The sequence below is a fragment of the Benincasa hispida genome, chromosome 11, assembly GCF_027475165.1.
Source record: "Benincasa hispida cultivar pf3 chromosome 11, pf3_genome.v1.1, whole genome shotgun sequence".
NCBI lineage: Eukaryota > Viridiplantae > Streptophyta > Magnoliopsida > Cucurbitales > Cucurbitaceae > Benincasa > Benincasa hispida.
Window position 1 is genome coordinate 27,876,118 of NC_143488.1, and position 72,089 is coordinate 27,948,206.

The 72,089-nt window shown below is 34.7% G+C and overlaps 2 protein-coding genes across 2 annotated transcripts; one reads left to right on the top strand and one right to left on the bottom strand.

Annotated features, from left to right (window-relative positions):
- Positions 1-24,728: 24,728 nt before the first annotated feature.
- On the top strand, positions 24,729-46,735 carry ISPD (Nucleotide-diphospho-sugar transferases superfamily protein). The gene is made up of 12 exons (XM_039048627.2): positions 24,729-25,029; positions 25,291-25,367; positions 25,489-25,560; positions 26,703-26,758; positions 27,779-27,858; positions 27,957-28,039; positions 28,398-28,475; positions 29,177-29,245; positions 42,031-42,099; positions 42,195-42,241; positions 46,206-46,296; positions 46,436-46,735. The coding sequence occupies exons 1-12, from the start codon at positions 24,894-24,896 to the stop codon at positions 46,490-46,492; spliced, it is 915 nt and encodes a 304-aa protein (XP_038904555.1). The 5' UTR covers positions 24,729-24,893; the 3' UTR covers positions 46,493-46,735.
- Positions 46,736-63,182: 16,447 nt separating this feature from the next.
- STI (AAA-type ATPase family protein) lies at positions 63,183-69,336 on the bottom strand. The gene is made up of 6 exons (XM_039048165.2): positions 66,511-69,336; positions 66,178-66,397; positions 64,959-65,522; positions 63,910-64,612; positions 63,635-63,716; positions 63,183-63,542 (listed from the first exon to the last, which is right to left on the bottom strand). Exons 1-6 carry the CDS (start codon positions 68,644-68,646, stop codon positions 63,441-63,443), a joined length of 3,807 nt encoding a protein of 1,268 aa, XP_038904093.1. The 5' UTR covers positions 68,647-69,336; the 3' UTR covers positions 63,183-63,440.
- Positions 69,337-72,089: the final 2,753 nt, after the last annotated feature.

The window sequence follows — 72,089 nt, forward strand, 5'->3', positions numbered from 1 at the left end:
ATTCGAGAGCTTTTTCTGTTTTCTTCCTCTCCATTACCGTCAGTCGCCAAATCCCCCATCGTCCGCATCTTCACGATTACCTTTTTCTCCTCTCTTGTTGCTGCTGCCGTGAGCCGAGCTACCACCCGCTGTCTCCAATCTCTGTTGTCGTCTTCCTTAGGTAAAGTTTTTCTTTAATTTTTTCCAATATATGTATTTGTTTATAAAAATGAAGATTAAGTTCGAAAATGAAGATTGCTTCATATATATGTCATTTTGTTTGCATTTGGGTTGAATTAAATGTAAAGTTTATAGATCCATGATTTAAATGTATAATCTTTAGATATATGTTGAACTTAGAAATTGGATTTTGTTGGGCTGTTTTTTTGGATGATTTTGTTGGCCTATTTGTTGGGTTGATTTAAGAGAATATATGTATTTGTTTATAAAAATGAAGATTGCTTCATATATATATATCTATATATATATATCATTTTATTTGCATTTGGGCTGAATTAAATGTATGATTCATGGATATTCTACTTTGTTTTTATTTGGACTGATTTAAATGTATAGTTTATGGATCTTAGATTTGAATTGATTTAAATGTATAATCTTTAAATCTTATATGTTGAACTTATAAATTGGATTTTGTTGGGCTATTTGTTGGGTTGTTATGTGATGGATTTTGTTATGTAAGGTAATTTGAACTTCTTAGGTAATAGAGTCTGGTCTTTCTAATCCTATACAACTATATCAATAAAATACGCATCGTTCATAATCGATATGTGATAGTTCTTCTACCGTAGTTTTGAGTTGTTGGAGAAGGGAGGCATCTGCACAACATACTATCCCATTTAATCAATGTATTATTCCCTACGTTGAGCAGGCAGGTTTTTTAGGGTTGCACAGATCGGATTTATCCAACTTGATTGGTACCTCATTACTACTTTAGTTGAGCGTTGGAGACCAGAAACCCATACATTTCACCTGCCTTGTGGGGAATGTACAATTACGTTGCAGGATGTTGCCATTCAGTTTGGGTTACGAGTGGACGGAGGACTATTGACAGGTTCATTACAATATGATTGGAAGAATGTTTGTGACGAGCTCTTAGGCGTTCTACCAGATGATCTGAAAGGCTCAAGATTGAGTATCACTTGTTGGCGTCCCAGTTTCCAGAATTATCTCCCGATGCCGACGACATCAGCGTACATAGGTATGCACGAGCATACATTATGTAGCTTATTAGAGGATTTTTGTTCGCTGACAAGTCGAACACTCTAGTACATCTCATGTTTCTCCTGCTATGTCTGATTTCGAGCATGTTGGTACGTACTTGTGGAATGGTGCTTGTCTTGCATGGCTTTATAGAGAACTTTTTCGGGCTACCAATGCACAAGCGTTGGAAATAGCGGAGCCGCTGATACTACTACAGGTATGAGCTTATGATAGATTTCCAATTATAGCACCACAAGTCGAGTTACAGGCCCCATCTCATCGTCCACTTAGTGTCAAGTATTATTTCATTTATATATTTATTTTGTTATCATCTAGTATACCGAAAAATATTTGACAGACTGATGCACAATCAGGTAACCAATGTATATATAAATGAATATTTAAAACATTTTGGATGTATAATTATCTTTTTTTTTTTTTTTTGTCATCATTACCTGATGACAGTCGTGATGGTGAAGAAATTTGGTTGACCGTTAGCCCTCTTATATTCTTCCATATAGTAGAGTGGGATCATCCAGATCGTGTGTTGAGACAGTTCGATTTGCGACAAGCGATACCTTCGTTGTGCTATACACTCCCAGCATTACACCAAATTGATTTGAGAGGTAAACACGACCAAGACTAACGTCAAATTCACATGGAATATATATCCTACTGGCATGGATGACATGATCGTGGTGCACAGGGAGAAATAACAAATGAGTCAGCTGTATCAGATGACTACTTTTCCTGGTACAATTCAATCACGAGGCAATTTATCACACCTGATGGTGCTTACTATTACTACATGGTAAGAGATTTAAAATCAGAAATTTTCCAAATATATGACATGAATATTGTTTAATATTTTTTTTTTCATCGTACAGAATAATTTTATCAGATATGTACAACAATATTCAGTATAGCACAATTTACCAGAATTGGATTCAATGTGTCACCAAACATTGGTCAACATAGAAAATATTATTTAATAAACAAGACGACTCGATGTTGCTAAACTGATCGAAGATGTATTCGTCGTAGACGACAATAACAACAAGGTGAAGCTAATTTAGAGGCACACGAAGACAACTCTCATGTGGGGTAAGGGCCAGGGGGTCGTCTTTAAATTTCATTTAAACTTTTATTTTCAAATTAAAGAACTAATTGTAAATCTTCTTTAGTATCATGGTGTTTTCTTTTTTTAATAGTGCAGAATATTTATGTTTTCATTATAGATTAAATATATAATCAAGTCTAATAATAAAGGAATTTGTGGACCCGGTCCACGAGTCTTAATATTGTTGTACATCTCTGGTTAAGAAAAATAATTAGTCAATCAATTTTTTAAGAAAAAAATCGTGGACCTAGTCCACGAGTCTCTCTTCGACCGGTCTGCCAACTAAGCCGACGTGGTGCAGACTAGATTAAATGTTAATCATGTACCCCGTACATGATTTCCCTCATACCAAAACTACCCTATTTTTGTCAATACTTTCCATTCCCACCTATTTTTAAAAATTCTTTCTCTTGTACCCCATTTTTGTCAATAATTTAAAAATCCATAATATTTTTTAACTTGATTCAAATATTTATATCCTCTCAAATAAACTTTATATTATAATGTATCAAATATATTATATTAAATGTATCACATATAATTAATTTAAATTAATTATATCATATATAATTAATCCCTCAATTAATTTGAATAATTCAAATTAATACAAAATTAATTCTCAATAATCTCAGTTGAGCTACAGAGGGAACCTTATGGACTTGTAGATTGAAGCTTCAATGTTACGTAGATAATTAAATAAACTTCTTTAATTAAATTATCCAACTTCCATTAACTCTTGGTCACTCCACTAAAAATCGATAACTACACTCTTCACACTACAGATATATTTCTGTGTCCATTGGATATAACCAGTCTACAACGCGATGACCCTTCACAAATTGCTTGTAAGTACAATTGGGCCAAAATTTCCGTTTTGCTCTTGTAGTTACATCTAACTCCTTAATTACCACTGATCCCTCTAATGAACAATAATTCATAGTCCAATAATGATCAAACCGCTCTCGAGTCAAGAGTGGATGTAGCGCCACATTGTTCAAGCTCTAGAATAAGCCATTAAGGGAGACATTTATCTACTTACCCTGACATTAGGGAATGAGTGAATTCTGTCTTGCGTAGTTATGTTCTCAGCTCCCCAATCAGACGAATCCCCAAAATGGTAAGCATATTGAGTTGACGAACTGGCCACTCTCACACATGCAAATCAAAGGACCGCCTTCATAGGAAAGAGTTCACAACTCACTCAGGATTCAGGTCATGTCACCTATGGTCATCCTAGTGAAATGTAAGTCTCTACCATTAACGTGTTATATAACAAGACTATTTATTTCATGGTTTGGTCTTATACCTTTTGTATAAAACACCCCCACTCATATGTCTTTACATGAATGATCAGGATCAAATCATTTGTAGAACTTTACAACAATTGTAACATCTAAAAGTGGGTCGCATTCGAAGTGTCACCAGGATAAGGTACCAACCTTATCCATCTACTATAGACTATTCAGGTTACTGGTCATCCGCCGAGAGTTTCCCGGAACGCGATTGGTTTTTAAGATCGTTTCCGATTTTGGGCCTTTTACTAGTTAGTCCCGGTAAAGCCCCCTAAACGGTCGATTCTTTTTTTCGTCTTAGCTTCCACCTTTCAGAATGAAAACAGACAAATGCTTCCCCTACCCTATATATAAGTAGAAATTCGAAAAAAAAAAAAAGTTATGTAACATTTTTTAATAATAAAGGAGCAATACCAATCATGTTTCTACATACATGTTAAAGCTACAGAAGATAACCTTGGATGTTTGTTTATTGGTTTTGTGGGTTAATGCTACTAAATGTCGTATTATTTTATTAAATAAATAAACTATTTGTACAATACAATTACAAACTACAGAATCCACGATATTTATGTTGGGGATGATGCCCTAAGCTCTTGTGTCCTGTAGTTTGTAAACACAGTTTTAAGCAAACGCTTGTGATATATAATATATGATATTTTCCTCACTTATTGTCTATGAACATTGGATGTTTTATTTGCTTTACCACAAACCAATAAACTAAAATCCCTGGTTATTGTTTGCAACTTAAGCATGCATGTGGAGACATAAAGGTGGATCATGCCTTAAGTGATAACCAAAATAGTCTGTAGTATATGGATATAGGAGAGAAACTTTATCCTGGTAATGCTACGGATGCGGCCTGTTTTGTAGAATAGTTACAAGTTGTGACTTGCTACAGATGGTCTGATCCTGATCATTCACGTAGAGACATGTAAGCAGAGGCGTCCTATACAAAGGAGAATATAAGACCAGACCACGAAGTGTAATAGTCTCGTTATATAACGTCGTTCGTGACAGAGTCTTCGCTTCACTAGGATATGGTAATATGACCTCAATCCTGAGTGAGTTGGGAACTTCGGACTTTGAGGGTGGTCCTTTGATTTGCATGAGTGCGAGTGGCTAGATCACCGACTCAAACCTACCACTTTGGGGATTCGTCTAATTTGGGAGTTGGGAACGCCGCTACACAAGATAGAATTCACTCCTTCACCGAAGTAGGGGTAAGTAGATAGATTGCTCCCTTAAGGGTTGATCCTGGGGCTTGAACGATGTGACTCCACATACCTTCTCATGGCCAAGAGGTGTCCACACATAGAAGGACTATGTTGTATTGTTCATTAGAAGGATCAGTAGTACTTAAGAAGTTAGATGTAACTACAGGGGAAAAATGGTAAATTGACCCGGTTGTACTTACGAGCATTTATGAAGGGTTATTATACTGTTGATTGGTTATATCTGACAGACACAGAAATGATATATCTAACAGACACAGAAATACATCTGTGGTAAGAAGAGTCCAACTGTCAATCTTTAGTGGAATGTCTGGCAGTTGACGGATGGTGGATCTCGTGGCTAAAGAGTTTAGTTAGCTATTCATGTACCCTTGGAGATTCGAGCCATAGGTCCATACGATCCCCTTGGTAGCTCAATCGATTCAAGTTGAGAATCAGTTTTTGGGTCAGTTTGAAATGTTCAAATTGACAAGAGGGAGTTCAATTATATATGATATGATTGAACTAGTTAATTATATATGATATGATTGACTTTATGTATGAGATACATTATTTGGAGGATAATGATATAAATATGATTTATATATAGTGGAGGAGAAAAGACTATGGTTAATGTATTGCATATGATGTGATATTAAACCATAGATAATGAATATAATATGATTATATTTACTATTTTTTAATTGGACAACTATAGGATAATTGTGCCAGCGTTTTCTCCATAACCGTGTGATAGTGGGAGGTTTCATTTAGTTTCATAACTGAAGAATAAAATGAAAATGGTTTTCATTTTACAAAAGATCAAAGAATTCACTCACGAGGTGTATACTGCCTATCATATAGCAAACTGAGAACCTACACGATAGCTCAACATTTCTACACGATCGTATACACACATGCCTCTTTCTAAACGATCGCATAGGATTCGCTAAATGATCGTCTAGCTTTTTCCTAAATGATCGCGCGCTTAAGCGATTACTAAACGATCGTCTATACGATCGCAACCTATTTACTAAATGATTGTGTACCTTCTTTCTAAACGATCAAGCATTGTCTATACAATAGAGTTGATACTCTCCCACTTGCTTCCCTCTGCTAAATCCAACAGAGCCCACACCTCCTGGATTCTCACACCGAGAATACCGAGGGTTCTAAGTAGTGGTGTCCTCCCCATTGTTGCGGTGTTCATGTGGAGTTCGTTCTTGTGTAGACGATGGGTGATTTGGTGAATGACTGAAATGGACATTCTCAACGAGAGCGAGAGGAGCATTCCTTAGAGAGAACGAGATTGTCTGTGAAGAAAGGTTCTTCAACTGGTACGTATCTCTTCTCCTTGTGTTTATTTGTTAAAAGCATGCTGGTAATTAGTTGTTAAATGCATATCTATTCTGTTAGAATGTAAATGCGGTAATTCTTTCACAATGAGTTCGATGATCTGCTTCCGCTCAGACATACTCTTGTATAAGAGTTCCTTTAATTGGTATCAGAGCCAGGTTCTGATATTCCAAATTCATGGATGCAAAGAATTTTATTCGCTTTCTTGATGGGTAAAATCATGTCTACTCTCTGTTTAAGCGTTAAATAGTTTGTGGATGTGGGATTAATGGAGTTTATGGGATGAAGCCTCTGGTTGTTTAAATTTTTTTACATTTGAAGTTAATTGTAAGTGCCCCTACGTTTTTGGGCATATTAACTGCTATCGAGTCTATAATTTTAAAGTTGTTTGAGTCTGTGAGTCGTTCATGATGAAGCTTCAAGGAAAAGGTTGTTGTTCTTCAAGGATAAAGACGACCAAGCATTGGTCAGGTTGTGTGAACGATGGGGTAGATGATGACATGCAGAATGCATGTCATCATTATGCCTTTTACTTAGAATTATGAAGGTTGTTAGGCAGAATATCCGGCAATCATGATAGAAATTCTCGAGGAAATGAGCTTGCGTCGATCAGCATGTCGAATCTCAACCAACCTGTTATTTTGCGTTAATTATGTGTTCAATGTTCTATTTTTGTAGTTAATACAAGAAATGAACGCAAACACGGAAACTAGACCACCGCATAGACGACCGCATACGGAGAAACACTCCATCGCAAAGGAAAACACATCGATCAATGCATGGATGTTGTAGTAATCATCCGTATGCGTCCATCGCATGGGAGTTGCGCTCGTCAAGCGATTGCGGTCATCATGTAGAGTTGCAATATTAAGCGAATGTGGCCATTGAATGATTGCGACTACGCGACAATGCATTCTAATGGGATCAATGCAAGGTTGGTAGAATGAACGCATCAACGCATCTACCTCGAGAAAAACCAAAAGATGATGTTGAAATTTCACCTACCACGCTGTTAGTGGCATAGGTTCAAAAAGGACTAACGTGACGAACGTTAGACTCAGAGCAGTCCAATTAATACTGTCGGCGACCTAAGCTCTATAAATAGAAGTCGATGAGCTGAAATTTAAGTTATCCGGGTATTTTCCCCGCGATCCGGAAAAACGCATAAGAAGAAGTTTGAGAGTTCTTCACCTCCTTCATCCATTCCGAGTGACGACCGGAGCCTTCGACCGGAGCTAGATCTCGAGAGAGTCAGCTCCTCCGCCCATCCATGGCACCATCGACAGCCTTGACGCACATCTGCTGGGAGCAAGCCTTTGCCTTCCAGCCGGTCATTTCATTTCCCTTTCTTTTCTCATATTGTATTGTATGACATTTTGGAATTAATACAATTTGTTTTCAATGCATTTCTTTGTTCCTTCAACTCCATCTCCATCTTTTTTGCTTAGCATCTTTACTTTCATTGCAACACTTAGTGGGATTGCTTGGGTATCGCATACTTAGTCAGGTGGATTAGGGATATGAAGCATGTAGCAACCCACCGAGAGGTATGCGTTGCGTAAGTGTGTGAGTAATCTTATTTGCTTAGTGTGAAGCTGCTGCAACGCCTGTATATAGGCTAACGCATTGCTTGTCTATGAGTAAAGTCAGCAACAATCAACTGCCTGGGAGGGTAAGTGGTTAGACGTATTAAGCAATGTATGCATTGTTCACTAGGGATAGTAACAATCTTGCACCAACCAAGTTCATGCGATTGTCTTGTATTATGTATGCTTCATTCGTCCATTAGGGATACTCGGGAGGGTAGTCTAAGGATAGGATCTAGGCTTGGGAAGGTCAGATCAGAATCTAGGCTCGGGAGAGTCGGATTAGAGCACATAATACAAGAGATAGAAGCTTAGGAATAAGCATTGTTTGCTATTAACCCATCGCATGCATCCTAGAGATAGGATATGATTGTGTGCGGTCACCGTAGTGTTGTGTGCATTTTGCATCATCGCATAGGAAAATAGTAGAGACTTAAGAATAAGCTCTATGGACACTTTTGCATTCAACACATGCGTCCTAGACTTAAGAGCACCGCATTTGCATTGGAAAATGATTTGTCGTGCATGAGTGTAGCATGATCGCATTGGCTTGCGTTGACTAGGGTTGTCCTTACGGTCACTCTTAAGGGTTGTAATGAAATCATCTCCGCATTTTATCTATTTTCCCATACATTTATTTCAAGTCAAGGTTTGTCGCATCTCTACCTTTCATGCATATTCTCATTGCGTTGTCTGTTAGATAGAAGCAGGAGTAGGATTAACTTAGCAACATTCCTTCCATTCTTTTATTTGAACCGCTGCATGCACATTACCGCATACATATAGCTACAAGTCCCTGTGTTCGATCTCGGATTACCCGAGAAACTTGCGTTCGCGTTATACTTGGCGTGAGCGAAAGAAAACTTGTGGTAGGATGCATGGTCATCACATACATTCATTAACGCATTATCAGTCTAACGCATGACCATCGACGCATGAATATCAGCACATATCTTAGGAACATGCATCGCATACCGCATCCACGAGATTTTGGTTGTCGAGTAAAATTGACTTCTAATTTACCGCAATCAGTAGACGATCGTAGAGTATAGGATACTTGGCTGGTTAACGTGCGCGCACTAGACGATCGTGTAGCTTAGCAAACTTCAACGCTTAGTTTCTGACTATATGATCATGGGGTAAATCGTTTACTTAATTGCTTGTTAAGTGATCGTGTAGACGATCGGGCTTCGCAGCTATGTTGTCGTCTAAACGATCGTTTAGCACCTACGTGGTTTTTGTCTTGTGCACTAAACAATCGGGTACCTCTTGCTTCATCACATAGTTATTGGTACTCGATCATAGCTAAATGATCGTATACCTAGCCGCATTTGATAAATGATGGGGAGCTTCACTCGGCGGTTCCAGACCCAGTTTTCCTGTGAACCGGTTTGCTCGATGGAAAATGTAATATATAGAGTTTTTACTTTTGGTTTTAGAGGAGGTTCATCCCGGTCCATTAATCCTTTGTGAATGTACATAGGATGCATGTTTATTTTATATGTCATATGGTATGCCATATAGAAGAAATCCCAACTTAGGTTATATATTGGTTATGCATCTTCTCTTTATTATAAGTGTTATGATTTAGAGAAGCATGATTTATATTATGTAAGAGCCTGCTCATGCATCATATAATATAAGAGTTATATTTATGCATGCATAAAGCATTGACATGCATCATCTTTATATTATAAGTGTTATAGTATAAGGGTGTATGGAACATGTGTGCTTGGTTGAACGGGCATTGCATGAAGCATGACACATAGGTTAATTTTATAAGCGTTATAAATACCTCGTTGTGTGGCAATGTGGTTTTAGTTGTTTCTTCTATAAAAGTAATAAGAAAATTAGAACTAAAATCTATAAGAAAGACATGCATGCCAACTTAGTTATGAATCATGGTTTTAAAAGTGTTTTCAAACTTGGTGGAGATAGACCTAAGATCACAGTTCTAATATGATTAGCAACCTTATGCTTTAATCTTTTAATCAGTTTAATAGGATTAAATTGACTAATAAAAGGTTAAAGTGTAGCAAATCTATCTATAAGGGACCTTTTGTCTAAAGAGGGTTCTGTCTAGGCTGGGGTATTTAAGATGACGAAAACGGAACATCCCTACCTGAGAACCTACCTGGAAAGGTGAATTAGATAGATTTGATGCATGAATGCAAGGTTAAGGACAATCCATTAAAGAGTTTAATATGACTACTTGAACTTGTTTAATTTCAAAGACAAAATTTGTTTTTTAGTAGATTAAATGGACCTAGATTAAAATCAATAGCCAGATTGTCTAAGTTAATGAACCCCTAGGTAGAACATTCAGTGGGTGGTACTTAGGGCATTTGATGCTTCATTTAAACCTCTCGCATTTCTCCCTTTATTGTCCACACCGTGAGATCTATTCTTGGCCTCGTGGCACCATGGGTCCTCCTAAAGGATGGTGTTTGGGTAGGTCAATATCAAGGTGGATGGAGAGAATGTTCATAGTAAGTGGGAGCCGGACGTGCGATAACATATCCCACGATCTTTCTCGTTAGGTTGAATAAAGTTTTTGTGCATCGCCTCGAGGTACCCTAGGATTTCCCCCTATAGGATGGCAGTTTTTGCACGTTTCTTTATTTGATCTCCTGTATAGGATAAGGTTATTTAGTCTCTTGTCCTAATATGCTTTTTCCCTACAGTGGGCGCATTAGGGCGGGACTCTAGGGCCGAAAATGAGGGGTTACACTTACGTGGAATTGTTAAGAGTTAACATTGATAGACCGAACATATGGTGACTGTTAGGTTCAGCTCCAAGAGTTGGTTCTGCCTAATGGTTGAGAGTGTTTCATCCCAATGAAAGGGCATCTGATCACTCCACCGGTGATGTTTGTCCTGCTCGTTGGGGCATCATTACGAAATAGAAGTCTTTTTCACTTAAAGTACTTGGTAACTATTTTGCTAAAATTAATTGGTGTTAAAATGTGGTTTAGCAAAAGACTTACAAAATTTTTTTGGTTTTTTAGCAACAGTTTTTAAAATGGCTACAACCACAATTGCTTTACTTAGCGCCGATAAGCTAAATGGCGACAATTACGCTAGTTGGAAACATATGATCACGACAATACTAATCATTAAGGATCTTATGTTCGCCTTTACGAAGGAGCGTCCTCCTATTCCGGCTTCTAACGTCACTCGAAATGTCCAAGAGTCGTACGAACGATGGACACAGGCGAATGAGAAGGCCCGAGCCTATATCTTAGCAAGTCTTAGTGACGTGTTGGCTAAGAAGCATGAGCCATGGTCTTAGCACATGAGATCATGGAGTCCCTGCAGGGAATGTTCGGACAACTGTCTGGACAGCTCAATCACGAGGCTCTGAAATACATCTTCAACTCCAAAATGGAGGAAGGCACCTCTATTCATGAACATGTACTTAATATAATGGTCAACTTCAATGTGGTGGTGTCCTCCTGGATTCTCACATCGAGAATACCGAGGTTTCTAAGTGGTGGTGTCCTCCCTATTGCTGCAGTGTTCGTGTGGAGTCCGTTCGTGGGTAGACGACGAGTGATTTGGTAAACGACTGGAGTGGACATTCTCAACGAGAGCAAAGGAGCATTCCTTGGATAGAACGAGATTGTCTGTGAAGAAAGGTTCTTCAACTGGTACGTATCTCTTCTCCTTATTGTTTATTTGTTAAAAGCATGCCGGTAATTAGTTGTTAAATGCATATCTATTCTATTAGAATGTAAATGCAGTAATTCTGTCACAATGAGTTTGGAACGATCCGCTTTCGCTCAGAGGTACTCTTGTATAAGAGTTACTTCAATTTAGAGCATCAACCCCAACATATTTAGGTTGGGTTGGGTTGATTCAGGATACTCAAGTCATTATTATTATTTTTTTTTGTTCTAAAAAGTAAAATATTGATATGTAACAATTTTATTTAATTATTTTAATATATTGCATATGAAAATTTTCTTTCCATAATGCTAGAAAAAAAATATTTTTAGGAGTTGTTGGAGAATAAATTATCTAAAAAATAATTAAATTAAAATAAATATAAAGTGTTTGTTTAAAATGACAAAATTGCTGAAAATATTTTTAAATATAGAATGTCACTATCTATCACAATATACAATGATGGACAGTAACAAACATCTATCAGTGTCTGTGATAGATACTAATATTTGTAGTAGTTAAAATAGTGATAGATATTGATAAACATCTGTCTATTAGTGTATATCATCGATAGACAGTGACATTTTGCTATATTTGTAAGTAAGTTGACTCATTTTACTATATTTGAAAACAACATATATATATATATGTGTGTGTGTGTGTGTGTGTGTATCTGTAGTAGTTAAAATAGTGATAGATATTGATAAACATCTGTCTATTAGTGTATATCATCGATAGATAGTGACATTTTGCTATATTTGTAAGTAAGTTGACTCATTTTACTATATTTAAAAACAACATATATATATATATATATAGACAGATAGATAGATAGATAGTTATATAATAAGTCAAAAGTATATATACTTTTTAACATTAATAAGTTTCAGGTTGATTTGAGTTATTTTAGACGAACCCATGAACCAACACAACCAATAAAATTTTCATTTATTTGAACCCAACCTAATCTATTTGAGTTTGATTGGTTGGATTTTTTAGTCATTGGGTTTTTTTAATACCCCTATATAAGATGACTTTTAAACATTATGGACTAATATTTCAACTTTGTATTTAAAAATACTTTCAAGGCCAAGTTTTTTGGCTTTTTAGTATATGATCGGCTGATACATATCATGAAATGCATGCATTTGAGTAATAATTTGATATTTTTACTTGGTGAAAATACTCATTTACATGTGTAGTCATTTACATGTGGTTTTCCGCAACATGTGGTCTTAAATGGCTAAATTGGCCATATGAAGGTCATTTTATTGTCCAAAGTAGGTTTTTACTGGTCTTTGATGATTTTATAAACTTTTTACATAGAGTTTTAACTGTTTTATAGAATTTTCTAACAACGCGCCCGCATCGCCCAAAGTTGATGCGCCAGCATCAAAACTCTAATTTCTTTAATCATGCTAGTAGTTCATAGTTGCTATTCTCTCAATCTACAACCATTTTTCAGCATTGGAATTTCCTAGTAAACCCCCAAAGCATCATTTTTTTATCTCCCCTCAACCAATTTGGGTCTATAAAAGGATGGGAAGCTTCCTCTTTCAAGCATCTCCGAAATTCAGCTCCCCTTGGATGAAGTCTCACCTTTTTAGTCAGAAAACTTCAAGAATGAAAGTTCTTATGAAGAACATTAACTCTAGATCATCCTTACCCATGTGAACGTATGTAGAAGAACAGTTCATCATTGAAAAAGGCAAATCCACCTTAGGGAGAGATTAGGAGAGTTAGAGATTGCTCCAAGGAGTTCTTCTATTGTATTTTCCAGCATTGTCTTAGTTTATTTTTGTACTTTTATTTTTTTTTCATCTTTTATTCTTTTGAACCTTATTCTTGTAACCATGGTTTATAAAAAACGTTCTATTGCATTATTGGTGGGTTGGTTCAAAGAGTTTGAAGTCGGTTGGAGGGAGTTGTTTGGCTGTTTGTTGATTTATGTAATAAATTAGTTGTTTTATTTGTTTTAATGCCAAAACTGGTCTACTTTAGTGTTGTTTAATTTATTATGCATGTGACGTATGATTTTTTTTTTTAATTATGTGTGCATAAAGTATGCTATATAGTTTTTTATAAAACCCCACCATAGGATGAGCATGTTGCATAGATTTGATATATGTTATAAGTGTTATAATATATATAGTATGCATGCTCAGTTTTAATATAAGTGTTATATTAAAGCATGTTTGTTTTAGGAAGCATGTTATAGATAAATGTTCTAGGGTTATAAATGTTATAATTTTTTTTTATATATAATTGTTATAAAATAACTTAGACTTTTAAAATCTATAACAAAGATAAGATGTATGCTTACCTAGGGTTAACCGGTGCAATTCAAGAGTTGTTTACTTATCCGGGGAGATCTTGTTTAAGGTTAGGGGTACTTAAGTTGACGGTTTATGGAACATCACCTACCTGGAGATCAAACTGGTGTCTAAAACCCTAGTTTTATGAGCATCTGTGAGTGGTGTAAGGTAATAAAATTAGTTTATCACCTAGATACCATAGGTTAATCCCGGTATAAGAGTTATACTAGGAAAAATCACCTAGACTTAAGTGGTTTAATATTAGTCAGTTAATAGCTAAGTAAATACCCAATCTTTTATAAAATATAACAATTCAATAGAAGATTAATAGTATATGAGATATATTATTTCTAGCTCTCACGTCCCCCACATCGTGAGATCCATGCTCAGTTTCTAGTTGCTATTAGCGGAAACCTTCCTTCGGAAAGTGTTTGCATGGATCAATAACAAGGTGAATATGGGAAGTAGTTCATAGTAAGTGGGTGAAGGGTGTGTGTCAACACGTCCTACGGTCTCTACCATTAGGTCCCGTAAAATTCCTATGTTGTGCCTATTGGTTGGTTTTATGCGACCCTTTGCTAGTCGTTTAGCGACGGCTATCCCCTTGAAGGGTTGTAACATAGGATTTGGAACACCATGAACTCTAGAAATGGATAGGGTTAATTAGATCCATTTTCAAACAATTGTTTCTCCTTTGAGGGCTTGTTTGATTCCGATCTTTGTAATTCGAAAGTGGTGGGTATACACTTACAAGACTTACTAAGTGTTAGTAGAGATCTTAACCAGATAAACCGTAACTAAATACTATAAGGATAAGAGTTATTCTGGTATTAATATTTAGTCAATAATTTGTTTACTTTTTCAGCAATGTCAACATTCATTATACAACTGCTAGCTTCAGAAAAACTTAACGGCGAAAATTTCAGAACTTGAAAATCGAATATTATCACGATACTAGTAATAGATGATCTTTGATTCGTTTTAACGGAGGAGTGTCCTTCATCCCTTGGTCCCAATGCAAACTTAACAGTTTGGTAGACATACGATAGATGGGTCAAAGCTAATGAGAAGGCTCGGGTTTATATTTTAGCTAGTATATCTGATGTACTATCTAAGAAACAAGAGAGATTAGCTACTGCAAGAGAGATCATGAACTCTTTGCAGGGCCTTTTTGGACAACCGTCCACATCTGCCATGCATGACGCAATTAAATTCGTTTACAACTGCAGAATGTATGAAGGAACCTTTGTAAGGGAACATGTTTTAAATAGGATGGTTCACTTCAATATTGTAGAAGTGAATGGATTCGCCATGAATAATAAGAGTCAAGTTAGATTCATCATGCAGTCTCTTCCGAAGAGCTATTTTTCAATTCAAAACGAATGCCATGATGAATAAGATAGAGTATAGCTTGACAATTCTTCTCAACGAACTCCAGATTTACGAATCTTTATTGAAAAATAAAGGTTCAGAGGAAGAAGCAAATGTTGCTTCCACTTCAAAGAGGAAACCTCAGAAAAATTCATATTTTGGGAGTAAATATGGCCCTTCTTTCTCCAATAATAGAGGTATTCAAAAGAAAATGAAGGAAACTAAGAAAGGACAGACTCAAGCTACACAGAAAGGCAAAAAGGAAGTTTCTAAAGGAAAATATTTCTATTGCAACAAAATTGGGCATTGGAAAAGAAATTGCCTTAAATATTTTATCGAGAAGAAAGATAAAAAAGAAAGAGAAGGTAAATTAGATCTACCTAGATATTGGATTCAGGGGCGACTAATCATGTTTGTTTTTCTTTTCAAGAAACTAGTTCCTTGAAGCAGTTTGAAGAAGATGAGATTACTCTCCAGGCTGGATTAGAGGAGTGTATCTCAAGAAAAGCAGTGGGAGCTGTTATTTTAACTTTTGGAAATAGATGTTTGTATTTAGAAAATGTTCTTTATGTACTTTCTTGTAACAGAAATTTGATATTTATTTCCTGTTTGTTGGAACATTTGTACAATGAAAATTTTTTGTTTTAATGAAGCGTTCATTACAAAAAGAGGTATACAAATCTGTTCTGCAAACTTAGAAAGTAACTTATATAAGTTAAAATCATCTAAAGTTGAAGTTGTATATAACACAGAAATGTTTAAAACAGCTGAAACCCAAAGAAAAAGGCAACGCGTTTCTCAGAGTAGTACCTATCTTTGGCACTTGAGACTTGGCCACATTAATCTCAATAGGATTGAGAGACTGACTAAAAGTAGACTTCTAAATGAGTTAGAAGATGTCTCTTTACTGCCATGTGAGTCATGTCTCAAAGGAAAAATGACAAAAAGATATTTTTCTGGAAAAGGTCGTCGAGCCAAAGAAACCTTAGAGCTCGTGCAATTGGACCTCTGTGAACCGATGAGTGTTAAAGCACGAGGAGGTTAGGAATATTTCATTAGCTTTATAGATGATTATTCAAGGTATGGTTACATTTACTTAATTCATTTTAAGTCTAAAGCTCTTGAAAAGTTCAAAGAAATTAAGATTGAGGTTGAGAACCAATTAGGTAAATCAATTAAGACACTTTAATCAGATTGAGGTGAGGAGTCTTTCGACTTGAAATTCCAGGACTATATGATAGAACACGGGATTCAGTCACACTCTCTGCACCGATAACGCCTCAATAGAACGGAGAAATAGACCTTGTTGGACATAGTTTGGTCCATGATGAGTTATGCTCAGATGTCAAACTCGTTCTAAGGGTATACAGTGGAGATTGCAACTTACATTTTGAATAACGTTCCCTCTAAGAGTGTTTCAGAAACACCTTATGAGTTATGGACAGGACATAAAGCTAGTTTATGTCATTTCCGGATCTGAGGTTGTCCGACACACGTGTTGGTGCAAAATTCTTAGAAATTGGAATATCGATCAAAATTATGCTTGTTTGTAGGTTACCCTAAAGAAACAAGAGGTGGTTAGTTTTATGATCCTCAGGATAAAAGGTAATTGTATCGACAAATGCCACATTCCTAGAGGAAGATCACGTTCGAGATCATAAACCCCGCGGTAAACTAGTATTGGAAGAGATTTCAAATAATGCTATAGATGAATCAACAAAAGTTGTTAGTCAGCCTTGCTCATCAACAAGAGTTGTAGATAGGTCAAGGACGTCTGGTCTATCACATCCTACTCAAGAGTTGAGAGAGCCTCAACGTAGTAGGAGGGTTATGAGATAACCTGACCGAAATATGGGTTTAACTGAAACCGAAGTCAACATACCTAATGATGGCTTAGAGGATCCATTAACATATAAACAGGCAATGAATGATGTTGATCGAGATCAGTGGATCAAAGCTATGGATCTTGAAATAGAGTCTATGTACTTTAATTCAGTCTGAAAACTTGTAGATAAAATTTATGAGGTAAGACCTATTGGTTGTAAATGGATTTACAAGCATAAAAGAGACCATACAGGGAAGATATAGACCTATAAAGCCGGGTTAGTAGCAAAGGGTTATACCCAGATTGAGGGGGTGGACTATGAACAAACCTTCTTACTTGTTGCTATGATCAAATCAATCAGAATACTCTTATCCATTGCCACTTTTTATAATTATGAAATTTGGTAAATGGATGTCAAGACTGCCTTTCTAAATGGAGATCTTGAAGAGAGTATTTATATGGTCCAACCATAGACCCTTTGCAAAACATTAAAGCTTATATACATGTGAGCAATTACAATTTCATCAACAAATTAATGAGAAAACAAATGCCAAAACCGTAATGTATCCACTTTAGTCCACGAACCATTCATCATATGATAACATCCACCAAATGCAATAGAACATTATAAGCATGCATAGCGGAAGAAACGGATCATAACGCTCTAATTAAAAATAATTAACTAAGGATTAAGCATGCATAGAGAATTAGAGATACAACCTTTGTAGTTTCCATGATAAACTTCGTCTCCTTGAGCAATCGGCACCACCAATGGTAAATTCTCGCTATTCTCTGATTGAAGAACACGGCTGTAGGACCGAAATATTAGTGAAAGATAGGAAATTTCACTAATTAAATTAAAAAAGTCAAAGAGAGATTGTGGAAGAATAAAAAATTAAGGAAGCATTAGTTTTTAATTTTTGAAAATCAAAACCTATTTATAAAAAAAACACAGTCTCCACCTCAAACTACATTAGTATGAACAAAATAGGTGTCAAGCTTAGCATGAAACACTTCATAATCCACTTAGTTAGTGGGAAAATCCAACAATTGGATTTTTCCACTAACTAATTTTTTATCATTAAAAAAGTGGAATACATTTTTCAAATATTAGAAATTATTTAATTAAAACAATTTTAATTAAAAATAATTTAATATCACATATTAAAAAGACTTTGACACCTAATTTTGATTAATCATATTAATCAGTTTTTAACACTTTCATGCTAATATTTTATTTAAAACATAATCCAAAAAATAATTAATTATAAAAATGTAAATTATATCTCATATAAAATACAATTTTCCCTAAAGGGCGAATTTGAACATTTCGAATTCTCACTTCACCTAGTTCTTCAATTTTGTTCGTATTGAGCTAGCAAGAAGACCCAATGGACCTACAGATCATGGGCTCCAATGATCTGAGACTAACTGGTCAAACTCTTTAACCTAGTTAATCAATATTCATTAACTAACAGGACTGTCCACTTGGAGGAACTCTATATCTAGAAAACCAATGAGTGGAAGCAGATCGTTCCAAACTCCATTGTGAAAGAATATAAAGATTTACAATCAAACAGAAACAGTTATGCATCAAGAATAAATTACAACATGCTTCAAAGATTAAAATACAAAGGATCGAGTACAATACCTTTGAAGAATCCTTTCTTCTAGTATTTCTCTCGATCATTCAACAATGTGTCCAACAGCACAAAAGCAACGAGTAACTTAGTAAACAACACGAACCAAAAAAACCTCGATCACAATCGAGTACAACTCGATCCTCGACCTTCGAGCAGATCTGGACACCACCACTTAATTACCTTGGTATTCTCAGTGTGAGAATCCATGAGTTGTGAGCTCTGTATGGATTTGAATAGAGGGATGGAGGAATTAGACGATCGAGTATACGACAGAAGGAAGAAGTCTATCGTATAGACTTGATACTCGATCGTGTAGTAATCGAGTAATTATCGTATAGAAAACTCGATAACTATCGTTTACTCTCTCAACACACTATCGTATAGATTGATCTTTTTGCGCGTGCAATGTGTGGGATGAATAATGAAAACTATTTTCATCTTTATCTATCAGTTATCATAAACTGTCTAAAACCACCCACTAAGGTTGGTTATTAGGGAAAAAGAAAAAACTAATTATATCATAATTAATATATTATAAAAAAACTTATCATATTATATTTATAATCTATAGTTTTAATATTGCATCATATGCAACATATAAACCGTAGCTCTTTTTCTCTTTTGTGGCATTTAATATAAATCATATTTATATTAATTCATCCAATCAAATAATATATCAAATACATCAAATCAATTATATCATATATAATTGAACTAATTTAATTATATCATATATAATCAAATTCCCTCTTGTTAATTTGAACATTTCAAACTAACCCAAAAACTAATTCTCAACATGAATCCATTGAGTTACCAAGGGGACCTTATGAATCTGTAGCTTGAAGCTCCAACGGTACGTGAATAACTGACTAAACTCTTTAATCATGATATCCACCATCCGTTAATTGTTAGACACTCTACTAAAGATCGACAACTGCACTCTTCGCACTACAGATATATTTCTGTGTCCATCGAATATAACCAATCAACAGTACGATGACCCTTCACAAATTGCTCGTAAGTACAACTGGACTAATTTTTCGTTTTGTCCCTGTAGTTACATATAGCTCCTTAAATACCATTGATTCCTCTAATGAACAATAGATCATAGTCCCACTATGACTAAACCTTTATTGGGTCAAGAGAAGGTGTGGCGCCACATTGTTCAAACCTCGGAATCAACCCTTAAGGGAGCAATTTATCTACTTACCCCTGCTTCAGGGAAGAAGTGAATTCCGTCTTGTATAGTTGAGTTTCCAACTCCTCAATCAGACGAATTCCTAAAGTGGTAGGTTTTAGTCGGCGATCTGGCCACTCGCATCCATGCAAATCAAAGAACTTCCCTCATAGGCAGGAGTTCACAGCTCACTTAGGATTAAGGTCATGTTACCTATGGTCATCCTAGTGAAATGAAAGTCTCTGTCATGAACGACATTATATAATGAGACTAAACATTTTGTGGTCCGGTCTTATACAAACTCTTTTATATAGAGCATCCTCGCTCGCATGTCTACACAAATGATTAGGATGAGACCATTTGTAGCACTTTACAACATTTGTAACACCTACAAAGCAGGCCACACTCGTAGTGTCACTAGGATAAGGTATCCCTTCTTTATCCATATACTACAGACTATTTAGATTATCACTTAAAGCTTGATCCACTTATATGTATCCACTTACATGCTTAAGTTACAACGATAACCATGGATCTTAGTTTATTGGTTTTTGTTAATGTAACTAAAATATATCATATTTCATAGACTGAAGTGAATAAATATCTCATATTATTAATCACAAAGAGTTTGTTCATACATGTGTTTACAAACTATAGGACCCTACGAGATTTAAGGCATCAATCCCAACACCACTATAGCTTGAAGTCGCATTTCCCTCACTGTATATATATTATGTGTCCATTTGGTATAACCATCATCAATAAGTTGATTCTTCACAAGTTGTTCGTAACCTCAGCTAGATCAATTACCGTTTTACCCCTAAGTTACATCTTTTCTATTTAAGTACCACTATCCCTCTAATGAATAATTGATTTAGGATCTTAATCACTAAATTCATTCCTTCTCAGGCCAACGAGAGGATGAGACCCCTTGTTTAAGACTCGGGATCAACCCTTAAGGGAACAACCTTACCCTTAAGGCTTTCTACTATCCCTAAAATGGGTAGGAATGAATTCCATATTGCAAATTCTATGTCCCCAACTATCTACCCGCTCTTATCCCTAAAATGGGAGGCATATTGAGCAGCGTTGTTGAGCTTACCCTCACCTAAGCAGATCAAGGGACAATTCTGAATAAACAAGAGTTCATAGACAACTCAGGATTCAAATCAAGTTATCTAGGTCATCAAGAAATGAAATAAATCAGTGTTAACAGTAAACGGTGTTAATACGTAATAGTGATTATTTTGTGGTCAGTCTTACACAATCTCATCGTGTAGAACACCCCATCACATGTCTCTACATGATCAAACTAATCGCATCGTTTATGACACTTTACTATTTATAACAATCATAAAGTAGGTCATATTCAGTAGTATCTCCAGAAATAGGTACCCAACCTAATCCAAGTACTATAGACTATTTAGGCTATTATACTCGAACTTGATCTAGTTTATGTCTCCACATAAAGTCCAAGTATTCATAAAAATAGCCAATGATTAGTAGTTTATCGGATCTAAAGTTATCAATTTATTTTCATTCAACAACATTTGTCTTAATAAACTTCATATATGTTTACTGTTTACAAACTACAAGTTTTAGGACATACAACCCAACACTTACATGGACACCAAACATGAATTATTATAAGGCACATGGACAATATGAAAAATGACACATGGCTTTTAGGACACTATGCATTGGGCATATATTTTTATGATATTTATAATAGCCATTGATTTTTAATTTTCTTTTTTGCTCTATATTATTACAAATCTTTTAATTTTTTTTCATTTTATATTTAATTTCCCATGTTTATGGTTGTAATTTTTTTTCCTTTTAAATGATGTCAGTTAAATATCCTAATTCATTAGAATTTAATATGTTAATTTATTAATATTTGAAATTGCTTACTTGCAAGTTAATTTTACTAGATTTTAGTTAAAGTCTCTTGAATAAAAATTTTGAATACTATAGTAGTTGAACTTAACTCACAACTTTAAGTGGATGTTTGTCTCACCAACATGAGTTGAGTTGGTATAATATACCAACTCATTGTTTGGCCCACCAACTTTAAATATTGGTGGAGTTGAGTTGGTATATTTACCAACTCACCCTAACTCTCCCTTCTTCCAATGTTTTCAATGGCCCACTCATCGATCACTGTCGCATTCTAGGAACGAACTCCAAGCTCCAACAACCACTTTTATGAAAACTCTGGCGACCAACCCCGGGCTCCGACAACCACCTCCGATGAAAACTCCAGCGACAAAATTCGGTCCCAACAACCACCTCCGATAACAGTTTCAGCGACCAACTCTAAGCTTCGACAACCTTTGCACGACCAACTCTAATAACCAATTTCAGGCTTCGGCAACCACCTTCGGTGACCCAACTTCGACAACCAATTTCAAGCTTTGACAACAAACTCCGACAACCATCTTCATAAGCTCTGACAACCACCTCCGACTACACACTACGACGATAATCACCTTCGATGACCACCTTTGAGTGAGCAACTTAGACAACCAACTGGGGGTCTTCAACAATGATCTCCGACGATAAACTCCGACAACCAACTCTAATACCAACTTCATGTGACTAACTTCAGGCTCTAACAACCACCTCCGACTACAAACTCTGGCAAAAATCATTTTTTATTAACAATTTTGACGACCACCTTCTCTGACCAACTTCGAGCTCCAAAAACCACCTCCGATGACAAACTTTAATGACCAACTCCAATACCGGTTTCATGAAACCAACAACCACCTTCGACTACAAACTCCAACGAAAATCATTTTCGATAATCAACTTCAACAACCACTTCCGATTATTATAAAACTGATGACTGTTAACTTATGTTGTAGGATTGCTGATTATATAAATGATAGTATTTTGTCTACAATAACTACAATATTATATGTAACAATTAGTTAAAAAAAAAAGAATTATTTAATTGAATTCACATATCAAATGAGCGTTAAGAATATTTAGACGAAAAATATGTATGTAGTTGAAAAGTTTGTAACATATAACAAAAAAATCATTTAAAAATTTTTTTGGAACATTTTCTAGCAAGAATTAGTAAAAAATTGAGATTTGTTCTGTGATGATCCTCCAAATTTAGAGGAATTGAAAGTGAAATTGTTGAAGAAATGTGGTAACATTTCATTGGTTGCTAAGATGATGGGGAGATTTAATTAAAAGAAAATTCATGATAGAGTAAAAATATAGAGCAACAACTAGAAGAAGAAAAAAAAGAATAAGATGATAATGAAATTCATGGAGAAAAATTAGGAATCAAAAGTTTTGATTTCTCTTTGGTTTCTCATTTTATTTAACCATATTTCTACAAGAAATGTAATGGGTTAGTTGTTCATTGCCCAAAAAAGAAATAAAGAAAGAAAAAAAGCTTTAAAAATTAAAAGAAAAAAATTGGAATCCATATTTTATTCAACAAATATAGGTAGAATTATTGAATAAAAAAGTTTTAAAAAAATAATCATAAAAGTAAATTATTTAGAGTTCAAAAAACCGCCAAATACCTAGACATATGAACCCCCAAACATAGACATATAAATTCAGACCAAATAACTCTGCACCCCAAACATAGACATATAAATTCAGACCAAATAACTCTGCACCCCAAACATAGACATATGAACTCCACAGGTATATGAACTTTAGACATCCTATCTCAACTAAGCGTCCCAAACAACCCCTAAATATCAAGTAGGATAAATTACTTGCACATTCCAGTCGCATTTTGCTTGAGTTGTATAAGGACCCATTTGGATTGATTTTAGAAAAAAAAAATGTTTTTTTCAAAAGACTCATTTTTATTTAAATACTTTTAACAAAAATCTATTAAAATACACTTGAAAAAAATATTTTGAGTGTTGCTAAACACTCAAATTTATTCTAAAACAACTTAATTTTTAAATTAAACACTTGAAAATGTATTCTAAACTCGAAAAAGTAAGATATGGGTGCAAATAGACAACAATTGATTAATGTATTTTGTCTAGCGTGCGTGTGTGCACGCGTACATGCGTGCGTGTGCAAATAATCAATGAACTATAATAAACAAACTCAAATAAGTCCGACCATATTACAGTCACATAAGGGATACCTATTACCTGATTAGAAGAGCATACATATCAGACATCATATATATGTCAAATAAACAATAGAATATATTACATGAAAACAAATAGTACTCAAGACAAACAATGGAATATATCACATAATATGAAAAATAATGTATTTTCTCCTTCCAATTGAAAATGAAAAGAAAAAGAATTATACTAGATGCATTTTCTCTCTTCAATGAAAAATGAGAAAAAATCATATTAAATGCATTTTCTCCTTCCATCATTAAGAGGGATTATATATAAAAATCGGACATAAAAATAATAAAAAATGATAAATTTATCTAAAAATAATATTAAAACCTTTCTCGAAAAAATTCAAATTTAATTTTACAAATATATGTATTAAAGAGGATGTTTTATGTAAAATTCTCTTTCAATGTAAACTATTTAAATTACAAAATTTGAAAACAAGTTTGAAAAACACATACATCAAATGTATAGTTGAACTCATAATTTTTTTTTTTTTTTTTTTAGAAATTTGGAACTCATAAATTTATAATCTTAAGGTTTGGTAACCATTTTATTTTTGTTTTACATTATTTTTACAACTAAATTTCTTCTTTTGTCATATATATTTTTACTAATAATTTAAAAAAATCAAGGTAAATTTTGGAAACTAAAAAAAAAACTTTCTAAAAATTATTTTATTTTTAAAATTGGATTAAGAATTTAACTATTGTATTTAAAAATATACATAATTATAAATTGCGAAAAAAAACATTATGCACATAATAATAATAATAAAACGTGCTAAAAGACAAAATTGGAATTTTGTTTCTCTCTCGTCTCTTCTCACCCTACCATCTATGGATACCACAGGATTACTATAGTCCAGCAGGGGTAATTTTGTAATTATATGCCCTTGACTATTAATTACCTGTATTTTCGATAAAGTTGGCACTGAAAGTAGAGAGCATTTTCCATTTTGCCCGCTTGGTTTCTCAGTCAGGCGTGGAGAGAGAGAGAGAGAGATGGTAACTGTAAGCCATTTTCATCGAGTGAACTGCAGCTTCCCAGCTTCTTCTTCCAAGGAATTCCCAATCAAACGGCGAAAGTTTCCCGCTAAAATTGGTCCATCGATTTCTCATTTCAGACTCCAGGCTGCAGGTCAGTCCAAACTGGTTTTTGTTTGTTGCATTGTGTTTGGTTTCTAGAAAAGTTGTTCATGTTTGGATTTTGAAGTGCATGTAAGTTGGGATAAATTTTTGTTACTTGTATTGGAAATGAACTGACAATTTGAAGGGAGTGTGTGGACATTGCTTCTGGTTTCTTGGCTATCCAATTAACGTTTTCTGAAGCGATTTTGTAGTATCTATTAGTGTGACGATTATTTTGATGTTATTGATACTTTTTTCCGGCTTTCCTCAGGTGTTCAGTATAATTTTAGGCGAAATGAGAAATTTCTCAAGTCGGTGATCAAATGCAGTGCTGGTGAAGTTGGGGATGTAAGTTAGACAGATTACCTGTTGCTAAATTGTACGGGGGTGATTTACTTTCTTATTCTTGTACTATTTTTTGTTTTTCTTCGTTCTATGCGCTTACATTTTCTCTTTTTACAATCTTCAGGGACCTGAGTTTGTGAAAGAGAGAAGTGTTTCTGTCATTTTGTTGGCTGGAGGCAAGGGAAAAAGGATGGGTGTAAGTTTCTAACTGCGCTTATCACTTGAACTTTATATCATTTTTGTTTGTGTATTAGATAACATAGGGTTCTACCTCAAAACCAATTCACATTGGGAGGAGTAGTCTATTATCTTATTATGATTGTGAAAGATTGCGAGATCCCTTGATTTTGTGATTCTCAACATGCATTCTCAAGATAGTGCCTCTTTGGATTCACCAGTCTTGAATAAGAATAAAATTCCAATTTTTGTTTTTAGACCAGACAACCATTTGGGCTTTATGAGCTCTGATACCATATTATAGATATTAGATGACATGAGTTTCCATCTCAAAATAATTTGGCAATGAAGAAGTGGTCATTAGCTTCTATGTCTTGTTAAGATTGTGAGGTTCTTGATTTTTTCTATGTAGGGTCCTCAATATTGTGGACAATTATGAATATTTCGTTTTCTACCCAAAGACAAACAAACAACCTATTTTTTCTTTTCGTAATTTTCCAGTTTAGTTAAGCATCATTCTGACTTCCATTATACATGACTTATTATTTAATTGTTTGGTTGCTTTCTTTCCTTGAACAACTGTTATAAATTTTAAGACACAACCTCTGTTTAGCGTGCTGTACTTTACTCTCTTGCTTGGTTGATCTTCTTTAGCATTTATTTAGGTTAGGTATAGCAATCTCTTTACTTACCTAATACTCTGATAGTTAGATGTACTCATATCTCTCTGGTTATTGTTTGTGTATTTAAGAGGCCAAACCTCTTCTTGTAACTCAAGCCTAGGTAATTAGTAATATTGGTGGAGGATTTACTTCTCTCTCAAGTTCCTTAAAACAGAACCATAAATATGATTAAGTCATGGAGTTATTACTTTCTCCCCTTTATCCATTTAATACCTGTGTTAGTCATGTTCATTTGGTGCTACAGTTAGAACTGTCAGGACGCTGGATTTTGCTTCAAAAATTATTTCTTATTTTTGTAATATTTTGTTATCTCAGTGTAATTATGTCTCCCAGCTCCATATATTTGACTAATAGTGTATTCATGTGCATGCAAGAGATGTTTGGACCATACCATACGTGAAGTTTTACTAGCACCCATTTTCTTCATTATCTTACTTCTACACATGCTTTTTTTTTTTTTTAATCTTTGTGCAATTAGGCAAGCATGCCGAAGCAGTATCTTCCACTTCTAGGTCAACCTATCGCCCTGTACAGGTAAAATATAAATTAAATGTCTTTATTCAATTTTCCACAGTTCTACATGGACAATTTTAGCTTGCATATTCCAAAGGATTTGAAGAAGTTAGCTTCCAATGATCTGTAGTACGTTGATGGACTAGGTGTGGCATTTTTCTGTATGTCCGTATCAAGGAGGCTTTTAATCAATCACATGACCATTTAGCATGAAAAATTCCTTTTTTTGGTGTTTATACATTATGATTGTGAAGGTCTATTTGGTAGGCATTTGTATGCATCCAAAAATTTTCAGATAGATTCCAATCAATATACTGTAGGCAAGCATGCAACAATAAAATAAAATAAAATAAAACATACACAGAGTATCTGCCAAGGATAAAATGTAAAGAGGTGTGCCTGCAGTCTGGGTATTTGTATGAGGCTATAATTTTTACAATCATATGTATTACTGGATCCAATGCTCATTTTATAGTTAATTATTGTTAGCCCTGCTCTTTTGTGAAATACCAAATGGAAATACAATGTTTGTGCATACCTATTTGCTGATATGGCTATCTTCTACCTATTTGCTGATATGGCTATCTTCTACCTATTTGCTGATATGGCTATCTTCCATGGCTGGGCCGAATGGTATTTGTAATCCCTGTTTAAAGCTTTACTGGGTCCTACTTTTAAAAAGAACGCAACAATCCTCTTGATAAGTGCAATTTTGTTATTTTATGGAAGCCGCAAGGTATGGCTTAGAAGAAATAGAAGGTTCATTCATGATGTGGAGAAACGTTTAGAGGAGCCTAGGGTTTCCTTCATTATTTAAATGGAAGGTATTCTTTCCTACCAAGGAAAAATAAAAAAGACAATGCAAACATTGCATTTGATAGTTCTGATTTTGACCTGATTCATACTTAATACTTGGTTCTTCTAAGGACAGTTATTCAGTGACGCTCTCCTTAGGCTTGATTGATAGCTCCTGCAAACCTTTAGTTTATTACGAAACAACTTTTGAGGCTTTTAAACAATTAAATGGTGATTTTAGTGCAGCTTATACACTTTCTCACGTCTGATCGAGGTTAAAGAGATCATTGTGGTTTGCGATCCTTCATATCAGGATATTTTTGAAGGTTTTTTTTTTTTTTTTTTTTTTTTTTTTGAATTCTCACTGACTACCTCCACTTTGTATTCTAGCTCATGCATTATTTTTTCTTTTTTCTTTCTTTAGACGCCAAAGAGAAGATTGATATGCAAATCAAATTCACACTTCCAGGAAAGGAGAGACAAGATTCCGTGTACAGTGGCCTTCAGGTCAGGTGCACGCTCATAGTGTTTTGTTTTTGTTTCATTTTGTTTTGTTTTCCTGTAGGTGATAATGAGCATAGTTTATTAACAAATGGAATTAGAAGGCATGCAGGCTCTCACAAAATAACCTAAGGATGTATAAAAAGGCTCTCCAGTTTACAGCAATGGAAGGAATACAAAATAGCAGCAGTTACATTAAGAACTGCACGTTACATTTTGATCATACAGATTCTTGATGTTTGATGTGATATCTCATTAGAGTTTCTGGAATGGATTGACTTTCTTTGTTGATGTTGTGCCTCATGCCGTTTCCTTTTTCTCCCATTGTCTTATACTAGCTTGTTGCTGCCATTTCAATTTACAGGCAATTGATTTGAGCTCAGAGCTTGTGTGCATCCATGATTCTGCCAGACCTCTTGTATTAGCTGGGGATATTCAACAGGTTGTTTTCTCATTCTTATTAGTTGCCTAGATCGTGTTTATTTTTGTTACTTGTTCTATATATCAAATTCAAGGATAAAAGATTTCTACCCTTTTGGTATGGGTGGCAAGAAATGAACAGAAGAAAGTTTCAGGAGGAATCAAGGGCGTGGAGAAAACTTTTGGATCCTACTCCTTTTGGATATTCTATTTCGAGTTCCTCCAATAAATTAACTTCTTCTTCTTCTTCTTATTATTATTACTATTATTTTTTTTTTTTTCTTACTTCAAAGAGTTCTATAATCACTCCTTCCATCATCGCTTCCAATTCTTTATAAAAGAAAATAATCTCCTCTCAGTTTCTCATTAGAAAAAACCTACTATTTATGTTGCTAAAAAAAGTGGAACTGTCTAAAGTCTAAATCATTAAATATATAATTTGTCATGTGAAGTCATTTGGTTTAGTTGTATCATATATTTGAGACGTACATAAATATGAACATATTCAAAGAAAGCAAATTTGGGATATGCAGTGCTTGACATACATGGTTAGGAATATTGGAGTTGATATGTAGAAGAAATTCAATTTACAATTTTGGCAAATTTCATGTTTATGTTTTATTCTGTCTGGTGAGAGATATACTTCAAGACTTTTCACTTAAAACTTGTTGAACATAACCTAGATTAGGCTCATCTAATGAGATATTGATTTTTTCCTTCTAGGTTCTTAAAGATGCTAGGCTGAATGGGGCAGCCGTACTTGGGGTTCCTGTTAAAGCTACAATAAAAGAGGTATATGCTGGGACTTATTCTATCATTATCATTCTCCTTTGGATGCTTCTGCTTTCTTTTATTTTCTAAAAGTTGTCTAAGGCGGGTATGTTACATGAAAGGACTCTTGTTGGGCCTTGGTGAGGTTCCATGTTTCTCTTTGGACTGCAGCTTCGAATATTTTTTGTAATTACTCTTTAGGCAACATTTTGCTAAGTTAAAATCCATTTCCATAATGGGGTTTTTGTGGTCTTAGGTTTTTTGTATGCCATTTCTTTCATTATTTTTCTCAACGAAAGTAATAAAATCCTAGAACTGTGAATTTTCTTGGCAACCAAATGTAGTTGGGGGTGGGTCAGATGATAGATTAGTTGAGGTGTGTGCAAGTTGGCTTGGATACTTACAATTTTTTTTTTTTTTAAGAAAATCAAACCAGTAATTTTTAAAGCCAAAATTTGGAACCAACCTGTTCATGTTCTTTTTGTTTCCAAATTTGGTAGGTCATCTTAAACCAAATGCGACCTCCTAGGATACTCGGTTCAACTGATTGATTTGATTTTATAAGTTGCCAACTTTTCAAGAGAATTTGTAACTGAACTTGGTTGGTAAAAATATTATCCATTTGCATACCTTATGGTCTGGTTTTTGCTTGGTAGATCCTCTGTTACCTGGTACCTCCTCTCCACACATCTCCCTATTAATCCACATCCTGTCAGTTTTTCTTTAACCCAGAGATGCCACCTCCCCCTTGTATCTTCAATCATGGTACAGTTCAATCCCCTGGAGGGGGAAAAATGGAAAAATCCATGCTCATGTTAGGAAAAACCTCCAACTTCTACCGCAGGAATAAACAGAAAAATAACATAGAAATTAACTCTCAACTCAGAGAAAAATCACAGCTCACTAGAAAAAAATCCACAATGTGAAAATTTGTTACAATCACATAGAACAATTCTCTCTCCCAATCCCAATTACAAGAGCACTCTTTCTAAGCTTTTACACTACTCACACCTTTTTCCCACTCTCAAACTAGAGAATACATAAAGGAAAATTAACTAGAGTTAGCACACTCAAGCTTAAAGTGTTTCTGACTGGGACAACTTCAAACTAGAGGCATTAGCTCCTTTTATAGGCTTGGAGCTCATTCACATTCTTCAATTTAACCGATGTGGGATAAACTGCACTTTTAATATTTTGCCAAAACCCAACAAATTCTACCTCGACAAGATATTTGAAGAATCCACAGCTTCTACAACATCCATTGTCTTCACTAACAATCATAATTCTCAAGTTAGAGAACAATAACCTACTCCACCATAAAAAGTAGACCACTTGGAATATCAACTTCCAAGATTTTTCTTTTCCGTCACATACCGATAAACCTTGCTAATATTTATGGTGCAACTTCCACCTACTTGGCTCATCTGGAAGTCCTTCAGCCATCGACACAACTTCCACCACACACCTTGCATGACCCCCAAATCAGCATCCGAACAATTCTCTCTCCCAATCCCAATTACAAGAGCACTCTTCCTAAGCTTTTATACTACTCATACCCTTTTCCCACTCTCAAACTAGAGAATACATAAAAGGAATTTAACTAGAGTTGGCACACTCAAGCTTAATTAGAGTTAGCACATTCAAGCTTAAAGTATTTTTAACTGGGACGACTTAAAACTAGAGGCATAAGTTCCTTTTATAGGCTTGGAGCCCATCCACATTCTTCATTAACCAATGTGGGACAAATTGCACTTCTAATATTTTGCCAAAACCCAACAACTCACACCTCTTTTCTACCATGCGTTCTTCACACCTCTTTTCTACCATGTGTTCTTCACACCTCTTTTCTACCATGTCCTCGCACTTAAAACTATTTTAAGGACTATATTCATCCGTGCATATTTTCTTAATCGTTCACTCCCATCTTCGTTAAATATTTTCATATTTTCTTAATTCTACCATGCATTCACCCTCAAATCCTTCCAAATTTGTTTCTTTGTGTGTTTTTGGTGGGAACTCATCTATAGAAGCTTAAACACTCATGATACTACATAGACGTCTCTCTGGATGGTGCTCCCTCAGCATAAATGATGCTGAAACACAAAGCCACATCTTTCTCAATTGCTAGTATGCTCAAACTTTTGGGACTTCACTTTTTCTACCTTTAATTGGAAGGTGGTGCTCCCATGAACCTCAACCTTCTTCTTACACAGATTAAAAGGGGACACCTCTTCAAAACTCACAAAAATACCCATCTGATCCACTTTATTTCAGCATTCTTTTAGCCCCATTGGCTTGAAAGGAACAATGGGATTTTTAGTGAAAAAGACATACTCGATCTTGAACTCCATGATCATGGACAATTTGAGATTTGTTTGAGAATCTGTCTCTTTTGTCTCTGGGTGCAAAATGTTTCTCCATTAATCAGTTACAGTTTGAATTCTCAATTAAACAATGGGAGGATTTTTTATTTTTTTATTTTTTAAAATTTCCTTGGTTATGGGGCCTGGCTCTCCTCCCTCTTTCTTTTGTAATTTCATTCTAATATCAATAATCTTTCCTTTAATTTATATGCCTTGCTGCATGGGCTTGTATTAGATTCTATGGGGCATACTCATTAGTGTAGGTCACTTCGGAACTATTGATGATATAATAGCCTCTTAAAACTGGTGCTTAAAAGAATTCTTAATAAGTTATCTTTCGGCAAGTTCCAATTGTCTACATTTTACGTTGACGAAGCCTCATGAATAAGAATTATTTTCCTTTTTTACGTTGTCACTTTGTCCAAGGAAAAATCGTGCATTTAGAATTTTGTCATGCATATTCTTTATTCCAAAAAAGTAAACTACTTTCAGCTATATCTATCTGATAGCCAGTCACGCGTTAGTAAATACCGATATAATGCATATGCATCAAATTGTTCACTTAGAATTTGTCATGGATATGCATCATTCATGTAATGTACAACGTGAGTACTTCAATTGTGTAACAATCAATTACCTTTTTGCGAACAATTCTCCAAGGCTTTTTAACATTCTTCCTGAATATTACCATCTGGCAACCTGTTCTTGGCCAGATTTCTCGATGGGGCTCTCCTCTCTCCTTTCCCCTTCCCTTCTCCATTCACCCGTGTGTCCTAACCTTAGCCTCTACTGTCTGGCAACCTGTTTCTGGCCAGATTTCTCGTCATCCTCCAACTTCCATGTCTCGGTTTCATCATCCTGAAGTATTCAACATGGAAATTAAGAGCTGTAAAGTAAATGACTTGAGATTCCGCTGCTGCTGCATTTTGAGATTCCGCTAGCTGTGGCTGCTCAGCTGATGAAAAGGGGCTGGTTTGCTATTGTTGCATCTGAGAAGGAGGCCTTTTTATGTTTGATAAATCAGTCTATTCCTGGGATTTTCTCCAGCAGTGTTGGAGGTCAATGGAGTTGAAATACCTAAAAGTCATTCTCCCGAGGGGCAAAAGTTGTTGGACAATAATCTTCCTGCTGTTTTTGCTTGAGAACTGATGAAAAATATAGTAGGGAAAAGAAAATAGCATACCAAAAATTTACGCGGAAAACCCTAATTAGGGAGAAAAACCATGAGATAAGGGAATTATTATTAGAAACTGATACAATAGAATACATAGACCAACAACTTAAATAGAGAACAGGGAAACCCTAGGGTACAATGAAAAAGACAAAATTGCCCCTAGAGTGCAAAACCCTAATTTCAACACTCCCCTTCAAGTTGGGGCGTAGATGTCAATAAGTCCCAACTTGCTCACACAAGCGTCAAAAAACAACTGTCTGGAAAGCCCCTTTGTTAGGACATCTGCAATTTGTTGATTGGAGGGAATGTAAGGAACACAAATGTTGCCACTATCGAGTCTTTCCTTGATAAAGTGCCGGTCAATCTCCACATGCTTTGTTCTGTCATGTTGAACAGGGTTGTTTGCTATGCTTATGACTACTTTATTATCACAATAGAGTTTCATTGGACTGGTATGCTCTTGATCAAGATCTTTCAAGACTTTTTCAAGCCTGATCTCTTCACAGATTCCCAAACTCATGGCCCTGTATTTTGCCTCAGCACTGCTTCTGGCAACAACACCTTGTTTTTTGCTTCTCCATGTAACAAGATTGCCCCACACAAAGGTACAATATCCCGATGTTGATTTTCTGTCTACTACAGATCCTTCCCAATCAACATCAGTGTAAGCTTCGATACATCGTTTTTCAGTTTTCCTGAACATCAAGCCTTTCCCTGGAGAAGTTTTTAGATATATCAAAATGCGCTCTACTGCCCTCATGTGTTCTTCGTATGGTGACTGCATGAACTGACTTACCATACTTACTGCATAAGAGATGTCGGGTCTAGTATGAGAAAGATATATTAATTTCCCAACAAGTCGCTGATATCTTTCTTTGCTCACTGGAACACTTTTACTCATATTACTTAACTTTGCATTGGCTTCTATAGGGGTATCAACTGGTTTGCACCCCGTCATACCTGTTTCCTTGAGCAGGTCCAGAGTATAATTCCATTGGGAAACTGAAATTCCTTCTCTTGATCGAGCTACTTCCATTCCGAGGAAGTATCTTAGTTTTCCAAGGTCCTTGATCTGGAATTCCTCAGTCATCTTTGCCTTCAATCGGTCAATCTCTGAGGTATCATCACTTGAAATAACAATGTCATCAACATAAACAATCAAAACTGCGATTTTCCCGGTTATAGACCTTTTAGTAAACAGAGTATGATTAGAATGACCCTGTTTATATCCTTGAGACTTTACAAACATAGTAAATCTGTCAAACCAAGCCCTTGGTGACTGTTTTAGCCCATATAAGGACTTTCTCAATCTGCAAACTCGGTGATCAAACTGTTTCTCAAATCCTGGGGGAGGATTCATATAGACTTCTTCCTCCAATTCTCCATTGAGAAAAGCATTCTTCACATCAAGTTGGTGAAGGGGTCAATCCTTATTAACTGCAATAGAAAGGAGGATCCGAACTGTATTTAGCTTTGCAACTGCCGAAAAAGTCTCTGAATAATCAACCCCAAACGTCTGAGTAAAACCCTTGGCCACTAATCTTGCTTTGTATCTGTCAACAGTTCCATCAGGCTTATACTTTATTGTGAATACCCATTTACATCCGATTGCTTTATGACCATTTGGAAGATTGACTTGATCCCACGTATGATTTTTCTCAAGAGCTTTCATTTCTTCCATAACGGCTGCTTTCCATTCAGGACTTTCCAATGCTGTGTGTATACTGTTTGGTATCACCACTGTGTCTAGGACAAGTAACTTTGCAACAGATATTTAGTACATGATCTCGTACCTTTCCTCAGGGCAATCGGAAGGTCAAGGGATTCGTCTTTATTTTCTTCTGACATACTGCATTCTCCCTCCAGTTCTGTTATTTTCCCACTCTCAACATTTTTTCAGTGGGAATAAGAGAAGCTTCTTTTCCAGGTTCTACCATGTCCTCAAAAGTCACACACTCATCTGTCTCTGCACCATCATCAACCTCAATCACATCCTTGCTGGCATTATCTTCCCTGCTTTTGCTCTCAACATTTTCAACACAAGCATTAGTGTTATCACATTTATTACCATGATCAGGGATAGGACTACTAGTACCTGGAATTGATCTCTGTTCAGACTCATGAACTGGAGCCGGAGAGATAACAAGTGGCGCTATTTCCTTCCTGAGATTCTTTCTATAGTATGTAATCCAAAGGACTTGTTTAGTTGAGAGGATAGGTGCGTTGGGATTGACACTGACATCAAGGATGGGTTCAGGTTCAGGTAAGGCAGAAAGGCTGGGACCCTAATTGGTTTCTTCACTGGAATGCTCCCCCTGAAGAGAACCATTGAGAAAGAATGGATGATCTTCGAAGGTCACATCCATAGAGACAAAGTATTTTTTGGAAGGAGGGTGATAACACTTGTACCCACGCTGATGTAGAGGGTACCCTATAAAAACGCATTTTTGTGCCCAAGGGGTAAACTTGATACGGTTAGGTCCGTGTGTATGGACGAACTGTACACGAAGGGGTACATCAGAAAGAAGTCTGGAGTTTGGGTAAGACTCTTTGAAAAAGTCTAATGGGGTTTGGAATTTTAGGACCTGGGATGGCATGCGGTTTATTAGATGGGCTGCTGTCAAGATAGCATCACCCCACAAATAAGAGTGAAGAGAGGTTGACAACATAAGAGAGCGGGCAACTAACGGTTTTTCCGTTCGGCCACTCCATTTTGTTGAGGAGTGTACGCACAGGAACTCTGATGGACAACACCTTTGGATATAAGGAATTCTTGTAAGGTGTTACTAAGGTATTCTCGACCATTATCACTTCTGAGAATAGCGATTTTAGCGTTGAACTGGGTTTCTATGGAATTGTAAAATTGTTAGAAAACTGAAGTGACTTCTGATTTATCTGTCAGAAGGATAACCCAAGTTAGACGAGTATGATCGTCAATAAAGGTTACAAACCAACGCTTCCCAATTATGGTAGTGATTGGTGAATTACCCCAGACATCACTATGGAATAGAGTAAACGGTTTAGAGGGCTTATAGGGCTGAAAAGAGAAAGAAACACGAGGCTGTTTTGCTTGACACACACATCACATTTCAATTTAGAAATATTAATATTGCGAAAAAGATGAGGAAACAAATAGTTCATATACTGGAAATTAAGATGGCCAAGACGATAATGCCACAACATATAATCAGTTTCAGAAATGGAAAAATGAGAAGAAAACAAACTAGTCCTATCACATAGCCTAAAGGAAGCTTCTTTAGTAAGGAAATAGAGTCCCTTGTCATGTCAGGCAGTGCCAATCGTCCTCCCGGAGGTCAGATCCTGAAAAACGACATCATCAGGTGAGAAACTAACACGACACTTCAAATCTCTTGTTAGTTTACTAATAGATAACAAATTGTAAGACACTTTTGGCACATGCAACACATCTTGGAGTATTAAGCCGACAAAGGGTGACACTCGTCCTTTTCCAGTAACAGGAGCAAAGGACCCATTTGCAATTCTGATTCTTTCATTTCCAGCACCAGGTTGATAAGATAAAAATTGATCAGAAGAACCAATGAGGTGATCTGTGGCCCCTGAGTCTAATATCCACGGTTTATTACCAGTTAACTCACAAGACCAAAAGATTGAAAAGTACCTGTATGGGCGATTGCACTTACACCCACTGTAGTAGTGTTTTGAGTAGTTTCCTGGTTATGAGTCTGAGTATCTTCAGTAACAGATTCACCTACAAGAGCCCGACTTGGCTGTCGTTTCTTACCATTAGGCTATCGGCCGTGGAGTTTCCAGCACTGATCTTTAGTGTGCCAGGGTTTTTTGCAATGTTCATACACTGGGGACGGCTTACTGTTCTGTTTATCTTGTACAGGGCCTGATGTTTTGAAAGCAACGGAATCTGTTGGTGTTACAGGTGTACTGTTCATGGCTCTCGACCTATCTTCTTCCAGGCGAACTTCAGAACAGACCTCCATTAGGGATGGTATAGGTCTGGTCCCTAGTATACGACTGCGCACTATATCAAATTTAGAGTTGAGTCCTGCAAGAAAGTCATACACGCGATCCGTTTCTTCAGACTGATAATGTAACACTCCTCCACAAGGACCGTTCCAGATCATCTCACGGCACAAATCCATCTCTTGCCATAACAGAGATAGCTTGTTAAAGTAAGCGGTAACGTCCATCGTTCCCTGTTTGCATTCATGGACTTACTTACGTAGAGTATACAAACGTGAGGCATTCTGTCTCCTGGAGTAGAGTTTCTGGGCTGCCTCCCAAATATCACGGGCTGTAGCTGCATACAATAAAGGTTTTCCAACCTGAGGTTCCATACTGCCAATCAAAATTGATCTCAACAAAGAATCCTCTCCTTTCCACATTCGCTCTTAGGGGTCACCGATCCTTGGTTTTGGTATTTCACCTGTTAGATATCCAAATTTGTGACGGCCCTCAAGAGCCATTTTAATAGATTGGGACCAAGAGAAGTAATTATCACCATTCAACTTTTCCCCTATAATAATTCCAGAAGAATTGTCTATAGTTCCAGAACATATATTTGAGGAGTAAGTAGGGAACGAAGTTACCGAATTTTCAGGGTATGGATTTAGATCTGATTGGATCTTGGATTACGATCCCATGGCTTCCCCAATAGCAGCAAGCTGTTGTTGAAACATCTCGTTCTATTGTTTAATCTGCAACTGCAACTAGGTAACTTGATCTTGGATTATATTTCCTTGGTTCTGGTGGTATGATGAAGACTCGCCCCCTCCAAACTCATCCATAATCGGCGAAAACTGCCCCATTCGGTTGCTTATACCTGGCTGGAAAGTACCCATACCTCTTCCATCTGTCCTTTGGTGCGGCAAAGATTGGGATGAGGCTCCGATCTGAGAGGAGAAGGCCGACGGCACTTCCGAAGGACGGAAACTTGACTGATCAGTGCTGGGTATCACAGATCTGGACCAATTGGCGCCGGGTATAGCAGATCGGAGCTCGGGCATTGTGGATCTGGTCCAGTCGGCCCTGGGTATAATAGATTGGTGCTCCACAGCTTCGGTCGGTAGCGTCTGGGACCGGTTGGACCAGTTTCGCGTGGCTGGTCGGTGGTCGACCTCATCTGCGGGCATCTGAACCGGAAGGCTTCCTTCATCCGCGCGCGACTGGTTCGAAAGCGTAGTAGTCGGACAAAACTCCAGTGGGTTTTGCGGCTGGGGGTTGCAGCTGGTGATTGGGTCTTCGAAGGAGGCGGCTGGCTTGACGGGAACAGCCGACGGTGGGTAGGGCGGCGGCGGCTGGTCTTCACGGAAGTGGGGAAGAAGGGTTTGGAAGTATCTATCAATGACTTTTTGGATAACAGTGGTTATATCTGGGTTATTGGTTTGGGATTCTCCTGTTGGATTTTCCTCAATGGTGGTCAGGGTTTCGTCTCCATGCTCTGATACCATGATGAAAAATAGAGTAGGGAAAAGAAAATAACACACCAAGAATTTACGTGGAAAACCCTAATTAGGGAGAAAAACCACGGGATAAGGGAATTATTATTAGAAACTGATACAATAGAATACAGTAGACCAACAGCTTAAATAGATAACAGGGAAACCCTAGGGTACAATGAAAAAGACAAAATTACTCCTAACCCTAATTTCAACAAGAACCAAACATGTCAGTTTGTTTTGGGTTCTTCTTCAAGCTTCTTTTGTTGCCAAAGCTCTAAAAAACCTTAGAGTTTGCAAGTTTTGCTTTTGATAGAAGTTTTTGAAGTTGGTAGGATCTTTTTGTCTCAAGATTTTTGATGCAATGTTGAAGCCTCAGCTGGTTTTTGAAGTTTTGATATTTGTTCATTACTTTGGTTGATTATTTTATTTATTGTGAAATTCTATATTGTATTATTGTATTATACTTGTTGTTCTTTTTTATTCTTTCCTTATTTGTAATTGAGTATTTATTCTATTTAAGAAACTCTTTCCTCTTAAGAGAAATAAGAGAGAAAATAATGTTCTTCAGCATGGTATTAGAGATTCAAAGGTTTTGAAACCCTAAAAACCCAAAAAAACCCTAATTTTTTTAGAACTTTAAAAAAAAAACCCTACCTTCTGTTGCTGCCGATTAGTCTTCGTTTGTTCATCACCGCCGCCGGTCACTTGAAGCATCGCGGGCAGACGTCTGCCAAACACCGCAGACCCCCAATCCCTTCCCTCCCTGTTTGTCAACCGTACAGTTTTGAGTCCGCCATTGTCCACGAACGAAGTTGCTTCGATAGCCGCTAGTTCGCCATCTGTCTCTCTTCTGGTTTGCTTTCTTCTGCGCAACATTACCCACGAACGAGTTGCCCCACTGTTGCTTCCGCCTGATTGTCGCTCATTGCCATTTTCACTACTTAGCGCCGCCCATCACCGTCCACCAATTGTCTCATCAAGTTGTTGGTTTGTTTAAGCCTTTGTTTGGCATTTTTTCCCCCAGATCTATTGGTTTGATTTTTTGGGTCTTTGTTTCTTCACCGATATGTCGGACACTAATGCACCCATCACTCGAGTTTGTGAAAATCGTGTCCATTCAACCGGTCCTACTGTCCAAATAACTACCATTCAACTTAATGGGGAGAATTTTACAATATGATTGAGACCGAATTTCAAACTAAAATTCGAATTCTTCACTCTAATACACCCATACCTCTCCCCTTTCTCGAACTAAACTTGATCCTTGAGCTACTAAATGCATTTTTGTGAGTTATGTCTCTCATAAGAAGGCTTACAAATATTTTGATCCTTTGACCAACAAGTATTTTGAGAGTATGGATGTGTCTTTTTTGGAAATTCAACCTTTTCTTGGCCCAAATTCTCTTCAGGGGGAGACATCTAACCTTGAAGATGATTTTTGGGACACTTCATCTCCCCCAAACATCAGTGGTCCTGAAATTATGAGTTCTAGTCCTTCAATGCCAAGTATGGAGAGTTCTTCTTTGGGGGGGGGAAACACTACAAAATGACTCTACAAGTTGAAATCCTGAACTTCAGGTTTATACTAGAAGAAACTTGATTCAAAGAGTTCAAGATCAGACAGTTGATTTATCACAAGACCAATCAAATACTTCGATGAATGATCCTGAAGATCCAAGTATTAGACACTCTACTCCTATTTCTCCTAGTTCTTCATCTCCTTCTAATCCTTTACCTAATGTCTCTAATCTTGATATTCCAATTGCTCATCGGAAAGGTACTCGTAAATGCACCAAATATCCTACTGAAAACTATCTTTCTTGTCATAGATTGTCCGACTGTCATAAAGTCTTCACATCCAAAATAACCAACCTATTTGTTCCAAGGAATATACAGAAAGCCTTAAATGATTTCAATTAGAAATTAGCAGTGATGGAAGAGATTAGTGCGTTGAAACAAAATTGCACATGGACATAGTCAAACAACCGAAAGATAAGAAAACAGTGGGATGCAAATGGGTGTTTTCCATAAAATGTAAAGCTGATGGTAGTATTGTAAGTTACAAGGCCAGATTGGTTGCCAAAGGGTTCACTTAGACCTATGGCATTGATTATCAATAAACATTTGCTCTAGTAGCTAAAATTAATTCTATTAGAATCTTGTTGTCTATTGCAGTTAATTTTGATTGGCCCCTTTATCAACTTGATGTTAAGAATGTCTTTCTCAATGGGGATCTTGAAGAAGAGATTTTTATGGACTTGTCACCTGGTTTTGAGGTGGATCTCGGGATTAACAAAGTGTGCAAGTTAAAGAAATCATTATACAAGCTTAAACAATCTCCTAGAGCATGGTTTGAATGGTTTGGAAAGGCAGTCACAAGCTATAGATTCAGTCAAAATCAAGTTGATCATACTATGTTACATAAACATACTGGAAGTGGTAAGTTGGTTGTTTTGATAGTGTATCTTGATGATATCATTCTTAAGGTAATGATGAGACAGGACTAAATATCTTGAAGAAAAACCTTGCTAATGATTTTCAAATAAAAAACCTGGGAACCTTAAAATATTTCCTGGCATGGAGTTTACTAAGTCTAAAAGTGGCATTCTTATCAACTAGAGGAAGTATATTCTTGGCCTATTGAATGAGACATGTTTACTTGGTTGCAAGATAGCAAAAACTCCCATTGAACAAAATTCAAAATTGGTAGCTGCAACCGAAAAAGAGGTAAAAGAAAAAGCAAAGTACCAGAGACTTGTGGGGAGACTCATATACCTCTCTCACACACGTCCTGACATTGCTTTCGTAGTTAGTGGGGTAAGTCAGTTCATGCATGCTCCCGGGTCAGTTCACTTTGAAGCAATTTATAGAATCTTGAGATATTTGAAAGGTATTCCAGGAAAAGATGTATTGTTCACGAAGCATGACCACCTAAATGTTAAGGTTTACACTGATGCTGATTGGACAAGTAGCACGACTAATAGAAGATCCACTTCTAGTTATTGCTCTTTTGTTGGAGGAAATTTGGTTACTTGGCGAAGTAAAAAACAAAATGTGGTTGCAGAAGTAGTGCTAAAGCAGAATTTAGGGCATTAATCCATGGTATTTGTGAGGGCATATGGATAGGAAGACTATTGGAAGAATTGAATTTCTCTTAGACAATGCCCATACGCATTTATTGTGATAACAAGTCAGCAGTTTCCACTGCCCACAATCCCGTCCTTTATGATAGGACAAAACATATTGAAGTTGATAAAAACTTCATGAAGGAGAAGATTGATGCAAGAATAATATGCATTCCCTTTCTTCCGACAGCAAAGCAAATTGCAGATGTGTTAACTAATAGTCTTCCAAAGTGGCAATTGGCCATGAATGATACCTTCAAACCAACTTAAGGGTGAGTGTTGATTATTTTCTTTATTGTGAAATTCTATATTGTATTTATTGTGTTATATTTGCTGTTTTTTTATTCTTTCCTTATTTGTAATTGGATATTTTTTCTATTTAAGAAACCCTTTCCTCCTAAGAGAAATAAGAGAGAAAATAATGTTTCCAGCAACTTTGCATTGTCCATGCTACACATCGTTGTTCTCATAGTTTCAGATTCGATGTTTTTCATTCAAGAGTCGATTTGTTCCAATATGGGATATATTTTATTGTATTTTCTTTTCTTTTATGGCTTTTCCAGTTAACTTCGTTGTACTTTCGTTATTTTGCTTATTATGTTTCTTTGTATTTAGAGCATTAGACTCAGACTCTTTCCCTTTCATCAATGAAAAGTTTTGTTTCCTTTTTAATAAAAAAACAATTCTCCAATTATTTTTCATTTTTCAGGCAAACAATGATCGTTTTGTCCAAAGAACCTTGGACAGGAAAACTCTTTGGGAAATGCAAACTCCGCAGGTTTGCTGTAAATTTGCATCTAATGCAATCTTTTATGAAATCTGTTAGAATTTAACACAGGCGGATTAATTTAGCATTTATATCGTTTTTTGCAGGTTATTGAGCCTGAGTTGCTTAAGAAAGGGTTTGAGCTTGTGAACAGGTATTTTTTATTCTTTGTTTATTTTCTCATGTTATCAACTATAAAGCACTGACACACCTAAACTGTGTCGGTGTCAGATACCGGCATGCTCTAACATGCCAGCTGGCATGTCTATTATTTTATTATTATCTTTTACTTTTTGACACGTCATGACACACCAAGACACTCCTAGGAGACGCCATTTGCAAAAATAAATAAATAAATAAGAGAGAAAAAGTAGAGAGAAACAAGACCCACTATCAGCAGTCCATTCAACTGTTCTGCACAACCTTTTTATAATTCTAGGGTTTTTACACACTTTCTCCACAGTCCACACTAACAAACTTCATCCTCAAGACCTAAGTCACTTAACCCATAATCTGCCTTTTTCAAAAATAAATAAATAAATAAAATAAAACAACCCACTATGCTACCTGCTTTTTCTTTCTAACTTCATCGACGACAACGACTTCAACTTCAAGACCTATGACTGTCGGCGACTTCTGTGACTTCTCTTATTGTTTTTTTCCCCATTTCTGTTATTTTTCCTTCCATTTTTATCTTCTTTTTTTTTTTTTCATTTCTGTTTTTTTTCCTTTTGCTAAATATGTGTGTTTCATAATGTCAAAATATGCACACATATTCATTTTGTAAAATAATAATAATAATAATAATAATGTGTCCCCAATGTGTCGTGTCCTACTTTTTTCTAGAAAAAATTGACGTGTCATCGTATCGGTATCTTGTCATAGTCGTGTTGCGTGCTATCAAATAACCACACTTTCTAGTTTTTAGTACTTGACTAGTTGGGAGACATGATCTAAAGGAGAGCTAATAATTATTTTTGAGGTTGCCAGATTCAAGGTTTACATTAAGTAAGGATGTAGCTAGATCAAATCGCTGGATCATTTAGTTGTGTTTGACTTTGCATGACAATACTACATAAGATACCCAAGAATAACGTGTGTACGACTTTTCTGATATGAGAAGATGTCTTTCATTAAGAACAAGAATGCAAAAGACTAAGGCCAAGCCAACACTAAGGTAACCTTAGAAGCACGGTCATGAGACAAGGACTTGGGGACACCAATTTTTAAAATGTAGGACACATACGTGTTATTATATATACATACATATATATACACGTATATAAAGTTAGATAATATTAAAAGATCAAACCCAAATTGCATTAGTCTTACTTACGAACCATTAAGACAAATTTAAAAAAGAACATGAATGAAGACAAGCCTGTTATCGATACCTCCGTCAAACGTGTCATTTGCTTAAAAGGTTTGATTATTTATATATAAATGGTGTGTCTGTAGCATGTCTTCAGGTGTTTGATTTTTTTTTTTTTTTTTAAATAAGTAAAAAAAAAGATAGGTTTTCGGGTGTCAAACACGTTTCTGGAGCATCTCTGGACGTATCTGTGTCTAACTAGTGTCTGACACTTTGTGCTTCTAAAGGGCCATGCAAACTACCAAAAATATTTGCAAGCGCCATCCAATTGTTGGTAATCGGAGTCTGAAAATATCTAAATTAAAAGAAGTTAATATGTGAACTATCTTTAAAATGAAAAGTAGATGACACTTTTAGAGTGATCCACACTTCAAACCTCCTCCCAAGGTCTCCCTTTATGCTGACTCACCCTAAATCTCCTTGACAACTAGATATCCCTGATGAAAACGCATAGAAAGTGAAACCATCCTATCATGACCTCTCCTTTTAACTTTTTATGAAAACCATCCTAAATCTTTTTATGAGTAAAAATCGTTCCTTTTAACTTTTCATGTTTGGCCAAATGTGAAACCATCCTATCATGACCTCTCCAAATTCCTCTGTAAGACTTTACCTTGCTGATGGTTAGTTGGCATTCAGATCAATCCTCACCCAGTAAAGTACCTAGTCTCCATCTAAGATGTACATCAACATAATAGAGGAGGCTAATGAGTTGTTTTGGGTACGGATAATCCATTTTGAAAGACCCAAATGAAATCATCTGACTTTTTGGGTTTTTTATATTGATGACCCATTTTGAAAGGTCCAAATGAAATTTGACCTACTTTTTAAAGCTGAAATCCCTTGTTGGGATCTTGACTCTTGCTATTCTTCATCCTTGCTTTTGCTACTCTCGCTACCTGTCCAGTATTTTTTTTTTTTTTTTAACAACCTAGCAAACTACATACTAATCTTAAAACATTAGTTAATCTTAAACTCAAGCTGAAATCCCTTCCAGTGCAACGCAGGGCACAAGATTAGTTATATTTCTACATGCTAATCTTAAACATTAAGCCTCAATTTCGCTTACAAGTGGTTGACTCATTTTTTTAACAACCTAGCAAACTAAGTTCACTCTTTTTTTTTCTTAAGTGAATCGACATACCCAATTCCTTCCAGTGGTTTTTCATGCTAGTATTTGTTTCACAATTGGCCAGATGGAGAAAAATAATTTCAACATACACTCTTAAGAAAAAGAATTGCAACATGATTCAAAGAGTAATCTAAATTAAGATGCAAGTATATTACAACATAGGTGACTTGAGTCAAACCTTGCAGTATGAGATTGTACGCAAGGCCTTTAAAAGGGCTCTCAGGAAAGGAAAATAAAAGATTGCCTCAACGACTGACTATCTAAAGGTTCAAAGGCGCTAGAGTACATCATTAGATCAAGACAAAACAAAAAGGAAAACACTCTAACGCACAGCCATCAAAACACAATCTATGGGCAGAGGCCTCTACAGCTCGACGATTTCATGGGGAAAAGCCATTGCATGCCTTTGCGCGTAATATTGAATAGATCTCGATGCCTTACAGATGTCATTCATAGTTGCACTATAGGGTGGAGCGTGTGCCATCTCAAGATCTCTTGGTTCTCTTCAGATGTAGCAGGAGGATGCAATGCGAAAGGGCTCGCATGCCTTGAACTTATAGGTGGTAGACTCAGGGATGCTGTTGGCATTGCTCGAGGGGTTGGGCTTTGATGTAGGGTCAACAAGGTGAACTTCATTTGGGATATCAATTGGAGTTGAAATTGGAGAGGATTCATTGGCAGGAGGGAATGGTAAAGGATCATCAATGGATGGCGCTGGGAGCAGGGGACTTGCTTTTACTTTTTACCTTCTTTTTATTTTGAGTAGGGGCAGGCTTTCTTGATGCAGTAGACGACTCGATTGAGGGGGCAAAGGGAATAGGGTCAACAAAGGCGGAGAGAGGAAAGGCGATGCAAGCAAATTTGGTGCTTTGGAGCCCTTTTCACTTTTTGCTTTCTTAGATTGGGGAGGCTTGGGGTAGAGGGACCTGGAGTTGATTTGCTTTCCTCAGATGCGGCTGCTCTTTCAAACTCATGCAACCTGTCTATGAGTTTCATAGATGATGGGTGATGAATTCCTGCCGCAAAACGTAAGTTGCACTCTAGGCGAGGGAAAAATATTCGACCGCCCCCTTTGGCTGTCATGGCTCTCATCTCTTCCAAAACCAGTGCTCCGATTCAATCTCAATAGCTCTCTTTGTGCAGCGACACGGAAGCACCCGCTGGCAAGTAATTGAATTGTCATGCAATATAGGCATGATGCTGTGCTTAATGAAGTACATCCAAACGACTGCTTCTGCGGGTGCAACAAATGAAGCCCCATGTGCTTGACCTCCCATTTCTTCCTACCGTGGCCAACACATTGGCTAGAACCTCATCAGAAGGGCTGTTGATCATTTGGTCGCCCAATGCGTCTGGAGCGTTAGGAAGCTCCAATATCTTGTTGATCACTGATGCGCCAAAGGGTCCAATCTCACTTGAGTAGACTTGGTGGGGGGTTCGTTAACAAAATCATGCCAACTAATTTGATATTTACTGAATAGACGTGTCAAAATTTCATAAATAAAAGGCTAAAATAGAAGTATGATTCAAAGTTTTGGTACATAACAAAGTTTTTTCCAATTCCATGTTGCTGTCTAATGATATGTGTTTTATGAACACTCCATTTTCCATCAGGGAAGGCTTGGAAGTAACTGATGACGTTTCCATTGTGGAGTACTTGAAACATCCAGTGCTCATCACAGAAGGATCTTATACCAATATCAAGGTATTATAACTTTCAATTACAATCTAATCATACATTTACGATCCATGCATTATATTTTATTATCATTATTTTTTTTATAGAGAAAGTAAAGTTTGTTTTCCAAAAATTGTCCAGCAATAAAAGAGTTCTCTCTTTGCAGGTAACAACACCTGATGATTTATTACTTGCAGAGAGAATATTGAATTTGAACTCGTGAACGTCCTGTTGAGGACTAAACAACCATTGTCCTAATCTCTTAATAATCAAAATGCCTTGTAAGTTTCCCCCCATTTTTAAAGTAGCAATGATGTAATTCGAAATTCAATTACAACATAATGTCAATGAGCATGATGTCGGCTTCTCAAATAAAAGTTTAAAGCATGAATGGTCGTGTTGAACAAATAGTGGTAAACAGATGGGATGAAGATATGAAAGATATTGAAATTTTTTTCTCTTGTTATACAGGTTTAGAAGGTGAAAGTGTATGTAATAGGTCTCTAAACTTTCCAGTTTGTTTATTTCGTTCTTCAACATTTAATATTTAATAAATATTTAAATTTCCATTTTGTATCCAATAAATTTCTACACTTTTAATTAAATATAGATCATTGACCTATTCAATATTTTTTAAAATTAACAAATCTATTAAACATAAAGTTGAAAGTTTAAGGTCCTATGATGGGTGCCAAAAGATGCTAGATTTTGTAAAGCTAGTGGTCTTTTTGGGATCCTTGCATTCACAACAATGGCCAGTGGCAGATCCAATAATTTTATGTAAGGGCACTATACATACAAATGTGATGAAATAAATCTATAAAGAAACGTCACAAAAAGTATACATAGTTTTATTAATTAATTTAATACATATTACAATTATATACGAACATTCTTGTTTTGAAACTAATCCATGATAACTTAATTATCTAACTTATCAAATAATTATTTTTCAATATATGTTATAAGACAATCATTCATTCATTGATCTCCTATTTGATTATACCGTCGAGTCTCTCTATTGTAGCTGTGGGTAAAATCAATGTCAAGGTGAACCATTGATAAACTAATTGATAGATCTTATCTATGTTCATCATTATCAATAAAAAGACTGAAAATAATTTAAAACTTATCAATGGTATGGTATGTATATCTTAACAAGTGATAAAAAAAAAACTATTCCATAGTTTTAACTCTCGGATTGTACCCTAATGTACCATATTGAGTTAGTGGATATATCCTGAACGTGACTGGTATTTTATTTTTTTTTTTTAACTAAATAGCCAACGGTTGTAGTAAATGCTAGTGGCGGATCTTGAATTTTATGGTAAGGAGTGATAATTTCATTTAAGTTTAGTTGATAATCTTTTAGATTTGTGTCTATATATGATCCATGAATTTTTAAAAATGTCTAATAAATTCCTACATTTTCGATATTGTGTCTAATTAAATGCTATAATATAATAAAATTTAACCTTGTGTATATTATAGGTTCTTTTAGACATTTGTTTTCATCCAAATCAATGGATCCTAGTAGTTACAAAAATAAATTTTCAAAATCAATTAGATACAAAATTAAGATTTAATAGGATTAATTTCTAAAAACTTTGATCGTCAAAAATAATAGAAACAAAATTGAAAGTGTATGGTGTTAGACATTTTTAAAGAAATTACTAGACACAATTAAAATTTTATAGACTTATTATAGATACAAATTTAAAAATAGGGCATAATTTGTGACTTAACATTTATATCAATTTAATTTTAAATAATTGATATATAATATATATTTTTGAAAATTTATAATAGGAAGTAAAATAAGAAAAAAAATCTATCAACACAGCATCATTTAAAAATAATTGCATATATAGAAAATGTTGACCAACCACCTTTTAAATTTTTTTCAATTTCCAAATTTGCACCTTTTTTTCCCTATTTCTTCTCCTCTCCTGCTGTGTGTTCTCCATTCATTTTTTTTTTCTTTTTTTTTATTTGGCTTTCAATTTTTTTATTGCTCACTTTTACTTTTACTTTTACTTTTTTTTTCCTTTTTTCATGGTTAATTTTGATTTTATATCCTCAATTTCTTTCATTGTTAATTTTTTTATTGCTTGCTTTTAATTTTTAATTAACAATTAATTTCTTAAAAAAATTTGAGAAAGCTAGGTGTCAAATTAAGAAACTGGAGAAAACTTTTTTTTTCCTCAATTTCTAAAATTTGACATCTTTTTTTAGAAACAAAATGAGAAAGGGAACATTACAAACGAGCCCATTTTTTTAGGACTTTAAAAGTATGACATCTAACAGTAATAAATTTCTATCACTGATAGCATGTGATATCAGTGATAGACTTAGTGTCTCGGTGATAGGGTTCCTATCATTGACAAACTATGTGAATCAGTGAGATAACTGAAAGAATCAAAATCTTCAGTAAAAATGCGTGAACGCGTGTGCCAATGAAATTTGTTTTGGAAAACATGAAAAACATAATATATATATATAGAGAGAGAGAGAGAGAGAACATGTACAAGATAAATATTAATTCTACAACATGCTATTAGGGAAAGAGAAGAACTTATCTTTTGAATACTTTCTTCTTGGGAATCCTCTCCACGTCACGAACACTTCATACTGTGAAATTCTCCCTCGAACTCGAAGCTACTTCCAAGAACACGAACAACTACAAACAATAGACACTACTAATTGGAAACCTTGCTATTCTTCAACAAGAGTTGAGATGGTGGGATCTCACTTTTGGAATGGGAAAGATTTGAACAGAGAACTTCTTTTCTGTAAAAACTTCGAGAAAGAATTTCTTGATGTGTTAGAAAGAAAAATGCAAAGAGATACTATTGGGAATGTCTTAAAACTCGCCGTTCGTAATTTTTAAACATATTCTATTTTGCAATAAAAGTATTATTGAGATTTCATTCAATAAAAGTGTTATTGAAATTGTATTCTGTTATAAAATCCAATAAAAGAACTCATGGCTATAATATTAATACTTTAATTGTATGTAGATACATAAAGTGAATCAAGTTTTAGTATATAGTCAAAAAGGTCTATAAGTATATGGATGAGATTGGATACCTCATCTTGGAGAAATTATGGATGCGGCCCAATTTGTATATTGATACAAACGATGTGATCCTGTAATCGTTCATGTAGTGACATGTGAGTGGGGGCATCCTATGCAAAAGACGTTTGCATAAGACCAAACCATGAAATAGTCACTTTTCTTTATAACAACTGTTTACTGTTAAAATTGACTATTTCAAATTTATGACCTAAGGTAACTCGATCTTAATCCTGAGCTAATTACGAACTCCTGTTTATTCGGGATTATCCTTTGATCTGCATAGGTGATAGTGGTTTAACATCACCGCTCAATAAACCTCCCATTTTTGGGATAAAACCGGATAAATAGCTGGGAATAGTCTTGCAATAAGAAATTCACTCCTACCCGTTTTAGGTTTAACAAATAGGTTGTTCCTTTAATACTGATTTCTGGTCTTAAACAAATAGGTCACGCCCTCTCATGACAGAGAGGAATTTGGTTTATTAGTTTAACTATAAACCAATTGTTCAATAGAGGATCAGTGGAAACTTAAGGAGCAAGATGTATTTACAAGGTTAAAACAATTTTTTTGACCAAGTTATAAATACGAATGACCAGTGAAGGATCAACTTACTAATTAAGGTTAAATCAAGTGGACAAAAATATATCTATAGTGAGGAGAGTGCAACTACTCAGCAGCTAAAGAATATTAATTAATTCGATTTAAAGAGTTTAGCCAATTAATCTCAAATCGTTGGAGCTCATGATCGGTAGGTCCATAAGGTCCCTCTACTAGCTCGTAAAAGATTAAACCTTGGGTTAGAATATTGAGTGAATTTGAAATGTTCAAATTCAATTTAGGGTTTGGATGATTATATATGATATAATTAATGTTTAAACTTATTGAAATTAAACGTATTTGGAGAATTCAATGTATTTAAAAAATGATTTAAATATTGATTACATGAATAGAGATTCATGCATGAATTAGGTGTTTTATCAATTTAATATTTGATATTAAATTATTATTATTTAATTAATTAAATTTGTTTGATTAATTATTTAATAAATTAAATAAATTTCAATTTTAAAATTAAATTTCAAATTTGAATTTGTATTATATTTAATTTAATTATGTTTTAGAATTAGAGTAAATAAAATTGAAAAATTATTTTTCAATTAAAATTAAAAATTAAAAATTATGTTATAAATCCATAGTAGATTTATCCAATTTTGAATACCAAAGCCCACTATCTTAATGCTATTTGAAGTGTCAAATGGCTAATTAATCAATTTTGCATGTTTAAGTTGATTAAATACTTGAATATTGATCAGAATTAAGGACATGCAAATTGAAATTCTAGAAAAACTGGCTGAGTTTTTTTCTCTCTCTCTATCTCTTCAATTCGTCCAAATTCCTTTTCAATTTGGAGTTCTATCACTCAATTCAAGGCTGAGAATAGTAGAGAAGATACTCTTGGTGATCTACTGAAGAAATTGAAGGTCAAATTCGTAGAGCTTGCAAGGAATTGGAAGAAATCTACAAAGGTAGTAAGCTGAAACCCTACTATATGAAAAACTATGGGTTTGCATGCTTGTTACTCAAATTAATGTAATTAGAGTGCTTAATGATTATGTTAGCTTCCATATTTTGCATGTTCACTCAAACAAATACTTCATCAAATTTCTACCCAATTTTTCTTAATGTGAGAATGTGAAAGAGTTGGTTGGAGGAGTTACAACTCCACTCCACCAATACATAGAATAACTTCTTTGGGAGTTATTCTCATATATATACATATATCAAAATTAACATATATTATCAAATAAATATTAATTAATTATCATATATTTAATTTCATTTGAATCATATTCAAATAATATCCTCTCACATAACCTATAGTTCTAATATGAATCTCATTCATGTTAATTTTAATCTATAGTTTTATATAAATCTCATTCATATAAATAATATTTCAATTTCATTCAAATATTTATTTCTCTCATATAACCTGTAATTTTAATATGAATCACGTTCATATTAGTTTTAACATATAGTTTTAATATGAAATTTATTCATATTACATTTAACCAATAGTTATAATATGAATCTCATTCACATTATTTCATATTTGAATCTTATTCAAATATATTATTCTCTCATATAATAAAGTATAATTTTGAATCTCATTCAAAATTAATTTTATACCATAATGTATCTATATTCATTATATTAATTGTATCTCGTACAATTAATTCTCTCATATAATTTGAATAATTCAAATTATTCCAAAATTATATGATTCTTGTTTTACCCTTAGTGAGCTAGCAACGGGCCTAATGGACCTACAGATTAGAAGCTCTAACGATACAAGATTAATTAATTGAAATTTTTAATTAAAAATAATCAACATTCATTAACTGCAAGTCATTCCACTAAAGTTCCACAACTGCACTCTTCGCACTGTAGATATATTTATGTGTCCACAGATATAACCAATCAACAGTAAGTCGACCTTTCATGAATCGCTCGTAATTACAACTAGCTCAAATAACCGTTTTACCCCTATAATTACATCTAACTTTTTAAGTCTCATTGATCCTCTAATGAACAAACTGTTTATGGTTCTATCATAAACAAAATCCTCTAGGGCCAATGAGAGGGAGGGGCTACTATTGTTCAAGAACTGAAGTCAGCACTTAAGGGACAAATTTATTTACTTACCCTAAAGACAGGAATGAGTAAATTCCATCTTGTATAGTTATGTTCCCGATTCCTTACTTAGACTTGTATCTCTAAAACGATAGGCTTATTGAGTCGGCGAGTTGCCACTCTCACCCATACAAATCAAAGAACTGTTGGCTTTTTGTCCCATAATCTCAAACTAATTAATTTTAATTAATTAATCAAATAATATTTTGATGATAACAAATGAATTTATTCACTAACAATTTTAGTATTTTTAATAGTCTATTGCATAGAACTCGAAATAAAGGTTTCAACGCAATTTGAATCACTCAAATCGGAGCTCAAATGAAGAAGATATAGCCGAAAAAATCTCGAGCGGATGACATGATAGATTTTTTAATCAAAGTGGACAAGTTGAAAGGTGCCACTTGGAGCATAGAAGGAATGACACATGATGGACTTTTGATTTTTGAAACAGTTTTTAAAAGAAAATAAATTTAAAAGGAAAATGAATATAATATTATTTAATGTTTATGACTAATGGCTAGTTTTGGACACAGTGTATTTTGTTTTTTGTTAGGTTTTTAAGAAGAAAATGAATTTATTATTATTATTTTGTTTGTGTCTAACGGCTAGTTGATTGAAAAAGAAAAAATCTCTACCATTAATTTTTCTTTTTCAAAATCTAAAGGTCCAAATTGAATTTGGTTTTTACCTTTTTCCTCTCTTTTTAAACACTTCATCTTCTACAATTTTTTAACAATAATTATACATTTTTACAATCCTAAAAACTACCATTGTTGCTCTGTCTAAGCTTCACTATTCTTTCTTTTAATCTAATTCTTGAAAGAGATTTATGTATTAGGAAGATTGATTTGTGTGAGCTTAACAATTACAAGTCCATTCTACTAAGAGAGTTGTAAGAGTGTTCTTTAACATTTCCAAACTTTTGTAAAAGTTGCTCTTGATTTCGAAAAAAGTTGTGTAATGATTTGATCCTCAACCGCGGAAAGGATCGGGTTTGTTCTTGTGCCTATAAAAGGAACGTTATAACGGTTCAACTCTAAGTCATGGAAAGAGTAAAGTTCAAAGTGACTTACCCAAAAGGAGCTTGGAAAGTAGACATAGGTCAGTTATGTTGAACCACTACAAAATTACCGGTGTCAATTTCTCTATCCCTCTTCTAATTTATTTTTGCAATTAATTTTGGTTTTTATATTTCATTGCAAGAAATTAATTGCAATTTTTAATTCTTGAAATCAATTGCTCATATTTATCTATTTAAATTTTTTGAATTGATATTTACATATACTTTACCAATTCTATTGTGAAAATTAAACTAGGTGCTTGAAATTATTAATGTTACCAATTTGTTAATCTTTTTTAAGTGGATGTATATGTATAATATTATTGATTAAATTACTTATTAGCAAAAAATTTTGTTAGTATGCTTAATTGGGTCCACTGTAGTAAAAAACTTTAATTAGTTTTAAAAAACCCTATTCACCCTCTCTGGGGTTGCCATACTGATCCTACAAGGACTGTCCTCATAGACAGGAATTCATAACTCATTCAGGATTAAGGTTGAGTTACCTATGGTCATCTTATGAAATTAATCTCTTTAATCAACGGTGTTATAAAGAGAGATTAATCATTTTGCGGTCTAGTCTTATACAAACTCTTTATATAGGATATCTCTACTTGCATGTCTCCACATGAATGATTGGAATCAAATTGTTTGTAACACTTTACAACTCTTATAACAATTACAAAGTGGGTCGTATCTGTAATTTTACCAGGATAAGACACCCAACCTTATCCATATACTATAGGTCATTTAGGTTATTACTTGAACATGATCCACCTGTACGTCTACCACATACCGTTCAAGTTTCATAAAATAATCTTGAATTTTTCGTTAATGGATAATTGCATATATAAAATAATCAACCATTATTTCAAATAACATATTAACTACGAGGTTTTAGGGTATACATCCCAACAATAACTTAGATAGATATCTGAAGGAACTCTTAAACAAGAGAACTGTTGAGTGGAAGCAGATCGTTCCAAACCCATTGTGAAAGAACAACACATTTACAATCAAACAATAACAATTATACATCATTGAGTAAATTACAATATGCTTTTAAGCTAAAAAAAAAAAAGAATTGAGTGACATACCTTTGAAGAACTATTCTTCGAGTATTCTCTCGATCAACACTAGCCAAACGTCCAAGCAAACTCGATCAAGTGCATGAACGCAATGAACAACTGGTGAATAACACGAACTGTCAGATCCTCGAACACAATTGAGTAAGACTCAATCTTCGACCCTCAAAAAGCAAACTCGACACCACCAAGAGGCTACCTTGATATTCTCGGTGTGAGAATCCAAGAGGTATGGGCTCTATATGGATTTGGTAGAGGGAAGGAGGAACTATACGACTGACTAAACAATCGAGTAAGTGGGAGAATGTGAAAGTCTATCGTATAGACTATTTGGATACTCGATCGTTGAGTAACGAGGAGTGATCGTCTAACAAACTCGACATTTGATTGTTCACTCTCTCAAAGGCTATCGTACAGTTATTTTCTTTTACGCGATCGAATATGTTGCCTCTTTGAAAAATTGAAACGATTTTCCTTTTTATCCATCAGTTATTAAAATTGATAAAAACTCCCACTCAATCGATTAATAGAGAAAAATAATTAACCATAATTATCTCATAATTGTTTTTATTATAAATAAATATAATAACTAATTTATCATATTATATTTATAACCTATAGTTTTAATATCACATCATATGTAATATTTAAACTATAGTTCTTTTTCTCATTTATGACATTTAATATAAATCATATTTATATTAATTTCTCCAATTAATGTATCAAATACATCAAATCAATTATATCACATATAATTTAATTAATTTAATTATATCATATATAATCAAATTTTCACTTGTTAATTTGAACATTTCAAACTAACCGAAAAACTGATTCTCAACATGAATCTATTGAGTTACCAAGGGGACCTTATGGACCTATAGCTTGAAGCTCTAACGATACGTGAATGACTGATTAAACTCTTTAATCACGATATCCACCACCCGTTAACTATCGAGCACTCCACTAAAGACCAACATCTGCACTCTTCGCACTTCAGATATATTTCCGTGTCCATTGGATATAACCAATAAACAGTACATGACCCTTCACAGATTGCTCGTAAGTATAGCTAGGACAATTTACCATTTTGCCTCTATAGTTACATCTAACTTCTTAAGTACCACTGATTCTTCTAATGAACAATACATCATAGTCCTACTATGAGTAATCACTTCTCGGGCCAAGAGAAGGTGTGGCGCCACATTGTTCAAGCCTCGAAATCAGCCCTTGAGGGAGCAATCTATCTACTTACCCCTATTTCGGGGAATGAGTGAATTTCGTCTTGTGTAGCTGAGTTCCCAACTCCCCAATCAGACGAATCCCCAAAGTGGTAGGTTTTAGTCAGCGATCTAGCCACTCACACCCATGCAAATCAAAGGACCACCCTCATAGGTAGGAGTTCCCAACTCACTCAGGATTAAGGTCATGTTACCTATGGTCATCCTAATGATTTGAAAGTCTCTGTCATGAACGGTGTTATATAACAAGACTAAACATTTCGTGATTCGGTCTTATACAAACTTCTTTGTATAGAGCATCCCCGCTCGTATGTCTAATACATAAATGGTCAGGATCAAACCATTTGTAGCACTCTACAACACTTGTAACATCTACAAAGTGGGCCACACTCGTAGCATCACCAGGATAAGGTTTCCCTCATTTATCCATATACTATAGACCATTTAGGTTATCATTTAAAGCATGATCCACTTATATGTCTCTACATACATGCTTAAGCTACAACGACAACTAAGGATCTTAGTTTATTAGTTTGTGGTTAATGCAACTAAAATATCTCATATTTCAAAGACTGAAGTGAATAAAAAATCTTATATTATTATATCACAAAACGTTTATTTATACAGGTGTTTACAAACTATATGACCCTACGAGATTTAGGGCATCAACCCCAAGAATATCAATAATATTTGTGTATTGGTGATTTCAATTATCAATAATATCAGTGATAGAACTTAGACAGACATCAGTCATATTCATGTCACTACAAGAATTCTGACTTCTCCCACGTCATATTTCGTCGGAAAAGTGTGGAAAATTTGTCGAGAGAGGATCTCCCGACCCATAAACGGTCATCGGGAGAAATTCGTCGTGAGAGGATCTCCTGACGAACTTTTGAACGATGTCGGGAGTTGGGGGGAACTCCTGATGCACTACGATGCGTCGGGGGTTCCTGGACCTCTCGACGCCTATTATACGGCGTCGGTAAATCCAAGAACTCCCAACGAGCTAAATTCATCGGAAGTTCCCCCTAACTTTCGATGCCGCATCGGCGTTGGGAGTTCCCTCATAACTCTTGACGCCATAGTTCCACCATAATTCCCGACGCCGTTTTAGAGTGCGTCGGGGGATCCTATATGCGTGGGGAGTATTAAAATTTAATATATCGTTTATAATTTTTTAAAATTTGATCTGAAAGTCTGTGAAACATATTATACCAAATAAAGATTCACATAAACGAAAATGAAGTCCATTTTATAACAAATAAAAAATTACAATATCCAAACAAAGTCGATACTAGAAATTACAATATCCAAATGAAGTCGATAAACATTCATATTAGAAATACATAAAAGAAGTAAAATGAAAACAACATCTAGAACACTTCTCCAACACAGCATCTTCAACAATTGTCCCAGCTCATCTTCGAACAGCATTCTATACTAAAACAAAAACATTGAAATTTAGTACATCTCCATAATTTAGTACGAACTTGGATTAGAGGACAAAGTACAAAGTATTATTAAGCATTGAGTTCCATAATTTTCATTTCTTAAGGAAAAATAAACACATAGGTCCCTAGACCACTTAAATTATCTTAACAACTTTCAAATGTTTTATTTAGTACGTCTCCAAGCTTTCAATTTTGTGTCTAATATAGGCCTTTCATCTATTCAACATCTTCATTTACAAACCTATTGGACATAAAATTTAAAGTTCAATTTGTTATTGGACATAAAATTTAAAGTTCAATTTGTTATTAGACACAAAATTTAGTTTTATGTCTAGTAGATTCTTTAAACCTTTTTAAAATATTAAATGTGTTAAGTACAATATTTTAAAAAAGTGGGGAAGAAGAAGGGGTCTGGTTTAAACCATAATTTTGGGGGAGTGATAATCTACCAATTCACAATAATCCACCAAATTGCAGAAATTGTAACATACATTATAGTAAATTAAGTAATCCATAACCTTAAGAATTAAAAGGGAAAAAAAACTCAATCCACAATAACATCCACAATCCATAATTCATAATTTACATTAGATTACCAACATGCTAGAAATTAAACATTAAGCAACCTTAATTACCAACATTAGTAACATGCTAAAAATTAAACATTACCAACATGCTAGAAATTAAAAACAATGGTTTAAATTAAGATACAAAATAAGAGAAAATAAATGAAATGGATGTGCACGAACCTTGGTGAAAGCTTGAAAATAAACAACAAATTTGCAAGCAATGAAGGGGGAAGGCAGCGGCGGACGGTGGCGCAAAGGGGGAAGGGAGGCAGCGGTGCAGGCGTGAAGAGGGGCGGCGATAGGGGGAGTGGCGGAGGCGTGAAGGGAAGAAGGAAAATGGGGCAGCGGGTGTGAAGGGGGACGACGGAGGAGGGGGGTAGGGTTTTTTTAGAGGTAGAGATAAAAAAATTTTGGGGGAGTGAGGAAGAAGAAGGGGTCTGGTTTAAACCAGACCCCTCTCCCGACGCCGCCCGACGGTCATTTACTTCATTGGAAGAGATCATCTCTCCCGACGACCTAACTCCCGACGCATTAAAATGGCGTCGGGAGTTCCCGTTTTTCTTGTAGTGTGTATCAGTGATATCAAACTTAGGTAGATATCAGTGATAGAAGTCTATTAGTGATAAAAGTCTATCATTGATAGTTATGATAAAAGTTTCTCAATATTAGCCATTGATAGCTTTAAGTGTCAATCTTTCAAAATTGATAGTCACTAATGAAAGTCTATCACTAATAGCCATTAATATTTTCTATCATTGTTGGCATAATCTTTGATGATTTTCTTTCAAAATTAATATCATTGATAGTCAACTTAGTAGATTTAATTAATAGTTGAATCTTGAACTAAAGTGTAAGTGGGATGCCTAGAAGTTATTATTAATAGCATGTTATCAGTTATAGAAGCTATCAACAGTAGCATGTTATTTAATGATAAAAATGAATGGTAGAAGTTATCTCTGATGGAGTATTATCGTGATAGAAGTTGTACCAACCACGATATAAGTGATATCAGTGATATCGGTGATAGAACTTAGGTGAATATTCATATATTGATGATATCAATGATATCAATGTTATAACTTAGGTAGATATCAATGATATCGATGATACTAATGATATCAATTATATGACTTAGGCAGATATCAATGATACTCACTTATAGACTTCTCATAATTGATAAACTTCTATCACTTATAGCTTTACGTGTTAATCTTTGAAAGTTGATGGTTTCCTTTTAAAGTTGATAGTCACTTATAGAAGTCTAAATTATAGTCATGATAGATAGAGTGATTGCCACGGATAGCTTTGAGTATTAATCTTTCAAAGTTGTTAGTCACTGATAAAAATCTATTAGTAATAGCCACTGATAGTTTTATATCGCAGATAACTTAATCTTTCAAAGTTGATAACCACTAAAAGTCTATGACTAATAGTCACTGATATCTTTCTATCATTGATAGCTCAAAATGTCAATCTTTCAAAATTGATTGATATTGATGAAAGTCTATCATTGATAGTCATTGATAGTTTTAAGTGTTAATTTTTCAAAACCGGTTCCATTTAATGAAAGTCTATCAGTAATAGCTACTGATAAAAGTTATTGGTGATAGCAAGCTATCAGTGATATCTGTATATTAGTGATATGACTTAGATATATATCTATCAATTAAATGAATGATATTGGTGATAAGGCTTAGGTAGATATTAGTGATAGTCACTTATAAACCTCTCATTGATAGACTTCTATCACTTATAGCTTTAAATGTTAATCTCTGAAAGTTGAAGTTTCCTTTCAAAGTTGATCTACTTATAAAAGTCTATCATTGATAGTCACTAGTAGCCTTAAGTGTTAATATTCCAAGGTTGATTCTAATTGATGAAAACATATCAATGATAGCCACTGATAACTTATAGCAAATTGAAAGCTAATATTTCAAGGGTGTAATAATATTTCTCAAATTGAAAGCTATCATTGATAGCTCGAAAGCTATTGTTGATAGCAGCTATTAGTTATAGCTTTCAATTTGAGAAAATCAGAACAAGAAGCGCACGTCAAACGGTGGGCTGCATCTTTTACCAATATGGCTATCACTGATAGCTACTATTAGTGATGTCTAGCCCTAAATTTTGTGTCATATCCCTAATATGTTTATCCTTGTGTTACATCTTTTATTATTTTAGACCTGGTTGTTATTTGTGCAACCAACCCTAGTTTTTAATAGGGCAACTGCGGGATGAGGGATTGACCTCCGACCTCTTAGGTCGAAGGTCATGCCATTACCAACGACTTAAAAATTCACTTTGGCAATTGATATATAGGGTGTGTCTGGTTTAACTTTTTAAGTGTTTAATTTTGAAAATAAGTTATTTTAGAAAAAATTGAAATGTTTAGCAACCACTCAAATAGCTTTTGACATACTTTTAAAGAGTATTTTAAATAATTTTTTTATCAAAAAAGATTAAATAATGTATTGTTTGAAAAACTTTTTTTCTCTGATTAATCCAAACGGGTCCAAACGGGTCCATAATATCTAGATCAAGTAAAATTAGTTACAAAATCATAACAAGCCTTTACAAGATTATTCAACTAGAATGAGACTTAAAATATATATCAATGTTTTAAAAAATAGAACTAAGTTTTCTACACAATTGATTTTCGTAAACTAATTTACTAAAGATTAAACAATATTTATGTAACTGTATACGTGTATATATGTGAAAAAAATTAAAATAGAAATAAAATTTTGAAATGTAAAAAAGTAATAAAAATAATATTAATTAATTAATTAATTAAAGTAAGGGTAATTGTTCTAAAAGATGAAATTGCTGGAAGTATTTTCAAATATAGTAAAATGTCACTGTTTATCGATGATATACACTATCAATGTCGGTGATAGACACCGATAGATCTCTATCAGTGTCTGTCACTAACATTTTACCATATTTGTGAATAAGTTGACTCATTTTCCTATATTTAAAAATAATTTTTAAAATAATATCTAAATGTATATAATTAAATTATATTAAAAAAAATAAAACTTAGAAAAGCAAAATACACAAAAATTCAAATTTAAATAGAATTAAGTTTCTGCCATTTTTAACAAATGAAAGATACAATAACATATATATAAAATAAAAATTAGGCAGCTACAAATATAGCAACCAATTAATTTGTAAATATAGCATAATACAAAATTGGTAAATATAGCAAAAATTAGATCAACTTTTAAAATTTATCATTGATAAATTTTGTTATATTTATAATTCTTTAAAAATATTAGTATATACTTAATTATTAGTCTTAAAATGTTATCCATTGTAATTATAAACCAGACCCCTGAAAAGGGAAAATATTTAAGAAGAAAAGAAAAATTAACTGCCAGTGAAGGCTGAACTTGGGACACAGGCGGGGATTGAACACTGAGGAAACCTAATAATATATATACTAAGTCAACTATTTGAAGTTTTTGACATTCTTCCAAAACAAACGTCCAACTTTGCTATACCGTCTAATTTCCTTAAATAAGTAGTACTTAATGTACTAATTCAATAAGCTGTCCCAACCACGATTCTAAGATCGAACCAAATTTTGATCAAATGAATAAGTTCAAGAATTAGGTCATGGACTTGACTATTGAAAGTTGGGTAGCTTAACCTAAAAGCAACAATGCTTTAAGGCATCGGTGTTGAATCTACTCCGTTGAGGCAAATTACATATGATTCAATCTAAACTAAATTATAAATTTAGTCTCTGAACTTTTAAGTTCATATCTATTTGATCCTTGAAATTTAAAAAGTGTAATAGACCAATAAACTCTCACATTTTTGTTTAATAAGTTTCTAAACACTAAAAAGTGTTTAATATATCTTTAAATTTTCAATTTTATGTTTGCAAGAGAAATTTGCATTTACATTTTCAATTGTGTGGAATAGGTACTTTGATCTATTTGACATTTTTTAAAATTCATAGATTTATTAGACACAAAAATGATAGTTCAGAGAGTTATTAGATATTTTTAAAGTTTATAAATCTATTAAACACAAATTTGAAAATTTAGGGACGGTTAAATACTTTTTAAAGTTTAAGAAAAATGGCATATTCTTTAAATGTTTAGAGACTAAAGTTGTAATTTAATTACTTTTTACAATGCGGTTCAATTTGAAAATAATCAATTTCTTAAGAAAGACTATTGATTTATTAGTATTATTAGAAAATTTGTTTTAAATGAAAAAACTGCTGAAAATATTTTCAAATATAACAAAATGTCGCTATATATCAGTGCTACCAATGTCTATATTTTCAAATATAGCAAAATATCACTGTCTATCAGTGATTATTAGTGTCTATCACTAATAGACAGTAACATTTTGCTATATTTAAAAATATTTTAGTTCATTTTTATATATTTGAAAACAACTCTTCTTACTATTATTATTATTATTATTTGGGGCAAATATCAATTTACACTCATGAAGTTTGGAGGTTGTATCAATTTAAACTCTAAACTAACAATTGTATCAATTTAAACTCTGAACTTTCATAAGTGTATCAATTTAAACCTGAAAATTTCACAAGTGTGTCAATTTAAACTCTCGTTTTATTTGGATATGTTTATGAAAATTTAGGGTTTAAATTGATATACTTATGAAACTTCGGAGTTTAAATTGATATACTTATGAAAGTACAGTTTTAAATTGATACAATTATTAATTTGAGGTTTAAATTGTTACTAACTCCAAAGTTCGGAGTTTAAATTGATATACTTATGAAAGTACAGTTTTAAATTGATAATATTATTAGTTTGAGGTTTAAATTGTTACTAACTCCAAAGTTCAGAGTTTAAATTGATGCAACTATTAATTTAGGGTTTAAATTGATACAACGCCCAAAGTTTACGGGTAAAAATTGATATTTGACCTTCTTCTTCTTGTTAATATTATTATTATTATTATTATTATTATGTGAAGTGTAGAAATCGAGCTTCTGATCTCAAAGTTGATGATGCAAACTTTATGTTGTTGAGCTATGCTCATTTTAGCATAAAAGTAACCATGGTTAGTATTAATTACTTTTTCCTTTCTCAATGGTGATGTTAAGTTCTTGCTCCGAATTTGTTTCAACAAGAATGATCATATTTACTACAAAATTCTTTTTCTTTTTTGTGAAAATATATTTGCTGGTTGGCGGTTGCTACATCTTTCTCCAAATGATTGCTTCCTCAAAGTACAATAAATAAATATTTTTTTTTATTTACAAAAATAGCTTATAAAAACATTTTCAGAAAATGGCCTGAAAAAAAATCTAAGATAGTAGATTTGCTTCTTCATAAGGACAAAATTGCTTCTGGTTCTTGCCAGTTGTGTGAAAGATTTCACATGGCTTTGTATGGAAAAAATCTACCAATTTTTCAAATGAGATAAAATATTAAAAAAATCATTTTTGTTTTTGTTTGTTAAATATTCTTCCCAAAAAGATCGATTCAATCTTTTTTATTTAAAAGGTCAAAACTTTTATGAGCACAATTGTAGTTGCCCAACATTTTTCCCCCAAGAGGCAAAAAATTTACTTTTGAGAAGTATAGTTTCTAAAAAAGTAAAAGGCCATTCTTTAAAGGTGGAGTTCTAGATTTTTAAAATTTCTATTTCTAACCAAACAGAAAGAGTATACAAACTTTTAAGATAGTGATAGATTGGGATTCTTTACAAATAAGTCAAAAAAGGACATGGAAATTGAAAAATGAAAATGGACTTGAATTGTATTTGGAGCCAAAGCTTCCCCCAATTAGACATTCCAATGTTCATTACTAACCATTTATTGGTTCAATTAAATCAGGATGAGGCTTATAGACATAACAACTTCACCCACATTAATGAGAACTTTACATTAACTACTTCCCTCCATCCATGACCATATAAAGAATGGTACTAAAGAACACAAAATTACAGACAAAAAACCAGTATAACTGAGACTTGGAAGAGATATTACAATCATGTTTGTCTTCTAAATCGGCTCCCTGAGTTCCTCGACTTCCCACACTCTCCAAATAGTGAAAATCTTCCGTTGCGCGACCGAACATGGTTCGCTCTTACCTGCTCATCACCAACAGAAACTCATTCATCCATGACTTCCAACTCAATATCAAAGCAAATGTTTACAAGGAAAACTGGATTATGAAAAGTACCTTTCCCCTTTTAGGGGGTTTACTGTTATTCCAGCAGAACAATCCACTGCACCCGCCAGCTGCTGAACTTGACTCATATCCCCTGGGGCATAAATGTTCTTAAAATTAAGAGTAGTGATCACTTATGATAAACTTGGACGATACTCCAATGCAAATATTCATGAAAAAAATCATAATTTACATTTGTTCATCCTAAACTCTTAGCAAGAAAAAAAATATAATGAAATTCAAGGCATGAAAATTTAATCATTCTATAATAATATAGAGAAACTCACAGGTTATCCTTGTTTGAACTTCCCACCATGCTGCCATCGTGCAGTATACTTGGGGAGATGGCATAGCGGTCCGCTCGTCTGGTGACTTGCTCCTTCTGGGCAATTATATCATCACTGACCTTCAGCACTTTAAGTTCACGGTTTAGTTCATCTTCCCATTTCCGAGAGGAGTCCCCTGTTGAATTCATGTCTTCCATTTGATCTTTATAGTATGAACCATCTTGGGGCAGGACTTGATTCTTCTCAGGTTTCAAACGACTCAAAGATCCAGGTGTGCCTTTTTCCATTGCCTGTAACCAGGCAGTTTCCAACCGTTGTTCACGAATAATTGATTCTATTCTCTGCATTGGGATCTCTTGTCTCCTATCCCTTGAACCATCATTTTGATTGTTGCTTTCAGTTGGTAGCTGCGATGAATCAGAGGTTGATTGATATGTTGCATCCATCATCAAAGAGCGGTTAGAATAGCCCTCCATTGCATTAAGATTGAAAGTCTTCCTTTCTTTATCGGGTTCTACACCTTCGGACAATTTGGCTGCAGGCATACCATTAATAGAAGTCTCACCATCTGGTAACAAAATGATTCTAACTTCTACATTGCATCTAAGAACCATTTCCATAGAATTTGTGATACTGCTCAAAAATCTTTCAGCCCTGGATTTGATATCTACATCCTCAAAGGCAACGTAAGCATTAAGGGTACCTGCAAGCAGAAGGAAATCAGCAGCGGTATAAAGGAACAAGATAAAGACTAAAAATAGTACAGTTAAAAGCAAAATTTTCAGAAGGCAATCAATTTTAAGCTTTCAGTTCTAGTAAAGCAGCACTAATTATAACTGCCAATCAAATGAGAGAACGGAAAGGTTCAATTCCAGAAGACCGCAGATAATAATCTAAAGTGGCATGCTGGTGAAATACCAGAGAGACCTCACGCCGTATCAATAGATACTTTCAGCCTTTAAAAGTGGACTTTGGTCTAATGATAACTTTGCAAGACCTCAAATTCACAAAGAAAATGAGCATAATTACAATGAGTATCTGGCCGTTACCTTCAGATTCTGAGATGGACAGAAGCTTTCCATGAGCATACAATAGCTGCCTCAACGTCTTTGAGTGGCATCTTTCAATACAATGCACCCAGATGCTATCCAACTTTTCTGAGTTTTTGCATCTGAAAACCATATTTCTAAGAGTTGCATCTTCACGTGAAAAAGACAAGTCTTTACCCTCGATGAACTGTTTATGTGCGGGCTTGGAGTTGTAACTTAAATTATCAACCATTGGCAATAGATCCGCTTGATTATTATAATTACCATTTTTCAGGTTGCACAAAGATGCAGGCGAACCTGACTTTGGAGGCATAAGTTGAGCAAATGACTTTTGTTTGTAGGCAATTGTCCCATTTGAGGTACTTGATGGATCATCATCAGTTGTCTTGCAGCTCTGTCTTCTACTGCTGCCTGTTTGAGTGAAATCTGGAGAAGAAATGGAACCAAGTTGCAACAGAGTTGCTGTGAACCAGGTTGAACGCTCACTGGAAACTCTCAACTGCTTTTCAGCCTCTGAAAGAAACTTCAGAGCATGCTTTAATCTTTCCACTTCTGTTTCGGTCACTGAAGGGAAGCCCAAAGATACAACGTCAATTCACAAGTCACTAAAAAAAAATTAAAAAATAGAAAAATCTCCACAACGTCTGTGGTACCTAATTTCCTAGATCAATATTAGCAAGAAGGAAATTTGTTTCACTTCTTAGGACGTCATCTTCAGTAATAGGGCTGATCTAATTTAAACGATCATTGAACAGTTAATAATCATATAAATATGTGAAAAAATCCTACGCCAATAGCATTTACGGATGAATAAAGCAATCTTCATTTTTCTAATATGAAACGTGCATAAGCCAAACGAAAAACCTAGAGGCATGGGGAAGAGAGAACCCCCTCCCAAAAGAACTTTTTCCAATTGTTATGAATCAACACAATTGGATAATTACAAAAGAACTGATTGCAAGTATGACACCACCAAGAGGCTATAAGTTGAATAAGCAATCTTGATTATCGGAAAGAAAGGGAAATTCATGTTAAAAACTGATCGACCATTCAATGGTGTGAAAATACAAGGACAATCTAAAAAGTAGGATCCTTGTGTACAAGCTTTATGACCCGTGACATCAGAACATTAGGACATACAATTCTGATTTGGCGACACCAGAAAATGGTGTATAAGATTGGTTGCTGTAAATTGAAAATTAAAGAGATTCATACTCACAACTGCGTCCACCAAATATTGAGGCATTGTCCTTAGTATCAATAATGTTGTATGTTCCAGCAATAATGTCCATAATCAGGCTGGCAAGTTGAGACATCAAAACTAGCGGATCAACCCCAGAGTCCATCAACTCTCTTGCTCTTTTAACTGTTTCGGCAGTATTTGATGACATTGCTAATGCTAAAAGCTCAAGCAATTTTTCATCAGAAACGATGCCAACCTATGAAAGAAGAAAGAACACGATAAATATGACGCACTATTTTAAACAACAAAAAGAATCAAACCGAATCTGGTAACATGAATGCGAAAGCAAAGAAGCGGGACTGAGCTCACCAGTTCATTAACCAGAGACGTCGTTATCCTTTTCCCTAACAAACTCAACTGTTCCAACATAGTTTCAGCGTCTCTAAGTGAACCATCAGCATTCATAGCTATCAAGTCCAAAGCATCCAAATCAACATCAAGGTTTTCTTCTGCAGAAATTCTTTTCAGTCTTTCCACCATGTCACAATCTTTTATTTTGTTAAATAGGTACTTCTGACACCTTGATTGAATGGTACGGGGTACACTGTCAAGATCAGTAGTTATAAATATGAAGACAACACGTTGGGGAGGTTCTTCAAAAAATTTGAGAAATGCGAGCCATGCCTTCGAGGGCAACAGATGACACTCATCAATGAGAAAAACTTTGTATCTCAAGAAGGCAGAAGATTGCCCAGATGATAGCTTTTTTAATTGGTATCTAATTCTATCTATTCCCTTCTTGTTTGTTCCATCAACTTCCAAGAGATCCTTTTGTTTGCCAGCCATGAAATCAGTGCATTCTCTGCAGTACCCACATGGCTTATTTTCCTCAGGAGCCAAGCAATTCAATGCAGCAGCAAAAATCCTTGCTGCTGCTGTTTTTCCAGTACCCCGGGGACCTTGGAAAAGATAAACAGGAGCAATACGACCCCTTGAAATAGCATTTATAAGTGACTGCACCACTATATTCTGCCCTATAAGTTCATTGAAGAACATTGGCCTATACTTCTGACTGAAACTTCTAGTACTTTCTGGCGTACCTCCCTCCTCTACTTCCCCATTCAAAGCAACAATTTCTAGCCCTTCGTGGCTCCTACAACTAGATGACCATCTTCTTCCATCTAATCTACTCAAAGCCTCCAAATCAAGCTCCCCAAAGTTAGTAGACAATTCATCATCGCTCCTCCCAGTTCCAATTGACGAACCAACTCCCCCATCTGCACTGTTAGTAAGCAATGGGAGGACCCCTCGAGCACTCCCTGAAGCAAATCTTCGTTTACTGGAATTTATTGATTTGCGCCTAGAATAAATTGACTGACTACCAAACAAAATGCTACTTCCCTTCCTTCTCAAGGTATCAGAAAGTGAAGGAGAGCAACAGCTTCCACAAATTCCTCTATGCTTTGGTGTCCTCTTTGACCAATAGCACGGAATACCACAACCCTGACGACCAGGAAAATCTAACCGACCATCCACTTCGTCATCCGCATCATTAATCGAAGTTGTGGTGCCATCCCAAGACCCAACAGTACTTGGATTGCGATTAACATACCTATTATAAGAACTAGTAGATAATGCTGGGGTGCTATAAGAATAAGAAGAGTCCTCTTTTCGACTGTTTCTCAGTAACTTAGAAGACGGGTGGAAACTTTTGTGCTTCAGCTTCAATAGTAAAGGAGACGCCGCAGAATATCGTCTGAAATCCTCTGAATTAGAGTAATCTTCGGTATCATCAGACTGCTCGATCGAGTCATCCTGGCTGAAATTAATAGACAACGAAGGATGGCCCTCAAGCATTTTCCTACCCAGAAGAGGACCCTTTTGTTGATGTCTAGACAAAACATCTAAATGGGAACAATGCTTCTTACTCTTCTTCTTGAATGCAGAAGCCCGTTTGGCCGACGGTCCACTGTATGAAACGAGATTTGCATCACCGCACCTGAAAACCATTGAAGAACAGAGATCTCCCAAGTAGGTATCGCTCTTCGAGTCGCCTCCATTTCGAGCGTCACTCAAGCTACCATCAAGACTGACCCCTGGAACTGAGTAAGACCCATCGTTAGCATCGTCGTTGCCATCACGATCTTCGTTCTGAAGAGTTGCACTCTTTTCGCTTGATGATTTATGGCTCTTCCAGTTGTAGAGATATATCTTCTTGTCCTTAGGATTCCGATTTTCGTTTCGTAGAGGAACAATGGCGTCCAGTTGGGATTGACCACTATACCTCCTGGTTTCACATTCCAAGTTCTTGTTCAAAGAAGAAGACCCTCCGGCTCCGGCCGCTACTGCAGTTGCAGCAGCCATTACAGATCTAGAGGAGCTAAGCGGAGACTTCCAAGACGATGTAGTACCAGGATCCCTCAAAACACGAGCAGCCTTCCGGATTTGAGTAAGCTCCTTTTTCAAGTGGAGCTTACTAGGATCAGAAACTCGAACTTCCGCCATTACCACTCAGTTCGTTGAACTCGAAGCACAGATTAGCAGCAGAACGAACTCGGAACCATTTACAATGGCATGATCACTCTCACATTCTCACTTCATCAATCAAACATGTTAAGAAGTAGTAGAATAACAACAACAGAAGAAGAAAAGAATCAAACAAAAACAGAAACCAACACAAAATGCTTATACAAATAAGAATACGATCAGTAACCCAAATGATATACGGAAGAAAATAACTTGAAAATAACAGAGATCTGACAGAGATATACAAGAACAGAGAGAGTGGGAAGGAAAATGTTGCTCTGAGTTTTAGGGTTTTGAGCTTGGCGCTTCAAGAATGAGCCTCTGAACATAAATTTCGAGAAACTAAAAAAATTTGAAGAAATCGAAGATGGAAACTCCCTCCAAACACGGTGGGGTTGATTGATTTCTCTCTCTAGTTCTTTGTCTGCAACAATGGCGTTTGATTTGTGATTTAAGCCAAAATTTGAGTCAATAAAGAACTGCCATTTCCCTTTTTCCTTTGCCATCCGCCATTGATTTTGATTGATACAAAAAGGAGCAAAGTAGGGGGGAAATGAAAAAGGAGGAGAAACAATTTCAATTCAATTCAATTATTGATTTGACAAAGCAATAAAAGAAATCCCAAACCAAATTAAGATGTGAATTTAGGAATTGACCCTTTTAATTATATTATATGATTGGATTGGATCAAGAACATTGCACATTTCTATGTTGTAATTATTTCTAATTTCAGGATTTATTGGAATGCCCCATTTTCCTATTCTTTCCATCATTTTTGCAATCTTTCTTTTTTGGATCATAATAAATCATCACACTAAATTATGTTTGTGTAATTTAAAAATTACTTCAAAAGTTGATGAAGTTTGCTCAACTGTATATTAGACTCAAGACTTTTTTTTAGTATAATATAGGTAAAGAATCTAAATTACAAATCTCTTCGTATATTATGTCTAAATTTACTTTAATTTGTTTATACTTAAGAATTATAATCTCAAATGTTATAACTTCTCGTGTTTATTTCAACATATTATTAAATTCGTGATTAATGTAAAATTCTAACTCAAAATAGTATTTTTTTTTTTTTTGTTTTTTTATTTTAAATGTTACAATAGACAAAGGGTTCAAATAATGGCCATTAAAAAAAATGAGAATGTGTATGTGCCTATGATGATTTTTTTAATGTACATAGTAGTAAAACTATTTTAATTCATAATGAAAAGAGGTATATTAACCACTCATTATATGTATTCAAAAAAAAAAAAGAAAAGAAAAAAAGAAACCTCTCATTTTATTATTTATCACCACAAAAATAAAGTTCAATGTCTTTTTTTTTTTCTTTTAAAGAATTGTAAATTCAGATTTCCAACTTTACGTAGTTCCTAAAAAGAAAAGTTTCCTACTTTACATATGAATTTATATATATGCATGTGTTTTTATTTATTGGTCTCTTTGCATGAGTTAGCGTAACAAGAATGAATTTCTCGATTTCACAAGACAATGTTAAAAAATTCAATTTTATTATCTTCAATAATATTTATTATTGAAGTTTGTACATTTATCAAATAACTCAATTTTCTCTTCTTTGTCTCTCCCTCCTTCCAATATTTTCAATGACTCTACCTATCAATCACCGACGACGACCAACTCTAGTGACAATCATCGTCACGCGACATGCTCTGACGACCATCTCCATGGCCAACTTCGACAACACCTAATGGCAGTAACTATTGTTGCCTCACTCTAGCGACATACTCTAATAACCACCTTCAGCGACTAAACTCAAACAACCACCTCCGAAAAAATCATTTCCAACAACCACCTCCGAAAAAATCATTTCCAACAACCACCTTTGATGTCCAACTGTGCACAACTACCACCTCTAACAATCAACTTCGACGATCACCTCTACTGACTAACTCCATCGAACATCTCCAACAACTCTAATGACCAACTCAATTGGCTATATACTCTTGAAAAAAAAAAATTGGCTGATGAAAGTATTTCCAAATACGAAATCAAAATTATTAGTTTATAGTATTTGATAGTTGTTGGGATATATGCCCTAAATTTGTTAGGGTTGATACCCTAAATCTTGTGAATCTTGTAGTTTGTAATTGTAATGTATAAACAATTTTATTTATTTGATAAAATATGAAATGTTTTATTCGACATTTAGTAGCATTAACCCACAAATCAATAACTAACATCCAAGGTTATCTTCTGTAGCTTAAATATGCATGTAGAGACATATAAGTAGATCATGTTTAAGTGATAGCGTAAATGGTCTGTAGTAGATGCATAAGGTTAGACACCTTATCCTAGTGACACTACGAATACGGTCCACTATTGGGGTAAACGATAATTTAACCCAGATGTAATTATGAGTGATTCGTGAAGGGTCAACTTACTGTTGATTGATTATATCCATAAACACAAAGATATATATGTAGTATGAAGAGTTTAATTAATGGAGTAACCTACAGTTAATGAATGTTGGTTAATTTAATTAAATAGTTTAATTAATTAATCACAAACCATTGGAGCTTCCAATCTATAGGTTCATTAGATGCTCTTGCTAGGGTAAAAATAAGAATAAATTAATTTTAGATTAATTTAAATTATTCAAATTAAATAATGAAATTAATTGTATCAGATGCTTATAAATGATTTATAATTAATACTATATATGAGAGAAATAAATATTAAAATATGATTCCAATATTATTTACATGAATGAGATTCGTATAAAACTATAAGTTAAATTCGTATGAATACGATTCATATTAAAACTATAGATCATATGAGAGAATAATGTATTTGAATGAGATTCAAATAGTAATAATAGGTTAAGTTTAATGTGAATGAGATTCATATAATATAGTATATGAGAGGAATACATTTGAATATTATTCAAATGTGACATTAATTATATATACAATATTTAGTTAATTGATATTAATTAATTGAATTAATCAATATTAATTTAATTTAATTAAATAAGATTTGATTTAATATTAAAATAAATATAAAAGTTAACTCTCTTGTAGTTAGCAAGGGAGTTAACATAAGATTGAGGGGAGTTATCTCCTTTCCCCTCTCACGTGTAACATAAAATTTTATGTCATATTCGTGACTCTGAATCTCAAGTATAAAGAGGCTGTTTCATATAGTTTGAAAAGTGCTTCAGTGACTGATGATGTTGAAAGTCGTGTATGGCTTTCTAAAGAAGACGAACAACAACTAGCGGCGAACAAGCATAAATGCAACTCTCATTTCATCATTTCTAGTTCAAATATCCCTTATTGCCTAGTTCAACCACGAACCATCAAAGGTAGTCGGCGAAGATGCGCAGCGATGAATAGTCCTGGGCCCGAGGTAGGTGCTTTGTTTGTGAGCCGGAAATTCGAAGATTAGTGATCCCA

Coding starts and splice junctions, on each gene's coding strand:
- ISPD (XM_039048627.2), top strand. CDS start 24,894: ATGGTAACTGTAAGCCATTTTCATCGAGTGAACTGCAGCTTCCCAGCT. Junction 27,859..27,956: donor ATATCAGGATATTTTTGAAG/GTTTTTTTTTTT, acceptor TTCTTTCTTTAG/ACGCCAAAGAGAAGATTGAT. Junction 28,040..28,397: donor CCGTGTACAGTGGCCTTCAG/GTCAGGTGCACG, acceptor TTCAATTTACAG/GCAATTGATTTGAGCTCAGA.
- STI (XM_039048165.2), bottom strand. CDS start 68,646: ATGGCGGAAGTTCGAGTTTCTGATCCTAGTAAGCTCCACTTGAAAAAG. Junction 63,717..63,909: donor AGTTCAAACAAGGATAACCT/GTGAGTTTCTCT, acceptor TTTATGCCCCAG/GGGATATGAGTCAAGTTCAG. Junction 63,543..63,634: donor AACCCCCTAAAAGGGGAAAG/GTACTTTTCATA, acceptor GGTGATGAGCAG/GTAAGAGCGAACCATGTTCG.